Source organism: Equus caballus, chromosome 1 (genome assembly GCF_041296265.1).
Source record: "Equus caballus isolate H_3958 breed thoroughbred chromosome 1, TB-T2T, whole genome shotgun sequence".
Classification (NCBI taxonomy): domain Eukaryota; kingdom Metazoa; phylum Chordata; class Mammalia; order Perissodactyla; family Equidae; genus Equus; species Equus caballus.
The window spans coordinates 52,535,955-52,608,043 of NC_091684.1; the positions used below are offsets into that span (position 1 = coordinate 52,535,955).

The window sequence follows — 72,089 nt, forward strand, 5'->3', positions numbered from 1 at the left end:
GGGGTAAGAAAGGGGTAAAATGCCACAAAGAATTACTTCCAGTTTTCAGTTGCCTTTTTCTGGATTAAGTGTTTTCTTGGTTACTGTAAACTGTTGAGTGCTTCCAGAGTTGTGATAAAGTTGATGCTGACAGTTTTTGTCAGTTTTTCAGTGTTTTTCTTGAGGGACAGGTCCTTAGATTTCCTTACTTACCCTCTTTCCTAACATTCCTCAAACACTTTCTAAGAAATAGAACAATAATAGGGGCTTGCCATACCAAGTATTAAGAGTTATTATAAAGCCAGAGTAATGAGATAGTGTGGTTTTGTTTTAAGTTTAGTCAAATTGATCAATAGAAAAGAAGAGAAAGCACAGAGGTGGGCTTCAATGATACTTTTTTTTTTTTTTTTTTGCTGAGGAAGATTCACCCTTAGCTAACATTTGTGCCAATCTTCCTTTATTTTTTGTATGTGGATCACCACCACAGCATGGCTGCCAGTAAGCGGTGTAGGTCCACACCTGTAAACCGAACCCGGGCTCCTGAAGCAGAGTGCACTGAACTTAACCACTAGGCCATGGGACCAGCCCCTAATGATATTGTTAATGTTCCATTTTTTAGTTTGATTGATAGGTACCAATTCTTACATAGTCTTTTGAATGTATCAACTATTGCATAATGAAATGTGTTTACATTGTAAGTATTTGGACATTAAGAAATATGCTTCTAGATAACCACTGGATTAAGGATGAAGTCAAAAGAAATTATAAACTATCTAGAAAGTAATACAAGGAGATCACTTCATATCAAAACCTATGAGACACTGCTGCAAAAGCTATACTAGCTTATACCATAAAGAGAGAAAGAGTTAGCCTTAAAGGATTTGATTATTAAAGAAGGAACAACCAAAAAGGGAGTGGATTCTTAGTACATCTGAAGAACATTGAAAAAGATTAACAAAATAAACCAAAAGAACTAGAAAGGAGGAATTTTAAGATAGGAACAAAAACATTAATAAATGTAAAGCTAAAAAATCAAAAGATAAATAATGCTTTCAACATGGAAAAAAGATCAATAAAATTAAACTCCTCTTGAGTCTGATTAAGAAAAAATAGAGTAGATAATATAGACTTTGCTTATTTCTAAGAAGGAAGCAAACAGGATTCTGTGATGAAAAATTGACTCAGGTGAACTAATGAGAAGATAGCATGGTGGGGTGAAAGCTTTCCTAATCTAAGGAGGAGAAGGACCCAGTCTAGCTGTAGGACATTTGGGGGTGGTGATAGGGAGATTTCTAGGATGCTCTTGAGGTCAGAAAGAGTATGGTGTGTTCAAAAAACCAAGTTTCCATGTCTAGGACTCAGCAAACAAGGATTGTATGGGGTAGTAGAATGCTTGAGTGAATGAATGGTGTCACAGTATCTGTCTTTCTTTGCAAATAACCACAAGGTGGCAACAAGAGGAAAATAAAAAATACATCTGATTATCAAAATATATGCTATTAAAATATATGTAGCTACAAACTGGATCATCAAGCCCTGGATAATCTCTGAACACTGTTCCAAAGGGGGAATTTTTTTCTCTCTCTCTCGGAAGTTTTTAACCCAGGGAATTCTACTTTGTTTATTTCATCATGCAACTTAACGCATGTGTTAGTCACTTCCTGTGTGTCCAATCTACTATGTGGGCAAATTGGATCCTTAGCAACCAGGAAGTACATGAATAATCTCTGTGAAGCTCTTACTCACCACGTGTTAGTGATCTGAATGCTAATTAGTATTTGTAAAGTAGGAGGAGAAACAGGAATGAAGTGGTGGTTTATTTTCATTACCTGACAGTAATAAACATATCATAATATTATTGTAAAGAATAATATCCTATTGTCCTTTCATCTTGGCAGTTTAAAGAAAACGATCTTTATCTCACTCTATATGGAAAGATTTGGAATAGATGGGAACAATTAACAAAATATGGTTTTCAAAAGGGATAAAAATAATGAAACCTATACTTCTACGTCTAATATCTTTCCAAATCATCAGACCCACACATACAAGGACTTACTCAATAGAGTCACTGGATATCTACAACTCAAACATGTTCAAAATGTTAGACATCATCTTACCCTCAACTCAACAGTTACACCATGGAACTCTCCATCTTTCCCTCCCCCTTCCTATACCATTCCTCAAAAATTAATTCCAGATGGATTGCCGAAATAAACGTGAAAATAAAAGAATAAAGCTTTTAGAGGAGAACACAGGAAAACATCTTCATGACCTTGGAGTAGGTAGAGATTTCTTAAACAAGACATAAAAGACACTAACATAGAGAAAAAAAATCCCCACATGTATATCCGAGAAAGGATTCATATTTAGAATACATACAAACTTTTACTAATCAATAAGAATAAGATAGACAGCACAAGAGGAAGAAGAACAAAAGATTTGAACAGACACTTCACAAGAGGATATCTAAATATCAAAATAAAAAAGTGTGAAAAGGTGCTTCAACCTCATTAACCAGCAGGGGCTTATAAATTTAACCATAAACCACAGTGAGATTATTACTACCCATGTACCAGAACGGCGAAATGAAAGTCAGAAAATTCCAGGAGTTGGAGAGCATGTGCAGCATTTGGAATTTTTAGTCATTGCTGGTAGGTTTGTAAATTGGTATAATATTTTTGAATACTATTAGGCAGTATCTACCAAAACTAAAAAGGGTACACACAATAGGATTTCATTTACATGAAGCTCACAGAGGCAGGCCTAACCCATGCTGTGAGATGTCAGGATGATGGTTATCCTAGGGGAGGAGGGGACAAGAACTTGAAGGGAGTAAGAAGGAGTGTTCTGGAAAGCAGGGAATTGATCTGTTTCTTAAGCTGGATGCCGGCCACGTGAGTATATCTAGTTGTGAAAATTCACTAGGATTTACACTTATGATACAAAAAATTTTTATATGTATATTCACGTCCAATAAAAATTTAAAAGTAATCTAACAACTCATTTTTAGAGAGGAATCAGACTAGAGGGTAAAGATTGAAGAACACTATTTTTACCTTATAATAATAATATTCCATAGAAGCTATCTTTTTAACTCACCTTATGATCTTAGCCATGAGTCACCTAGTAAGATCCATCTCTCGGCATAACCTAGGAAATTACTCCTGTACTGCTGTGGGTGCTGGAGGTGGGAGGGAATCCTTCCTTCTTCCCAATCAGAAGCATTATTTCTATAGCCTATATATTATTTTCAAGCTCAGTTCTCTCTTGCCTATAGCTATAAGTGCTCTCTTTTTCCTCTCTGCTTCTAAAAACAAATAGAATTTTCTTCTAAAATAGTAGAATAAAATTGCCCATGTATTCTAGGTCCTAGAAAACAGGCCCTATTTTGACAAAACATCAGTTCTACAATTCATTCTTCACATAATTACATAACTCAAACTCATTATCTAACAATCCCCCTATTTTAACTGAATCTTTTTCTGTATATTTCATCCATAGCAACATGCTTTCTAGCTCTTCCACAATCATTTCGCTTAGAGGAGATGTCTCAAAGGTTTCTCTTCACGTTATAAACTACCAAGAAAGGAAAGGCTTCAAGCTTTGTGAACAATAGGCACTGAGAAAATTCTAGAGTAGCAATTATTCATTGCACATTCAACAATCAGTTTTTGAGGGCTCTTAGGTGCCAGGCAATGATCTAGGCACCAGAGATACAGTGCAATAATGGTCAAGCATGTAGGGTCTGAATTTACACAGCCTGGGTTCAAATCCTAGAAAATAATTTAACTACCTCTATAAAATTGATCTGTTTACTTTACCTCTCTCTGACTCAGTTTTCTCAGTTATGGAGTAGAGACACCAGTAATGCCTTTCTCCCAGCTTTGTTAGGAAGGTTAAATGGAATATTATGTGGAAATCACTTAGAACCATCCTTGGCACATATGGTAAGCATTCAGTACATGTCAGCTGTTATTACCAGAAGAGATGACACCTAATGATTTTTGCCAAATCACCTGTTGACAAAGTTCACCACCACCATGACTACCTGCCATGTCCTCTCCTCTAGCCATCCCATCCATGCTGGCAAGGAAGTGACAAATGTTTGAACTGAACTAGCAGCTAGGCTTGTGGTACTGAAGTCCTTAGTCCATTCCAGCTCCTGCATTTTACAAATGCAGACACTGAAGCCAAGAGACACTGCCCAGCTTGAATCAAATCTGACACAGCTAATTCAGAGTTGAAGCTGGTATTAGACCTTGGGTCTCCACATTCTTAGTCCACGCACTGGGCTGGAAAAGCCTGCAAACTGAAAGATTTGCCTGTGCTCTTGTCTGCCTCACATTTGACTTCACCAACGGGAGCAAGTCAGTCACATTCCTCCAGTTGGAGGGGGAGGCACCTTGCTGTAAATTGTCTATTTTTAGCCTCTCTATATGGCCTGCTCTCTGCAGACTCACTCTAGCTAACAGACTGCTGTGGGATTTAAGACACTCTCCATGGTGTTGCCTGTTGGTTGCCATGGCAACAAAATTTAAGATAAAGAGTTTTCTAGTAGATTATTCTGGTGGAGGCTTTAGAGCCAGATTACAGCTCTAACTCTGAAGTTTAAATGATGCAAGTGATTAGTACTGGTACATAGTAGGCACATCATAATACTTGTTGAAAAACAGAATACGTGAATGCAGTTAGTTGCCTTAGAGAGATGATGTAGTACCCAACTGATCTGCTACTTAAAGTCAATACTTAAAGTCAGTCTGGAGCAAGTTTACTCATATCCTCCTTGGATTTTCACATTACCTGACACTCTCTGTGTGAGATGATTTGTCTGATTCCAAAGGACTGCCTCTGATCTCCAGGCCACTTACTAACTCTGCAACCCAGGGCTCCGACCGCACACAGATGGTTGTTGCAGACTTGGAAAAGGCAGCAGGAATCCGGATCCTGGAGTTCCCCTTGCAGGCCTTTTATCTGGGGAGCTTATTCACATCTGAGAGGGATGGTGTTCAGCCCTTCTAAGGTCACTTTTGGAAAATGTAATCACCATATTTAATAAATGCATGTTTTTATTTAAACTGCCTCTCTGGTTTGAAAGGCAGTCCTTCTAGCCACGATGAGTGAACGTTATTAGATAAGCAGAGGGGCAACAGAGCGCATAAATCTCCGTTAGTTCCCGGGGCTTTCAGCAAGGGTTCTCCCTCACCCCTGCCTGACGGGCTCTTGCCCTTCTCAATAAAATCTACTTTCTCTCTTAACCATTTGTCCTTCCTCCCTCCCTCCTTCCTCTCCTTTTCCTCCCTCTCTGCCTATTCTCCATTCTGCCTATCCTCTTTCTCTCTCTCTCCCTCCTTCCTTCCACAGTGGCCTTGGAAAGAGCACAGGCTTTGGAGTCAAAATTAGATTCAAATCCTCACTATCTCTGATGTTTGTTAGTGGTGTGACCTTCAGCAACTTTCATTACATCTTGAGAAGCACTTCCTCTTGTGCACAAGGGGCTACTCGGATGGTTTCTGTAACAATGGAGTGTTTCTCAAACTTTAGTGCGCATGAGAGTCACCTGAGGAGATAGGTGAAAATGCAGATTCTCAAGAACCACACCCACAGATTCCAATCCATTAGGTGAAAATCCCAGGCATCTGCATTTTAACAAGCTTTCCAGACTTCGAGGGTCCTCCTTTGAGAAACACTAGATACGCTCATAAACACTTAGTGGAAGGAGACATGTAAATATTCTAGCTATGGTTATTATTCATTCAGTAAATGTTTATTGAACATCTACTATGTTCATGATACCAGGCCCCGTAGATATGTCCCAACTTAATTTCTTTTACTATGAATTTAATTGTCCTGTATGTATGCCTTGTCCCATCCCACTAGTTGTAAAGTCCTGGAGGGCAGAATAAAGCAGCATAATGTGGTACAGAAGAACAGAAATGTTAGAAGACATGAATTCTAATCCTTATTCTATTATTTACTAGCTATATGACTTTAGGGAAGTCATTTTATCTCTCAGAACTTTATTTTCTTCATCAAAAATGGGAAAGGTGAGTATAGTGGCTAAAAGTCTAGAGTTTGGAGTCCTGGCTCTAATACTTTCCAGGTGTGTAATCACGAGATTGTTAACTTCCTTGAGCCTCAGCTTCCTCTTATGTAGAAAGGGGATTCATTTGTTCAACATTCATTCCTTCCACAAATATTTATTGAGCATTTTCTATGTACCAACACTGTGCTAGGTACTGAGAATACACTAAGGAGTAAGACGGACAGGGTCCCTGACTCATGTAGCTTTCAATTAAATAGTGGACACAAATATTAAATAGGTAACTACACAAATAACCAATTTCATTGTGATAAATTTTACTAGTGGGAGCTAACCTAGCCTGGGAGTATCAGAGAAGACCTCCCGAGAGGGGGGATACTTAAGCTGAGCACTGAAGAATGAGTAGACATTACCCAGAACAGAAGGACCTGAGGTGGGAAGAAGCTGGACTCTGAAGAAGGAAAGGGATGCCAGTGTGGCTGAAACTGAGTGCACAAGGTCCCCCCTACCTCACAAGTGTTGAAAGGATTAAATGAGATAATATAGTGCTTACCACAGTGCCTGGCACAGAGAACCATAATGATCATGGGGATAACACACCTTCTGGTTTGCTGTAGACTGTGTATGAAGTTCTGTGTAAACCAGAGGCTCTCAAACTAGCGTCCATCAGAATCAGCTGGAGGGCTTCTTAAACCACCGATTGCTGGGGCCCACCTCCAGAGTTTCCAACTCAGTAGGTCTGGCATGGGGCAGATAATCTGCAATTCTAACAAGCTGCTGCTGGTTGGGTGGAGGGGTATACTTTGAGAACAACTGGTGCAAACTGTCAATCAAAGTTGAATCTCCCACTGATACCCAGTTCTAGACCCTGCACAGAGCAACCTTCCCATAATTATTTAATAATATTCTTGATACTTTTAGAGCAAGAAAAGGCCCTTCATAAATCCCCATCTTTCATTTTTACAGAGGAGGAATTCAAGGACCAGAGAAAGTGAGGAAGCTGCTTAAGAAATGGGAGGAAACTGAACTCAAGAGCTTTTCCTCTTAAGAGTGTACTTTTTGTACATTCTGAACTACAGCAGGTACAAGGCAGCCCCTGAGAGAGGCTTACCCCATATGCTCCTCACACTGGCTAGATAACCAAGATGACCTAGGCCTCCCTTACATACCTCTTTCATACTTAAAATTTTCTTACTAAATGAATTGTTTGGAATAAACATATTTTTGAGAGAATCACAAGATAAATTCAATGAAATATAATCTTTTCAAAGAGAATACATCCCAGCACAATTGCCTATCATGTTTTATGTGGCAATGAGTACATATTAGCTCCCCTTCTCTTTTGTTTTTTTATAGGTGTGTAGGCCCCTCTCTTGTGGTAATGTTATAGGCTTTTAATTGATACTGGCCCTGATATCAGTTCCCCTACATTAAACCCAGCACATATGGGGTTAAAACCAAAAGCACTCATCCGCTTCCCCTCCTTACTCCCTGGCTTCCTGGCACCAGAATCTACCATCAACCACCAGGAGACCAAGGGCATCCACCTATGGATTCCCTTATCTCTCCATCCTCCTCTCTGCAAGCAGCCTCACAAGGCCAAACATGCTGGTGGAAAAGCACCAACCAGCAAGGCCACAGGCTCCCCCTCCCTAAAAGCAGCCTCATCATCACAACCTTTAAAACCCCTTACCCACTTCTTGATGGCAAGCCAGCAGTTCATTCCCTTTGCCTGGCGATGAGAATAAAGCTTTCTTTCCTTTTCACCCAAAACTCTGTTCTCGTTATTTGGATTGGCACCAAGTTCAGAGATGGAACTTTCAGTAATGGTAATAATATTAGTAAATGAAATAAAAACGACAGCCGATATTATCAGTGTATGTCTGGGTCAGAGTGCATGCTTTATCCTCATCCTCTCATCTGATCCTCCCCACCATATTAAGAGGGAAGTCCTGATATCTCCATTTCATAGATGAGGATTCCAAGGCACAGAAAAGTCTAGTAACTTGATGCAGGTCCTAGAGCCAGGATTTGAATCAAGTCTGACTCCAGAGCTTGGGCTCTTAATTACATCGATGTGATGATTCATTTGTTCATAAAAAAAAAAAACCTAAGATAATTATTGAGATATTTACAGTTAAAATAAAATCAGTGTTGAAATGAGTAATAGTAAGCTCTGAGAACAGAGACACCCTGAGGAGTCAAGAAGATGCATTTAAATAACTGTCTACAAATGAACAATCTCTCTTTTTGACAAGAAAACACAACAATAACTTTTATCCTGGTTTCATATTTCAAGAGTTAAGACTGGGAATATCCCAAAACAGTTTTTTTTTTTTTTTTAAAGCTGAGTCACTAGGGTCCTGTAGAAGGAAATAAACTCTCGGTTGATAAATCTTTGCTTCTGCGTCGGGGGGAGGGGGGTGCCGGGGAGGGGGACCGCGGATGGGGGGATCTTGTTTTACTTATTCACAACCAATACACTTTACCAGATTTAGTTCTGTCGGTTAACTTAGCATCAGAACACTCCGCTAGGAAGGCTACTTATTTGGGACAGTCTCTTCCCGTTGCTTAGGATGACCAAGGTCCTAATATGAACATCCGGACCTTGCCGGCAGATTTTCGAAAATTCCCAGCCACGCTCCATCCTCGTCCACGCTCTCCCGCTCTTGAACAACTGTAAAGTGCATAAAAGCTTGTGAGGGCCTGCAGAAAGCGCAGCGCCTCCGAGGTGGGCACACTTTTCCCCTTGTCTTCCTCGGGGAGCGATCCCAGCATCTCTCCCCGTGTCTCAGCGGAATCCCGATCGCGCTCCCTGGGCGGGTGGGGGGAGGGCACGCTGCTCCCGGCAGCTGGGCCCGGGGTGTCACCCACGGGGCCACGCGCTCCAGGGGCCACGCGCTCCAGGCACCCCGGGCGTTCGCGGGCCGGCCCGCCGCGCCGCCCCCGCCGGCCGCGCCACGCTCCGCCCTGGCCGCCGCTCGGCCCGGCGCCGGGGCGCGCGGGGGTGGGAGCGGGCCGCCTCAGCCTGATTTACGGCTCTGCTGAAAACCGCTTCGCTCCCGCAGCAGCAGCACCGGCCGCGGCGGCAGCAGCAGCAGCTGCAGCTGCAGCAACAAGTCGGGTAAGTGGCGGCCGCGGCGCGTGTGCACCGGCGGCCCAGCCCAGGGGGCGCGGCGGAGGGGGCCGGCCGGGGCTGGGCAGGAGGTCCCGTCCCCTCTGCGCGGCGGGCACTCGGGCTTCTCGGCCCCACCTGCAGGAACTCGCGTGCGCACTTGCGCGCTTCGGCACCCGCGGGCTGGCTTGTCGAGGAGCGGGGGCGGGGAGAGTCGGACCCCCGAGGCAGGTCGTTGCCGGCCTGCCCTGCCCAGGCGGAGGAAACTAAGGCTTCCCTGCTAACCCGGTGGACTGGGCTTTCCGCTGGGCCCCTGGAAGCTTGAGTACTCCCGGAGTGTGTGGTTACCCTTTTCCCCATCCAAGAATGCCACCTCTTTACTATGGCCCCCTAGAATCCTGACTTCCCCTTCCTTCCCCTCTTGCCTGCGTGTTTGGCCCGGGTTCGCATCCCATTCCTGGGGTTTGCATCTCATACCCAGAAAACCGATGGTTAAACAACCCAGCGTAGCACGGGAAGAGGTTCCGCTCTGCGTGCCAGAGGCTTGATAACCTGGAAGATTTGCCTAGCTGTCTGGGGACCGTTTGCACCTCTGCCTTTGAAGCGGTTGAGGGCCCAGTAACAACAGTTTTCGGTTTAGACCCTTACCTGGTCTCCCACTTTTTTGGCCCAATGCTTGATACGTTTAAGTCGAAACCGTTAAGGGAGGGAATAGATCTGCGCTGCTTGCAGAATTGGGTTGCTAGCAGTCATCTGTTGCTAGGGCTAAGATACATTCCTACTTGGAAATAAGAACTTCCTGTTATTAAAAAAGTTATGCTCATACCTACCTGGTTCACACGTTGGCTCTGTCTAGAGTTTGTCTTGTTAAAACAGCATCAGAGACAAGGCAGTCCATCCAGAACACCCTATTTTGATAGTCTTGGCCACGGCCCCACTTAGGTCAAATGATATTTGACCCCTTGGGTTCCTAAATTTCAGTAAATCTTTAGTATAGAAGGTCGTGATTGTTAGGATAACATTTAACTTATGTCATCACAGCAATAATTAAAGGACAAAGTAACGGCAAAAATCTTAGATGGAAAACTTTCCAGCTGATGGTGTGCTTAATGCCACTGTGCCTAGTTTGAATAATATCCTTCCTATACTTGAGGAAAGATCGCTGAGCTTGCTCTCTTAGGACCTATTTGAACAATTCATGTGAATTTTCCTCATTTTATGCATTCATGTTTATCAGGATTGTATCAGTAAACTAGGGCACGGTTTTGCAGTTAGTCTACTAAATTCAGGAGGGCAGAAAACTTGAATTCCACTTCTGGATCTGCCACTTCCCGTCTGGCCTCAGATTAATTACTTTACCTCTTTGCTCCGATTTTCTCATCTGTGAAAAGGGAATGTTACCCACCTTTTTTATCCTAGGCAGGGGTTGGCAAACTTTTTCTCTAGAGGCCAAGTAGTAAGTAATTTTGGCTTTGCAGGCCATAGAGTCTCTGACTCAGCCACTCACCTCTGTCACTTAGTGGAAAAATAGTAGTGGACAATATGGAAACAGATGGCTGTACCTAGATTTGGCCCGTGGGGTGTAGGTTTTAATTTTAACATAAGGTAATATCTGCAACTGAAACCGAAAAGCCTCTGCCCTCATAAAGATGAGCAGCAACAATCACTTCAGTAGCATTGTTTAAACAGACATGTAAAGTACTCGTTTTATTTTCCTCTACCCAGGACTTTTAGAGTAATGCAACAGCAGGCTTTTGAGGCAAGCGGATACCCCTGGCAGGAGTCCTTTGAGAATGTTGCTGTGTGCCTGCCATTCCGCTGCCCGAGGTGTGGAGACCATACCAGATTTAGAAGCCTGTCGTCGTTGAGGGCCCATCTGGAATTCAGTCACAGCTACCAGGAAAGAACCCTCTTGACAAAATGCAGCCTCCTTCCATCCCTCAAAGACACAGACCTAGTCACCTCCTCAGAACCCCTGAAACAGGCAAAATTGCAGAGCTGTGGCAACGTGGTGAAGCAGAAGCCGAGCTATGTTAACTTGTATAGCATTTCACACGAACACTCCAAGGACAGGAAGCCATTCGAGGTGGTGGCAGAGAGACCTGTGTCCTACGTGCAGACCTACACTGCAGTGGACCTCCGTGCAGACTCGCTGGATGGGTCCCGGTCGAGTCCCGGCCTTCCCACCCCAGACACCAAAGCTTCTTTCGAGGCACATGTCAGAGAAAAGTTCAATCGGATGGTGGAAGCCGTGGACAGGACCATCGAGAAGAGAATTGATAAACTCACCAAAGAGTTGGCTCAGAAAACTGCTGAACTGTTGGAAGTTCGGGCAGCTTTTGTTCAGCTGACTCAGAAAAAGCAGGAAGTTCAGAGACGAGAGCGGGCCCTGAATAGACAGGTGGACGTGGCCGTGGAGATGATTGCGGCGCTGAGGCAGCGCCTGACGGAGTCCGAGGAGGAGCTTCTCAGGAAAGAGGAGTAAGTGGCGCCCGAACAGGATGCTAACCGCATTGCTGTAGGCACCTCCCCGCGAGTTACAAGCAAATGTTAAGTGAGGTTTGGTTTTTGTTGCTTGCAGATACCTGGGCTGCATTTCTCATCGAGATAGTTGAATGTAGGAGGCACAAGGCTTTTAATATTATGTACCCTCTCTTTGTGTGGTCTGCAGCCAAGCAACGTGAAAGTCAAAATATCTAATCCCGTCTCACCTTGGAAACTGTAAACTGCAGATACTGTTTTTAGAGAGAAGAGTGGTTCAGTCTCTCTGTGGTGGGATCTGTTCCCAGCGCCAGCTGGTGTTGGGGGCCGTTGAATGGGAAGGCAGAAAGGGCCTGCTCTGGGAGCCACTCCTTCTTGAGGGTCTCCATGGAGGAAAGTCCAGAACGTGAGATGCTGTCTTATTCAAGTATAAAAATATGCTCTGAATACAAATAATTTTGGCTTCTTTGCTGTTTGGCTTAACAGCCTATGTTAATTAAATGTCGATAGCTGAGAATCCACTTAATTATAATTTTTATTTGGAAGAAGCAGACGATAGGAAACCCAGAGGAAATTTTCTGAGATTGCTATACTTCTATGATGTAAGTTTGAGAATTTTCTTTTTGTAAACTGATATGTGATACTAGGCTAAGTCATGCCTCCTTGCAAAGAATTGACGCTGGTTTTCAGTGTCAGTTTACAATGATCAGAGAAGTTCTTGTAAAAATTATTATACTTGGAAAAGTATTTCCTTATCAATAAGTATGGATTCAACCCAAACTAGGAAAGTATGCGTAACAATGAAGCGTATTTCCCAAATACAGAGTGTTGGGTTTAATTTTAAAAAGAGGCTCAGAATTCATAGAATCAAAGAACATGAAAATTGATAGACTAAAACATGCTAGAAGGAAGGTTTCCAAATAATTTGAGTTCTGTCATAGAGATTGACTTAATTTCGTGCTTTCTTTGCCCTCTGGCACTCTTCTCTCTTGTACTGTCTCTTAAAATGTAATAATTAAAGCTTCCTCCATTTGGTAAGAGGCTTAGAAACCCTATTTATTAAAGCGATCCTCACCAGCTATCACTAAATGCTTAACATTCTACCCAGAGGGCAATCCTGCTCTGCTCAAGTAGACATTTGTTAAATTGCGTAGTGAGGACAGATTTGAATCAGCCACTGATTTACTTTGCTTTTAGGGAGATCATCTCTAACAAAAAGTATTTCTCTCTTGGCTTCTGGTCTTTCCTGGTGGAAAGTTAGTGCCGTGAATGTTATGGCCACCAGGGTGACTAACATAGCACCACCGGAAAAATGGCAGATGGGGTTGCCCTATGGTGCAGAGAAAAGCCTAGAATTAAATGTTGTGGTATTTCTGTTTGATTCAAGAGCAATGAATTTAAAAGGAACCAGATTGTTTGCATATATTTATTGTATTTTGTTTATTAATGACACAAGTAATAATGGACGTGGGATTTGGGTTGGTGATGGCCTGGAGTATGGGAAGACAATATCATGGCAGAGTTAGATCTAGGTTATCGTCAAGGGTCTAGCTTTTATTTCAGGTGGTGAGCTCAAGAGTGCTTTATTATTAAAAATAACTGAACTAACTTAAGTAAAAGTGGGCCATGCGTGGATCAGTAATGATAATGAGTTGTAGTTAATCCAGGACCAACTGAAAAACTAATGCATACGTAAAAAAAAAATTTAACAGGGTAGAATTATGTTAAACGTCCTCTGTCTTCTCCAGGCATATCTCACCCCATCCTCGGGGGACAGCCGCTGTTTAGTTCAGTGAATGTCCTTCTAGATCTTTCCTATGAGCAAACAATCATATGCACTTTATACACACATAGAGAGTTACTGTGTTTTCCCACACGGAATCATGACATGTACCATTCTGCCACTTGTCTGTGGAGGTTTTTTTGTTATAATGTAGTATGTTGTCAGTATGATTCATGCGCTAAATATGAAGTTATGTCATGCCTTTTGGCTATTGCATGGTATTCCAGGGCATGGTTGCATCATGGCTGATCTAATCGAGTTTGCTATTGATGAATGCATGGTTTTATTGTGTTTTCCTAGTACATGTGCCACATCATGACGTTTTGTTCAACGATGGACTGCATATATGATGGTGATCCACAGATAAATACCACATAGCCTAGGTGTGTAGTAGCTATACCGTCCAGGTTTGTGTAGGTTCGCTCTAGGATGTTCGCACAATGCCAAGATCAGCTGATGATGCATTTCTCAGAACTTATCCCCATCATTAAGCAACGTATGACTGTAGTGCCTCAGTTAACACCCATACTTAGATCTTTGTTCATTGTGAGTATATCTGAGGGTAAATTATGAGTTGATTTTTAGTATGACCTTGTTGGGCTACTAGGGAAGAAAAGCAATGACATTAAAAAAAACACACACTTTAAATGAAAATACAATGAAACTGCCTTAAACTTTTAAACATAAAATAAACAAAGTCTTCATTTTTTTAAGCCTTCATTTGGCCTGTCCCGTCAGTTTCTGTATTCAAGCCTCAAATACTAACTCTTTCTGTACATAAGATAGGACTGAAAGAGTCTTGTTTCCAGGAAGGACAGTGGAGCTCTTGGTCTGAGAGAGCGACTGTGGCTTGGGCCCTTAGTGTCTACAGTGTCCAGCCTCTGCACCTCCCCAACCCCCTGAAATGGGGATGCAGAGCGAGCCAGCTGCCCATCTGCCACACCATTGCAACTAGGTTAATTTGACTAGATCTGCCTGGCTGGGCGGTGCCTCTTCCCTCCTCACCATCCCTCTCAGAGCTGTGCTTTCCACCGAAGAGGTGACCTTTCCGATACAGAAGGACCCTGTTTGACCAGGGAACATAACGAGCTGTGCTCCCCTGCTCTAAACCCTTCCGTATGAGCTCTCAAGGCCCATTTGTGAAAGAAGTAGGTGATTACAGTCCCATTTGAAGTTGACTTAAACTCTGGGGACCCTTTGAGACACAGATAGTAGATTCAGTTAAAAAAAACCGCAAACATCTAATATTTAACATTCACATGAGGCTCCCTTGCTTATGGATTTTTCCAAGTTTAGAATCCTTTCAAACGAATGAATGACTCAAGGGCCGATTCTGCCCTGAGGCCGTCTGTAGGCTGAATCACCTCAGATTGTAGAAGTCTTATATATGCTCCACAGCACAGAAGATTGTTTGAATTGGCAATATTTTGTGCTTTTGTGCTGGTGAGTCTCAGTGTCCCTCTGTCGAGAAGTACAGTCATGCATCGCTTGACAACAAGGATATGTTCTGGGAAATGCGTCGTTAGCAATTTTGTCATTGTGGGAATATCATAGAGTGTATTTACACAAACCTGGATGGTATAGCCTGCTACACACCTAAGCTATGTGGTACTAATTTTAAGGGACCCTGGTCATCTATGTGGTCCATTGTTGACTGAAATGTCATTATGTGGCGCATGACCGAATCTGTTTGTTTCTGGAGTGCAAATCCAAGAAAGAGGTTGCTCATCATGGTTGTGAAGTCTCTGCCACTTTAAAAGTCCTATGGAAACAGGTATTTACTTATTCAAGTCTTCAGAGCTGTAAGGGTAGCACTGGCAGTAATCAGGTAAATCAATCCTGGCCACCCTTGCAGCAAAGGTATCGCTTCACAGGAGAGGATGGATGTGGAGAGGAGCTGATTCCTGGCAGAGTCGATCACCTGGGTCGTGGAGAATATCGGTGTGACAACAGTAATCCTAAATTTACTCGCACGCTTTTCTGCTGATGAGGTTGCAGAGTCCTGACCGAGCACCTGTGATGTGCCCAGAACTGTGCTAGGTGTGTGGGGGGAACATAAAATTCTTGGTCTTTTTCACAAAGGAGCTTACACTCTGCACAGGAAGAATAAAACATACCCCTCAACACACCCATGTTCACACCCAGGGTGATTTGAACCAGTGCTCAAATACAAGCCATGGTTTCAAGTTGATGAAATGTCAGAGAGCAGACTTTTCTGTCTGGAGAGGCCATGCTGAGGGAGTGAGGAGGGGCAGGATGTGCATTGGTGGCCGGAGGAGAGTGACATTGAAGGACAGCAAGGAAGTGACCGTTAGAGATGGCCCCTAAGGGGACTGTGTAATTTTAGTGCTGGAACGTACCCCTTGTCTCCTTCAGGATAACATCTTCATTTTACAGATGTGGAAAATAAGGCCCAGAGCAGTGGAATGACTTCTTCAAGGACAAAAATTTGGTAGCCAAGCTGAAACTGGAACCCACATTCCCTGTCTCTCCGCTGAGTGCTTTTTCCGTTAATTCACTGTGTCACAGCCAGACTTTTGAAAATGTGCTATTTGCCCGAAGTGTCAAGACTTATGTAATACCGAATCTGGCCCATTTTGGAACGGGCTTGCTTCCTTTCTATTTTGAGAGGGCTGCCATGGTGACATCATTTATTTTTCTGATGAGATTAAAGAAAATGTCAGCTGGCATCAAAGGTGCTAGGAAATGGGAAAATGGTGGTGTCATAAGTATGGTTATGATATTAAGCTTCCAGAACACCAGCCCAGGGCTTTTGACTTCCAGCAAGTGCTTTTAACTTAAGTCTCGATGTCCATGCCCAGTCAGGGTGGAGCCCGTGCCCCTGCCAGCCTTTGACCACGATGAGCGGCCTCTTTGTAATTCCACCTCTAATTTCCATCCTGCTCCCTTGCAAGCTGCCATAGATGTAATCTTTCCCTTCTTCCTTCATCATGTGCCCTGTTCCCACCCAAGAGTCAGCCAGAAGACAAATCTTTATTGAGTGTCGGATACTGTTCTAGGTTCTGGTCATACAGTGGTAAACCAAGTGAGTCCAGTTACTGCTTTCATGGCAGATACAGACCAGAAGGTTTGAAAATAGACGTTAAACAGATCATTAGGGATATGATAAAAGAGACATATAGGGGTGGCCTGACCCAGGTAATGTCCATTTAGGTTTCTGTCCAAAGCCCCCTGTGGAACGCTCTCCTTTAAAAGGCAGGTTTGACTTGGTAACTTGCTTTTGCACAGCCCAACCCTTCCACTTAATTACGTCTTTCCTCATTTTGATCAGCTAAAGCAGTGGATAGACAACTTGGTCTCCAGACTGATCCATAGCTAGGAAGCAGGCCAAGAAAACTCATGTTAGATGTGGAGTTCAGTGGGACGGGGAGGGGTCTCTTTGCTCCACATTTTAATGCATTTATATAAATGGGGTCCTCTTATGTCCCATGCAGACTGATAAACTAATATAGGAAAAAACGGTTGTCAAATATGCTCTCTTAGGGATGTCATGTGGTAAAATTTGAGACCCAGGAAGATTTGCTATTTTTCTCTCTCTCCCCCTCCCCCTTTCTCTCTCTCCTCTCCCCCTAGCCCCTCTCTCTCTCTGGCCTGAGGAGCTCAGAATGTAGTGTTGGTCTACTTAGAATCAATAAGAATAATTTGACTTTCCCATGTTTTTTAAATCCTTAATGAGAAATATATGCTCCTTGATTTCTTCAAAGAATCCAAAAAAGAAAAATGAGGAAAAGGGCCGGTGACAAGAGTAGAGATGTGACGTGGCCCCAGACCTGTGGCAGGTGCAGATTCCACCTTGTGGGGCCCCATGGGTACACAGGAGCCGACCCTGAGCTCCGAGCTGGCAGCCAGGCTCCCGGTGCTTGGAGGCGGTTAACTTTGGCTTCAGGGTTTGTCTCCTGGCTGACATTACGGTCTGTCTCAGGTGGTCTGTGATCAATAGCTAGACTATTTTTAGCCAGAGCTATTTTTACCATTTCATATGCCTCTGAAGAGGTTCATAAATCAGTACTGTAAAATGAAATTTAAGTGACTTGGTAGAGCTTTACCTTTAGGACGAGAAGCTGATGTTAAAGTGTTGTTTAAGAATTGAAGAGAGGCATCAGTGTTAGATCCTGCCCCGGCTCCTGTGGGAGATACCCGTATTGTAGGTTACTGACTGGTTTTATGCCCTACGACTTGTCTAGAAAAAATTAAAAAAGAAATCTAAGGATCTTTTCATCAATTAATGATATTCAGCTAGAGATGTAGCTGCACATTTCATGCATTCGGCGGAAATTTGCTGAGCCCCTGTTGTCTGCTGGGCTTATGTTAGGTGCTGGGGGTCCCACAGTGAAGGAGCAGGCAGGGTCCCTGAACTCACTGACTTCACAGTGGAATGGGGTAGACGGCACAACTAGTTCTCTGCGGTGTGGTCTGTGATAGGAGGTTCTGCGGGAGAACACAGGTCAGCTGATCCGCACCCAGGCCTGTCTCTGGGAAAGCTTCCTGACAGGAGAGCCCTGAGGTTGAAGGGATCATTAAGAGTGGGGGCTTGGGAAAGGCATGGGGAGGAAGTCTGGTGGGGGAACAGCTTGTGCAAAAGTAAGAATCTGGCTGAATGAAGGGAATTCACTGATGGTGGAGCAGAGAGGGAGGTCATGTGCATTGATGAGGTCCGAGGGGAACACAAGGCTACAGGATGGCCATGAAAGCTGGAGACCTGGGGGAGTAGTAAATGGTGTATTGGTAGTAGATTACAATATGTGATGTGATGAGTGTGCTGTCCCTTGTTAACAGTGTGTAGTTCAACGCCCGTGTAAAATTGCAGAGAGTGCCACAGTGCATTAATGCACGCGTCCCTCTCTCTCTGCGCCTCCTTCTAGAATGTGTTGTTCACATGATAGTATGTCTTTGATTTTTCTGGTTTAACCTGTCTTTAACCTGCCTCAGGAGAAGTAACAGAGGGGGTTCAATCTGTAAAAAATGCAATAATATTTATGTTTCAGACCTTATGGCCATCCTGTAAGGAATGAGTTCATGAGTGAACAAATGTTTTCCCTAAATAAAGCTTTGATTGTGTTGAGAGGGCTTTTTCGCTCATTGCTCCTTCGCTGTGTTTGTATATGAATGTCTGTGAATCTCAGGATACTGACAGATTTCTAGGTCTGCAGATGATCCCGCGTGATAATGAACTTCAGTCCAGTTCCTTGTATTATACTGGTATTTTTTCCTTGAGTATCAAATATTGCTTTTAGTAAGCAAACTTCCCACTGAAGCTTAAAACTTAAAACCTTGGATTTAATCATATTTAACCTTTTTTTTGAAAAAACAAACAAGAAGTCAAAGATGGGGCTGGAAGTAGCCTAGAATCGGTTAATTTCCTCATGGCTAGTCTGTACCCACACCCTGATTGAATTTCACTCAGGTTTGCCCTTATCGCCTCATCTGGTCTTCCAGCTTTCACACCATATGCTGAGTTACAGGGTTGAGAACCTAAAATGAAACCACACAAGTGTTTTTACTCTTCTGTCTGATAGCATCATATTATTCTTTTTCTTAGTCACATTCAGCTCAGCTTTGTAATTCCATGTTTGTTCCAGTATTTGTTTCTTTTGTTTTTGGTGAGGAAGATTGGCCATGAGCTAACATCTGTGCTAGTCTTCCTCTATTTTGTATGTGGGATGCCACCGCAGCATAGCTTGGCGAGCGGTGTGTGGGTCTGCACCCAGAATCGGAACCCATGAACCCCAGGCCGCTGAAGCAGAGCGTGCGAACTTAACCACTACACCACTGGACCAGCCCCAGAGTACTTGTTTCTTTTAGTGTCTGCTTCTCTCGCTTCATCAGGAGTCAGCTCACCACCGGCCAGATCCAGCCTGCTACCTATTTTTGTGGAGCCCATGAGCTAAGGATGGTTTTTACATTTTAATAATGGTTGCAAAAAATTGAAAAGAAAAGTAATAATTCATGACAATGAAAATTATATGAAATTCAAATGTCAGCGTTCATAAATAAAGTAAAAATATATAAACAATGAAGTCTTGTTGTTACACAGCCACACTCATTTGTTTACATGTGGTCTGTGGCTCTTTTGCGCTAGGCAGGGTTGAATAGTTGTGACAGAGACTGCATGGCCTGCAGAGCCTGAAATATGTACTCCCTGGCCCTTCATAGGACAAGGTGGCTGACTCCCGGGTTAGGCAGTAAGCTTCATGAAGATGGTCATGGGTTCATGAGTGCCCCAGCACTGAGCCCAGTACCTGGGAGCACTCAGTAAATGTTGGTTGAGTTACTGAATATTGGAATAAATAGACATTTGGATCCTGGCTGTATCTTACTGTTCCAGGCCACGTTGTCCACCCTCCGCAGAGTTCTGAGGTTCAGGATCACTCTGGTACACAGTATGGCTACAGTTCTCAAACTTTTTGGCCTCCCTTCCCCTTACAGTTCTAAAAAAATCTGAAGAACCCAAAAAGCTTTTGTTTGTGTGGGTTTATACCAGTTGATATTTACAGTCATGGGTCACTTAACAAGGGGGACATGTTCTGAGAAATGCGTTGTTAGGTGATTTCATGTTTGTGTGGACGTCATAGAGTGTGCTTCGCAAACCTAGATGGTAGAGCCTGCTGCACACCTAGGCTGTCTGGTACTCGTGGGACCACCATTGTATATGTGGTCCGTTGTTGACCGAAACGTCTTTATGCAGCACATGACTATATTAGAAATTAAAACTTAGAAATTTAAAAAACACTTATTAATTCATTTAAAAATAGCGATAAGAAATCCGTTACTTGTTAACATAAATAACATGTTTTAACATATAAATAACTTGTTTCCCCAGAAACAATTTAGCGACAGGAGTGGCATCATTGTGTAAGTTTTGCAAATATTTTTAATGTCTGGCTTAATAGAATGCAACTGGACCTTGTTAGTTCTTCTGCATTTAATCGGTTGCAAATTTATTGTTTTGGTTGAAGTAGATGAGGGAAATCCAGTCTCACACAGATATGTAGTAGGAGAATGGAGGGGTATTTTAATAGCCTTTCCAGAGAATAATAGATATTCTGCTTTGATGCTATGCCAAAACTTGACAATTGGTAGTTTCCTAAAAGTTAATGGCAACGTGGAATCTGAAATTATATCAGTGAATATTTTGTTCTCTCTTACATTGAAATCCATTGGTCTGTCTTGCACTTTTTATGGATATTTTACTCTTTGGAGTACAATTATTAAAGAGATTACAAATGCAACGTGGTTAGTCCTCTTTCTTTTCCATTCGGGAAATTCCCAAGAATCCTTGGGGAAATAATATGTCTTCCTGGATATTGTTAATCCAGACTGAACAGGATGTGAAAGGGGAATCTGGAGTTGTACACATGATATTCCACAATTAGTCTCTGGTTTTTGTTACTGTTTTTATCTAATACAGATACCCAAACACAATCTCAGTGTGATGAATTTCTCCAGCCCTTGTCTTGTGTAACTTCTAATTTAAAATTAAAATATCAGCCTTGTTTTTAATGTCTTGTTTTTTAGTTGATGTGAAACATCCATAAACTGAAATTAGGTGAGCATTGGTGCCAGGTTGGTTGAAAAATACAAAGGAATTAAGTTCTCAGCTTCAGGCACAAAATAATTGAATGAGGAGGAGGTTAGAAAAAGATGCTTCTGTAGCATGACATAACACTCCATGGTTGGTGAGGAGCATTCATGTTAATTTGTAAAAGTTTTATGTGGAACCGGTAGCAAAACATTACATAATTTAAGAATACAGCCACATGGCGCCGGCCCCATGGCTGAGGGTTAAGTTTGCGCCCTCTGCTTCAGCGGTCCAGCATTTCGCCGGTTTGGATCCTGGGGGCAGACATGGCACAGCTCATCAGGCCACGGTGAGGTGGCATCCCATGTCCCACAACTAGAAGGACCCACAACTAAAATGTACAGCTATGTACTGGGGAGATTTGGGTAGAAAAAGCAGGAAGAGAAAAAAATAATTGGCAACAGTTGTTAGCTCAGGTGCCAATCTTTAAAAAAAAACCCAAAAAACAATACAGCCACAATCAGAAACGGCATTCAGATTTGTTTTCTTGCTTTTGAGATGTTAATCCTGTGGGATTAAGATGTCAAATATTGCTCTTTTATATTCTAAACTGTACAGCCCAAAAGCCCCAGAATACTAAATATGCACAGATTAAAAAAGAGTGGAAAAAATATACCAGGATGTTGACAGTAATTACCTCTGGGTGGTAGGATTATGGTTCACTTTTTGTTTCTTCCTTGTCCTGTTCAAACATTAATTACAACCAATATTTATTGAATATTTATTATGTGTCGTGTATTGAGTGATGGGCTTAGAGCAGAGAACAAACAACTCATCAGCCTTTGCCCAGTTAGATCCTGCAGTAGGTCAATTTTCATATTTTCCATAATAAATGTGAAATAGGTCTTTAATAAATTCAATATAGTAACTATTATAAACCAAATTGAATTGAAAAACAAGTAACACTAGACTCTTTTTTCTATGTTTTTGTGTTTGATGGGAATGAGCGTTTTGGGTTTTTGGTTGTTTTCCCTTAAGTACAATTTGGAGACTATTTCATGATTCAGTTACCGTAAGTATCACCCAGGAAGTCTCTGTAATGGGCTTGATGCTGAATGAATTGAAGCCTTAATGTTAGAAAGAGGAAGCAGCAGCCATTTTCCTGGGCTGTGTTTCTGATGGTGCTTTTGAGCTGTGAAGATACTCCATCTGAAGGATCTCAGCCATAAGTAGGAACCTTGAAAGGGCTAAATGTAGCACCCGGACGGACCTTGCACTATTTTGCTGCTAGTTAAGGTTTGTGACTCACCTGGGAGGCAGATCAAAGCTGAATGATGGTAGAGTTTGAAAATTGGCTTGTGTCCATGGCCTGAACAGCTTGGCAAGTGCACATCTTCTATTCGGGGCTCATACGTAAACATCTGGAAATAAACTTGAAACTTGCTGATGAAAGAAAACTCCTTTCCAAAGGGACTCTTACTTCTCTTATGTGAATATTTATTAGCTGCTGAAAGATAATGGAATTATTACAGGATTGGGGTTTATGTTTGATCTTGGATAGGAAACTAGAAAAAAGGGGGTTGGTATAATGAGCAATTCTTTGAGTGAATCCTTTTTTAGAACCAGTCTCTTTTCTATTTTTTTTTTTTTAACTTTCTGCTGAGGAAGATTCACCCTGAGCTAACATCTATTGCCATTTTTCCTCTTTTTGCTCAAGGAAGATTTGCCCTGAGCTAACATCTGTACTGATCTTCCTCTATTTTGTATGTGGGTCGCTACCGTAGTGTGGCTGCTGCCGAGGACTGTAGGTCTGCATCCGGGATCCAAACCCGGGCCACCAAAACGGAGTGTGCTAAACTTAACCGCTGGGCCATGGGGCCGGAGACTTTTTTCTGTTTTTGTAAATGTATAATTCCAGAGGTTTTGCAGAGACTCTATAGGAAGTGTCAGCAAAGTTTCAGTATGACCAAGTGTGCCATAATGTATTTGAGAGAGAAAAATCACGACTAATTGTAGAAGTGGCACGCTGACTCGCCTTACAGACTGGAGGAGCTGGAAGCTACTATCAGCTATTTCGCAAGACCTTCTGCGAAACTGTGACCTCCTGGGCGGAACTTCCCTGAAGTTCTGCTCTCAAGAAATTATGGAGCTTAATGGAAAATAAAAATCAAGTGGAGGTTGAGAGATGCAGAGAAAGCAGTAAATTTAATTGACTGCGTAGAACTGCATGAAGTTAGATTAAGAAAAAAAGGATTCCCTTATCTAAAATGAAAGAGGCTGGGGGAACAATGGTCGGTCTTCAGAATCCTGGTTCTGCATAAGTTGAACATGGTGGAAAAAAGAGGGGCCACTCCCTGAAGGTTGCGAGAGATTTTGAAGAAACATAAAACAAATACTATATCCAACAGGTAGTGAAATTATGGAATTCATTAGCCCCAGTGAGGGTGGCAGAACATCCAAAGGGGATGGCTCAAAGGATCTTCATGATTTCTTAGTAAGTGAGGCAAATCAGATGAAGAGAATTGTGATAATATACACCTAATAGTAGTGCTGATTCCCTGGTACTTGGCTTGAGGAAAAGGTGAAGCACCTGTGTGTGTGTGTGTGTGTGTGGGTGTGGGTGTGGGTGTGTTTGTAGAGATGCTCCTGAGGATGGCTACCAAAATATTAATGGTGATGGTCTCAGGATATTGGAATTGTAGGTGATATTTTCTTCCTTATATTTTTAATGTGTCTGAATTTTTTAATAAAGACCTTATTTAGTTATAAATCAGGAAAGTGTTATTTTCATATTTGCATTAGAAATAAAAAGATATAAAATAGCAATGAAGTTATGAAAAATTTTCAGGATTTGTGAGTCACGATGAATCATGTAGAATTATCAGGAGGATGGTTTGAGGTATTTTGCTCAACTTTTAGGGAAGGGCAACCTGCACGCTCTTTCTCTTATGTCAGTTAAAATAGCTTTCCCAATGGACCTTGGACTTCCCTCAGGATGGTGTTTCTTGGGCTGTTTGCTCAAAACATACTATTGGTCTTTGATCAAAATATACTATTGGACACTGTGACTCATTTTATGCACTTTGGTGTTCAGCATGGCCTCCTGCTTCCATACCTTCCCTCCCTGTAGTCTTTTCTCCCCCAACATCCAGACTCTTAAAACGTAAGTCAGAACTTTTCTCACAGTGTCCAATGGTTTCCCGCATCATTTGTAATAAAATCTGGAATCTCACAGTGACCTCTGAGGCCCTACCTGGCTCACTGCTCCCACTGCCCTCCCCATTCCCCACTCTGCTCCGGCCACGCAGCCCTCCTTTCTGTACCTCAGAGCCACCTGCACGGTCCCACCGAGGGCCCTGCTTGCTCCTCTCAGGTGTCTGCATGGCTTATTCCTCACCTCCTTCAGGTTGTCTGTTCAAATGTTGCCCTGTCCGATAGGTCGTCCCTGACTTTGCTTGCTAAAATATGGCTCTCTCCTTCCATTCCTCCCTCACTCTCTGTTCCCCTGTACCCAGTTTCAGTTTTCTCCTTAGCAGTTACCATTGCCTGACATACATATTTATTTGTATATTTTATAATGACTCTCTCCTTCTACTAAAAGGTAATCTCTAAATGTGATCACTTAACTGGAGTTTTCTCTCTTTTATCATTGTTGTGGCCATACTGCCTAGGGAAGTATCTGACACAGTAGGCACTCAGTAAATATGTGTTGAATGAATGAATTCCTGTCTTATTTCTCCATTTTGTGTTCTGACATTTTTCCTTGCAGAGAAGTTGTTACATTCAACCATTTCCTCGAAGCAGCAGCTGAGAAGGAGGTTCAAGGGAAAGCTCGGCTCCAGGACTTTATCGAGAATCTCTTACAACGGGTAGAACTGGCGGAAAAGCAGTTAGAATACTATCAAAGCCAGCAGGCCGCTGGCCTCGGCCGAGACGTCAGTGAGCATGTGGTAAGTTGCACAGGTCCAGCCTCCAAGTGTGAGGTCCTTGGGTGTGGTGAGATTGGGTCAAGGGCAGAGGAAAAGGGAGCTGGGGAGGGACTTGCGGGGACTCTCAGGATGTCGTAGCACAGCCATGCCTGTGTTATGGAAGTGATACCAGTAAATCCAAGACACCTGGAAGTCAGCGAGGAGATCCTGGCACATGGACTCCGTTTCTTCACCCTCCAACTCCACGCCAAGCTGAATTGGTAGAAATAGTTTTATGTTGTAGAATCACAGAATTTGGTGTATCCAAAGAAATCGTCTGTCCCAACCTTGGTGTTCAAGTAGATTGGAAAATATTATCGAGTTTTGGAGCTCTTCAAGAGAATCTTATGAAAGCTTTGGCCTTCTCAGTAAAGCAAGATTAAACCACGTAATCTTTTTTTCCCTTAATAGAAAGGAAAACACTACTCAATAATCTTTATAGGTTAAACATTCTTTAAGTATATTTTCAAAAAGAAAAATTCACAGGTGATAGTTAAATTATGGAATAGATTTCTGCATACAATTTTACATACAGTTTCAGGGGCTTAAGAACACCCCAGAGTCCAGATGAGAACTGTGGAGATTCTCATAAGTGGCTTGATCAAGATTCCCTGGTCTCTTTGGAGGGTGGAGGGAGGAGTACAAATAACCACACTGTAGGTGAGGGAGGTGGGTGGTCGTATTTGCCCTCTAGACAATTTTTTTGGTGGTAAAAACTACAAAGCCAAAGAAAGGATTGTTGAAACCCCGAAGTGGTTTATTTATAACATCTTCATTATCTGTTGAACTTTATTTATGCTTACTTCCTTCCCAGAAGGTTTAAAAATGATTCTTTTACTTCCCCCAAATGGACTATATATATGAGGAAAAGAAAAATAGGAAACATTTATGCTAATGAAAAGTTTAGCAAGGTTGCTGTTGGTTGGTTAAAACAAGTTTAGTTTGAGCATTCTGGAAACCAAGATTAAAAGGAAACATGATTAAGTAATAAAAGAAGGAGTGAAATGAAAGACAGGTGGATAAAAGAAGGAAGACACGGCAGGGATGGAGAGAGACAACAGGGAAGAAAGAGGGAGGAGGGAAAGAAATGAAGAAATCTTAGACAGTGCTTCCTGTAATACTGCAGACTCAGCCTTAGAACAGTAATGCAAGCTCCAGAACTTTCCATTCAGGAACAAAAGTAGACTGGAAGGAAGTAAGTTTGTTACATCTGTGAGGTTTTGGTAACTGTAATCAAAGCAGTTTCAGCTACATGACATATTTTCTGGGTGGACGTCCTGAGAGAGAACCGTTACTCCCCTCCTTGATTCCTCAGTCACCTCCTTGGGCAACTGAGAGTCCAGTCATACTAACTGTGCCTAGAGGGACACTCTGAGCCCTTTCCTGCCTTCTTCTCCATCTTGCCCTCTCTCAGGAGAGGGTTGTGTGGTATGAGGTCATGGAGCCCAGATGTGAGGTGAAAAGACCTGGCTTCCAGATCATTCCCACCCTGCTTCTGACTGGGCAAGACAGTTTGTCTTCTTGTGTCTGTAATTCTTCTATAAAATGAAGCAGCTGGACTAGATGCTCTCTGAGGTCTTTTGGCTGCTTAAATTCTCTGATCATCACCTGACTTTGGTGGTTAGGAATTCTGAAATTAAAATATAACATTAATATTTCAATATTTAGGCTTATAAGTAGTAACCTAGAACTAAAAATGTGGGAAATTTTACTACTAACCTAAGAGGAATCTTAAAGAGAAAACAGTGGAAGGCAAGAAGGAAGAAAAGAAGCCCATTAGTTCTTTTATTTGTATTTCTGCGCTTACTTCCTGTGCTCAGTTTATTTTTCCATCTTGAAAATTGAACACCTTTGAAAAGATGTAGTCGGTCATTATTTCTCATCATGCTGTACCATGTGATCAGAAGTTGAACAGCATCTCAGCTCTTCTAGCCAAATGTGTACTTATAGGATTATATGTATGTGTGCATGCACACATAACATAGATGTCCATGCACACATAAATACGTATGTATACATACATACAAATAGGGTAGGAAATTAATAAATATTTATGTTTATGCCCTCTGAGTCCCAAGCTTGGTATCATCTACCTTCTTCAGACTTGACCTACCTGGGGAAGAGTTGACTAATTCAAAGAAAATAAAGTACAGTTAAGATTGTAGCGGGGAATTAGAAGTGAGAGCTGACTGTGAGTAGGGTGTAATCAGGCTGTAGTGGGGTCAACTGGCTGACCATTGGAGGGAGGATGCATTACTCTAAGAAGACCAAGAATGAGATGTTTCATTTCTGAAAGCATTTAGCAGAGGTAATTTTCCTTGTTTTCATGTAAAATCCTCTAAGCTCTGCTTTGGACCATCATGTACCACATTATGAGATGGTCTACAGACCTTAAGACCATTTCTCCTATTTACATAGTCATTTCATTGGAATACTGTCCATTCGCCTGTGAAGTTAGGAGCCATGTCCTTGATGTAATGAAAGTGTTGAGTCTGGCCTCCCAGGGTATCTGTGGCTCTGGATACACAGAAGAACTTGGATGCTTTTAGCAGGAAAAACTTTGAGTCATATCTATTAACCTATTTGGCCCAGCTCGGTGAAGGCATAGAGCACCAAGACGCCCGGCTGCTGGAGCCTCAGCCCCACCCCGAAGAGCTCCTTGCCACAGTGCCCACCAGGATGGAGCAGAACATTCTGATTTCCTCCCCCCACGCCTCAGCTCCTTTTTCCAAAAGAGTCAGAAATACCATCCGCAGCCTGGTTCTCACCATCTCGTCTAAGGCTGCACTACAAAAACAGTGTCAGTCCTCTTCATCTCCCTTCCTCTACCCACCCCCAGACGCCTCCCTTTCTTCTCTTCCCTCTTTTTCTCATTGCTGCCTCCAGATAGCAGTGAAATCCTAGGTTGATATGTAAGTTGCTTCTTTCTAGGGTGTCTTCTTGCTTTAAGATTCTTTTGTGCTCTAGAAAAATTTTCTTCCCCCTCACATTTATTGCCTTTTCTGAAATTATGTTTCGGCATCTGTATCTTTCCCTTGATCCCCTTGAGCATTTATGTTCTTTTCCACCTGGCTGGTTTCTAAAAATGTAATATGCTTACTCAGATGTTTTGTCTTTATGCTCTGAAAAATGCTGTCGAATTAGACACAAAGTGACCTAATATCCCATCTGCCAGAATCACTCAGGGAACTGCTCAAGTGGAAGGTCACAAAACAGCGTGGATAATCTTATTTTAAGTGTTGTGTTTATTTCCTGCAGTTGCTAAATTAGGACTAGCAATAATTCATTTAACACATATTTTTTGGGGACGCAGCACTCACTGGGTGCTGAGGGAACTGCTGTAAACAAGATAGATGGGATCCCTGCTCTCAGGAGGGGACACAGTAGACAAGTAAACACGTAATGAAGATAATTTTGTATAATGATAACTACTATAAAGAAAAAAGTAAGATGGTGTGTTTGAGATGTCCACGGTAGCTTTAGTGAAAAGCCTTGCTGAGGAGACAACATTTGCATTGTGGCCTGAATAACAAGAGGGAGGCAGCTCTGTGAAAATTTGGAAGTAGGATGTTCTAGAGAAAGGAATAGGAAATGCAGGTGCCTTAGGGAACAAGCTTGGCACATTTGAGTGGTAGGAGATGAAATCAGAGAGTTGGGAAGGATCCAGATCCTGCCGAGGCTCCTAGGTCACCTAAGGAGTTTGGATCTATTCCAGAGCCCACAGGGAAGCCACTGGCAGATTTTAAGCAGGAGGTGATCTGTGTTTTAGCAGAGTCACTCTGTGTGCTTTGTGGGGAACTGACTGGAGGGGTGAAAGAATGAGAGACGAGCTAGAATGCTATTATGGTGTGGAGGTGAGAGGGGATGGCAGCTTGGATAGAGTGGAGGTAGAGAGAAGTGATGGGTATATAGGATATGTTCTGGGAGTAGAATTGACAAGACCAGTCAGCCTTGCTGAAGGATTAGATTTAGCAGGTGAAGGAAAGAGAGGAATCAAGGATGACTCTAAGGTTTTGGCCTGAACAATTGAGTGTATGGTGCTGCTATTCCCACAAAGGGGAAGTTGGCGGAGGGCTGGGTGTCCAGTTTGCCCAAGCCTATAATAACCTGAGATGCTGTGTTTGCGTTTTAGAAGTACTCAGATTGGCTTTCACTGCAGTTGGCTCTCAGTGAATATGTATATTTTTCCAACCTGGAACCTTGATCAGGGACTCTGTTGATCCCCATCTTCAGACTCTCCTTTCCCTAAGCAAAAAGAAGACGAAATAGTTGGACTAGGAGAAAATGGAGATAGTTAGATAGGTGAAGTGGGAAGAGTGTTTCCATCCACCTGAGGCTGTAGGGACCAGGAGGAACAGTGGCCTCTTGTGTTCACGGGGAGGAGAGCATATGAAATTCTATGGGGACTGATAACGAGCCCCACCTCCTCCCCAAGCTTCTTAATCTATAGGATCACTAAAGAAATTCTGATCTAGCCGTGGATTCCACTAGACTTTTTGTGTACACACCTCCTTGCTCTTATTCTTATGTACACAAACCCATACTTTGTAGAGAGGCAGTGCAGAGTGAAGGCTTGCTGGGACTTGGAATGTGCTAACTTGGGTTTGAAGCCCAGCCCTAACACTGGTGAAACGTTGAGGCTTCGAACCAGCCACTTAACTTTTCTACGTTAGTTTCCATATCTGTAAACTGAGGATGATAATGCTTCCCTCATGGGGTTGTTTTGAGGGTTTGTTGTGTTTGTTATATGCTCAGTATTTTTCCTGGTGAGTGACATATAGACACGTGCAATTTATGGTACCTGTATATATGTGTGTGTGTGAGATTTATGGCTCATCTTTACCCATGTTTATTAATGCATTTCCCTTTCTGTAAGACATAGTCAATTATTCCCATTTCCTGAGGTCCCAGCAGGGTCTGTCAGTGACATTCATAGGCGCTAAGGTTGTAGTTCTTAAAACATTTTGGAAGTCAGGGACCCCTTTGAACATTTGATAACACTGTTGGCCTTTTCCCCGGAGAGGAAGCATGTGCACACATGTACACACACACACACACTCACACACGCTTTCTCTCTCCTTCTCTTAACTTTGCATAAAATTCCAAAGGGTATTATGTATACATATGCAAGAACTCATCAGACTCTATGCTTACATACATACAGTAAAGTGAAGAAATTTTGTTATGCCTCAAGAGTCATTAAAAAAAGGAAGGAAGAATTTAAAGGAAGAGAAACCCTGTAAATTTTTTGCAGTTTATATATACACTGAAGTCCATTAAGGAACCCAGCTGAGAAGCTCCTGTTGGTGCTGGTGGGGCAGGAGGGTAAGAAGGTGGAAATGCTGATGCCTTCGGGGTTCTCAGAAGCTGCCAGCCTGGTGTTTGCCTGAGCCATCTGTCCCACCTCCTTTGTATGTTGCATAACCTCACAACCTTCATGCAAGGAAAGTGCCTTTTTCTGTTCATGTTTACTAATCTCATGCGGAACCCAGCCAGTGTGAACAGGGTCAACAATAATGCTGACTTCTGATTGTGTCAAAAGGCAGAAGGCAAGAATCCCATCTTGCCTTCTTGAGGACACGACCCTCAAAAGTTAAGAAACTTTCTTTCTGATTTGCTCCTGTCTAAAGCTCAGGCTGCTGACTGAAGAACCTGAGGGGTGATCCTGTAAGGTGGAGTTTGGTTTCTTAGGTTATTTGAGCATAACGGGAACACGGGTCTTCTCTACAGTGGGCCCCGGACAGCCAGATGGCCCTTTCTCCACATTTTCTTTGTCATCCTCTTCCTCTTTTGGTCTGCCTTCTGATGTGACACCATTTCTTTTAGTGAAGGCTGCATGAGGGAGGTCAGGAACTGAAGGTTGGGAATACACTGGGTTTGTCTATAAAGTGGTTGGTGACATCTGGATCACAGAATGGTGATTATCAATTTATTCTGCAAATGATATTCTGAGCCCAGCCACAAAAGTGCATGCGGATATTTTATTAGGAGTGAAAAATAATCTCAATGATAGATGACCTCAGGGACAGTTATGGAGTTGGTCTTCATATGCTCTCATTTTAGAAATGTTGTATTTTAGGCAATAAACATTTTATGCCAATTTTCCCCTTAGTTGATACACTGTGACCAGCCACAGCTGTAGTAAATTAGCTGCAAATACAGCCTGAATCAATCAAGAAATAATGGCACATCATTCCAGTTTTTAAAAAACATGTTTTTTCAAACGTTGCTCTATTGGGGGGACTCTCTGATTTGTTGAAATTTTTGAGATCTGATACTGGCTTCTGGGAAATCTCAGAACAGGGAGCCGCAGAGGCTGAGCACAAGACGTTCTTGGTCTCTGCTGTGATGGATGCTCCATGGGCGGGGTGCGATAGCAGTTACTGGCTTCCTTAATGGGAATACAGTTTCTTAAAAATATAAGCAAGGAAGATTTAAAAACCAAATCCGACCTTCAAGTGAAGTAATGTTTTTTCTTATTTGTTTTCCTTCAGCTTACAGATATCTCCTCAAATAGGAAACCCAAATGCCTGTATGTATATCTTTTTTATACTTGGGCCATTTGATAATGTTTGCATAATATGTTTTCCTGTTGCATTTTGTTGATATCTATAATACCAATGGATTTGAGAGTTTCAGGTAAAAATGCTTGTATACTTTCTAAAATGTGAATGTGACTTTCAGATGTGCTAATAGTCTTAGTATATGGCAGTATGGTAGTACTACAGCAGTATTTCTACAGTATTATATAGCCTAACTTTTTCTTGTTGAGGTATAGTGTAGTCATAATAGCTCTATAGTACAATTAATGTAGTATGTGTACTGCATTTTATATATATATATGTATATATATACACACACATTTATACTATGGATCATGTGCTTTATAATAGCTATACTACAGATTTGTTTGAGTCCTTTAGTAGTTACTTAAAGAGTCAAGAGGTAGGGGTTCTGGTCCCTTCTTCTCTGTAGACCAACTGTATATCTTTTCCTGGATAGTCATTTAAGTTTTCTATGCCTGTTTTTATCACAGGTCAATAGGACTAGTAATATCTCTCTGGGAATTTAGTATCATGAAACTGCTTTGTGAAGGCCACAGGAATTTTTGGAAGAAAAATACGAATATATATTATTTGTTTTACTGGCAGCATTATCACCACTCTAGCATGCAGGAGTGATTGTGCCATAGGTAGTTTTTATTCTTTTCAGTATTTAAAGAAATCTTTCTTTCTGCTCATCTCCCTCTCACCCGACCATCTGTAGCAGCCGAGGGCACCCACATTCTGTGTGTAACCACCCTGATCTCAAGACCCATTTTCATCCAAAGGGAAGGAGCTACCTGAAAAAAGCCAAGGATGACAGAGCCAGCACGCAGCCTTCGAAGGCCGTTCACGAACAGGCTGAGTCCCCAAGAGAGCTCTGCAGACCACTGAAGAAAGGGGAGCTGGGGCTTAGCCGCAAGGGCAACATCAGGCCCAAAATGGCTAAAAAAAAGCCAACAGCAATTGTGAACATCATCTAAAAGGGTGGGTGGCTCTGGACCACTGTTGCTGGGCTTTGGGGGTGTTGTTCTAGGAACCAACAATAATGTCCTTTTGGATACATCCCATAGTAGGACACTCTGGGAAAGCAAAGGGTACTACACATTTATTTCGTGTCCATACAAGCACCTGGATTAACCAGAATTTAAAAACAGGAATCTCGGTGAACCAGAATTTTTTTACAAGCCCCTTTTTAGAAGCAAGAGGCAAATTACAGAAAGAATGTAAAAAGATGAAGTCAGTTGTATCTCAAAGTTTTAGTAAAACAAAGCTCCATCTTCTACAGTACTGAGCCCAGTCTCCAGTACTTGCTGCATCGAGGATTCTATGCCGTGGTCCTTCATTCTCAGACCCACGGCCACACAGCATGTCAGGTTGGAAAAACTTTCCTCTGTGCCCACTGGTCTCTGAATTGCAAGGCAAAGAATAGGAATGTAAAGTTCTGTTAATAGCAGTGGAAGAAAAATATTTGTGTTTGTTTTTAACCTTCCCCTCAATTAGTTTGGAAGCCTCCAAAATAAGGAATCCTGTTTCCCTGAGTGTTCTGGTTAATCAAGATTTCAATGTTTGGGTTGCTTCAGGGACTCATTCAGTCAGAGTTCAGTTCTCATTTTAATGGACTGTTTTCCAGTTTGTTTGTTTGTTTTGGGCTTTTTGTTTCCCTGGATGCATGTTTATTCCGATTTTGGTCCACTCTGCTCTCTTCTTCGGCTGAGTCCTCTGCACCCTAAGACCGTGCTGCCGGCCTCTATTTAATAGCTGCTGCTTGTGCTGTGCTGGGGGAGAACAGTGCAGCCCTTCCATCAGCGCCGTCACCAGGGCAGGGTCTGGATGGTTGGATGCCAGCGGATTGCTTCCCTGCTCCTCGTAGCTGTAGGCATGACTTTCTCCTTGCTGGCCTAGCTTTTCCACCTCCTGCTGCTTCTGTGCCCTTTCATGACTAAAGTATACTTTCTGACCTTTCAACCAAGTATCTGAAGTGTTCGTTGTACACCACTTTCTAAAGTAATTTCTGAAATAAACACTGCATGTGGGATCCAGAATCTGACACCATCCTCCCCTTCCTCCCTAAAGTGGCCTTTGTTAAGAACCTCCTGCTTTACGAGTTTTCTTCAAGAATGAATTTCCATGTTCCTTCTTTTTTAATTTAGCAATATCATCAGGTCTCCTGCAGAGTTTACAAAGTGCTGACATCCTTCTGGAAATAAGAATAATTGTGTCCACAAATAGATACATATATACATACACATAACACATACAAAATATGTATGTCAACTATATTAATTTATTTTTAAATACTCATGGAAAAGGTATGTGTTTGTGGTGGATGATTTTTTAACTATATATGTTCATGTAGATTAAATTCTCTTCTTTTAAAAATTAAAACTGTAACCTAATTAACATTAGTAGAATTATGGTTGTTATTGCAATATGCATCAGATTAGCAGTGCGTTAAAAATAGGTAATAAAGCAATTACTTAAAATACCAGTAAATTGAAAAGTGTAACTTAATCATTGTATAAACATTTTGAACCTCTTATAGTGAAAATGTTGATTTTTGAATCTTCTCTTTGACTTTTGGCTCATGGAGATGGGCCATTCATGTGGTATATAGGCAACTGTCAAGTGGGAGAAAACATTGCTGTGAATATCATGTTTTTAGGCTAACATTGTAAAAATTATAATGTTACAATTATTGTTTATTTGGAGAATTAACCTCCTCCCAGGTTATTTCTTATTGATGTTTATACTATGATTGCACTTTAGCCTTTTGCATACTAAAAAATTGACTGGTTAGTTGTATTGCATGTTCTTTGTCCTGTAATGTATGTATGCAATAACGACAACTTGTTTTTAAACTTGTTTGTGTAGCCAGATTTTTTTTTCCATTTTATTTAATGTAACCTACGTTTTCCATTTTCATTTAATATGCCTAGAAGGCATGACAGCTCTCCTTGGCAGTGGTACCCAGTAATCTTCAGAAAGCACCACAATGTCATATCTACTCTATGTACATTACACAAGACAAATAATTTTAAGATTTATTATATTAAAAAACAATTTTTAAGTTCCAACTAAATTCTGACCCTCATACAAGGAAATGCATTATGTAAGTTGTACTTCCCGTAAATTTCCTCCTGAAACACGGGAGCTGGCTCACTCTGAAGGATATCCCACTTACATGCTATGACTTGAGCCATGTGCCATGTCCCACTTGGGTCTTATTTTTAAATATTTTCTTTGTCCACATGGGCAGTCAACCTTAGAGTTGCTTCTTTGAAGAAATGACCAAAGTTTCTGGGAAAACGTGTTCAAGGTTAAACTGAGGAATGGATCTAATTTTATTTGTTTTGTAAGGAAGAAATCTTTATTTGAACTATTTTTCTTTTTTCCCAGACTAATTTACAGATTCTTAACTGCAGAGTTCAGATTGCCTAGACACTTTTCCAGTATTCTACAGGGTCAATCAGTTGTTGGAAGTTGGAATATTCTGTTCCCAGAATTAAAAAAAAGTTTTTAGATTATGAAATATTATAATAATAAAGCTATATTTCTGACTAAGGTGTTGGTATGTTTTGTCTAGTTGAAATGTTTCTGGAGAGCCAAGTATGTTGGTCCATTAACAGTGATCAAAATGGTCCTTCATGAACAGGCTGTTTCTTGTACATATAATCACCATGATCTTGTACTTATAAGCTTTCTTGAGAACTTAACTTGATTGTTTTTATCATAATGCCTATATCTAAAAGTTCTTTTTACGTATGTTCACACTGAGAAGTCCTCATTGAAAGCCCATTTGGCACATTTCTCTTATCTTCCTCTACAACTATGAGTAATTTTCCTGCACTGTATTTTTAAACTTGTCAACTCTTGGCAAAAAGCATGAACAGATTTCACAGTATGTATCCCAACCTATCTGTGCTGTATATCCTAGTCGTTGCAAGGCCCAGAGCGTGATCAGGATGGATTGCAGAGGGAAGTATAGCACTGGTAGAATTACTCAGCCATTGGTCTCTTAAGAACCATGGAATTAGGAAAATTTGGGGACCCCATTTGTTCAGCAGCTGTTAGAGCTATTAGGGAGGTGACCTCAGTCTCCCCTTATGCTTACTCATGTTCAAGTCAATTTGTTCACCGGGTCATAATGTTCTTGAGAAATACCTTTGACATTCTCGATTATCTCTGGGCATTAGAAAACAAATAAATTCCAATATCTTAGTTCTGCTCAGTCTGGAAAATGAATCCTTGAAAAATGAACTCCAGAAATGGCATCCATGCAGGATCCCAAAGACAAGCCCTGGAACCATTTCAAATACTGTTTAAATGATGGAGAACTTTAGAAATTGGATTCCTTTTGGTGGAATTAAGGTGGTGAAATTTTTTTCTTTTCCCTTTTTAAAGATGGGTACCTGAACTAACATCAGGCGCCAATCTTCTTTTTCTTCTGCTGCTTCTCCCCAAAGCCCCACAGTACATAGTTGTTTATTCTAGTTATAGGTCCTCTGGCTGTGCTCTGTGGGATGCTACCTCAGCATGGCTTGATGAGCAGTGCCATGTCTGTGCCCAGGATCCAAACTAGTGAAACCCTGGGCTGCTGAAGCGGAGTGCACGAACTTAACCCCTCGGGCACAGGGCTGGTCCCTGTCCGTGTTCTTTATCAGTAAAATGGGCATGTCTGAAATTTTCATTTAAGAAAGAGATCTTCAACCTGTAGCCCTATTTGTAAATTTACTCTGGATTTGCAGCCTTTATTCCAAGTCAGAAATGAGTTTTTCTATTAGAGGAAACTTACATATAGGCAGGCCCAGGTCTCCTGCCCACACTGTAATGGGGACACTGGTTTATTTTGTACATGTGGAGGCATGTGCCTGTGATGGTGAATGAGGGCTTTGGTACCCGTGTCCTGTGAGAAGAGATGTGATTGCTGTCCTTAAATATCTGAAGTGCTGTCACATGAAAGACATTACTAAAATCAGTGAGTGAAAGTTCTGAAGAAGCAGATATCAAGTCATTGAGTGAAAAATATGGAAGTGCAGCACGGAATAGGTCACCTTGTTGAAAAGTGAGCTCCATGTCTCAGCACTGCTCTTGCCTTTGAGGTAGATGGGACTCAGCTTTGGGTAGGGAATTGGACTGGATCCTTCTAAGAACACTTGTGGTGCTGAAATTCTATCATTTGTACTGATACTACATTATTGTGTATGTTGGCCACATAAAACTTAGTGTTGACATGACAAAGTGATTTTGGAAGTTTTCTTACACTGAGTTGGGCTTTCTAAAGTTTTCTGTAACGTGCATCCACAGTTATCCTCAGAGACTGCTTTCGAGGTCGGTAGAGATGAGGAGGTATCCTTTTCTTCTCTTAGCAGGTGCAGAAACAGCAGTTGGGCAAATGGGAGATGTACACCTGGCACTGTTACCTCAGGACCATGTGCTTCTCAGAAAGCATCTCACCTCATGAATGTAGTTCCAGTGTTTAAAGAAAAGGTACATTTTTTGTTACAACATGGCTCCTGAATGCAAGCCAACTACTTCATCTGGTGTTCAGTTGAGTCAACAGCAATCCTTTCCAACACTGGGGGAGAAATTGGCAACGTTGGACTTAGTGAGAGATGGTTTGTAGTGTGTCAGGCTCCAATATTGTGCCTTCCTCAGGCATTTTTCAGGTAGTTTTGATCATGCTTTTGCCTTTCTTTTAACAATACTTAAGTACATGACTTCATTATATTTTAGAATGGGGGGGGGGCTTATACTAGTTTGAAAGAATTGTCCAAGGCCCAAGACCTCCGTAACACAGCCAGAGGGAGAACGAGAATATTGTCTTCCTGAATCTCAGCCAGTGCTCTTTTCACGATGTTGTACTGCCTCATTGACAAAAGTCCCAGAAAACGCATGCAGTTGTTGATTATACAATGGTTCTCAATGTCCTAAAATTCAGTTTAATATTGATAAACAACTATTGCACCTATTTAATGCAAGCTGCTCTGGGGGATATAAATATCACCACTCTGTAATCACTAGGCATCCCCCATTATAATGGCCACCCCAACTTGCCAAGGAATTCCAAAGTTTTGCACCTACATCTGGTAGAGTTTAGTGCACACATTTTTGGACACTCCAGACTGATGGTTTGCTGACTGACACAAGGGGCGCTGCGTTCACCTTGGTTAGATATACCGTAGAGAAACAGAAAGCTGGTTATATATCTCAACTCTTGCTCTTTGTTCAGGTGGAGTGGCCATTTCCCTCATTCTCAGGAATGCACCACTTTATTTTTATTCCTATTTAAGTTGGCCTGTAACTTGACACCACAGCTAAAATTTTCTGTATAATCCTAAGCACAGAAGATTGGTGGAGGGAACTGGGATTCTTAAAAAAGGCAAGGGACACTCTAGCATAAACACAAGGGAGCTTACAGGGGGGTACGGGCAAACTGGTGGGGGCACAGTTACTGGGATGCAGTACAAAACCCTGAGCTTGCCTGCCTGCTCTGGCTCTCATGCCTGCCTCTCCAATGCCTGCCTCTCCCGCCTCCTCTAGCCCCACACCCGCCATTCACTTCTCTCCAGCCACTGGCTTCCTTTCAGAGCATCTCAAATATGCTCTCTCCCTGCCCTGCCGTTATGCCCTGTTATGCCTTCTGCCTGGAACTCTCTCCTCTTTCTTCTCCACTTTTAATTTCTACTCGGCCTTCTGATTTCAGCTCAACTGTCACTTCCCCAAGGCAGCTTCATAGCTGTTAGAACACCGTGTACCTTTCCCCTGTAGGGCTGATCCTAGTGCCCTTTTAGATTTAATGGTGTGCTTCCTTGACTCATATCTGCCTCACCCACTAGCCCGTCATTCCATGAACAGGGGGTCATGTCTATGTCTTTTATCCCCAGTATCTCTCCAGTGCCAGGTGCAGTGCATGGCACAGAGTAGGTCTTCAGTAAGTGGGTATTTGTGGAGCGTGTGAGCATCGGTAGCCTCAGATATATTAAAAAAAAGGAAAAAACAATGAGGAAGTGGATTTTCTTCCATCTGAGGAGAATCAAAGAGGAAGTGGTGTTTGAAGAATGAGTAGGATTGGGGGTGGCGGAAGAGAGGAGCATCTTAGGCAATCTAAATACAGTGATGGAGGTAGAAAGCACATGACAAGGGAGGCCCAGGACATAGCATTATTTCACCTTGTATGGCCATGTCTTTGCCTGTCTGTCTCCCCACATAGAGGGTAAGCTCCTCAGGTCTGCACGAATCCTGCAGCACTGTGTCCTGTCGTGAAAGTACTGTACCTGTCTTGGTGTCTCCAGCCCTTCGCACCAGGCCTGCTACTGTGTAGCCATTTGGGAGATCCAGTGAGAAAGACCATGAAGAACAGGACTATACCTAGAGCCTAGGAGGGGGCTCAGCTTGGCAGTGAAGGACAGTAGTAGCTCCAGCTATAGAAAGAGAAGGCAGATCTTTGGAGCACTTCCCTTCTAAGGGCCCTTCCAGCTAGGCCTGGAGCACACAGATTGGCTGGTCACCCCTCTTATCACTCGCCTTCTTTTAGGCTGCATCTATGGAAGCATGGAAATACATGGCACTTCCTTCTTTTGAATCCATATTAAACATTACTAATTGGCCATGGTCATCTTTCCTGATGAACATAGACATGGCCTCAGAATCCTTCTGAACATAGCCATTTCTAGCTATGGTAGGCAGAATAATGGCCCCACCAAAATGTCTATGTTCTAATCCCCCAAACCTTTGAGTATGCTAAGTATATGATAGAAGATGGAGTTAAGGTTTCTAGTCAGCCAGCTTTAAAAATAAGGAAATTTCCCTGGCTTGTCTGGGTGGGCCCAATGTAATCACACGAGAACTTAAATGTGGAAGAGAGAGGCAGGAATGTCAGTGTGGGAGTGATGTGATATAAGAAAGACTCTTCCTGTCACTGCTGGCTTTGGAGAAAGGGGCCACAATCCAAGGAATGTGGACAGCCCCTAGAAGCTGGAAAAGACAAGAAAATGATTTTCCCCAGAGTTTCCAGAAAAGAAGGCAGCCCTCATGACACATTGATTTTGGCCAAGTAAAACCTATTTTGAACTTTGGAACTAAAAAAGTATAAGATAATAAATGTGTTGTTTTAAGCAGCTAAGTTTGTGGTAATTTGTTAAAGCCGCCATAGAAAACGAATGCACCAACTAGTCACGTTTGGCGCATAAAGCATGATCTGTTTGCTGTTTCTCAACCAGGGTGCACTTGAAAGAGCACTGGCACTGTCTGTCTGCTTTACAGCTTACATCTGCCGCAACTGTGGGTCCGGTTTCCTCACCTAGAAAGTGGGCAGAATGATGTTGTGCCTTGGCCATGTAAGAAGCATATGGTGACAACCATGAAGCCGTCCCCATCCCCACCAACTCCCTACCCAAGAACTTGAAAAATAGGAAACTAAAATTTTTCCTTGTATATTAAAATAAAAAGCAAAATATAATGAACCAGCGCAGAAAATTATAAAGTTACATAAAGCAGTCTGAATGGCAAAGAATGAACTGTAACCTGTTTAACAATATTAACCTATTAGAAACAGATAGATATTAACATAGCTAAGAAAGACATCAGGCTCTATCACTTGCTAGTTTTATTATCTTGGACAACTTATTTCATCAAGTAGAGCCTCATTTTCTCTTTGTGTAATCAGGATTATGATGTGGATTCAATCAGAGGATCCATAGTGTAAAGTTTTTAACACAGTGCCTGGCAGAGTCGGTACTTAAATTTGTTCATTTAAAAGAGAGTCAGTTAAATATGGAAGCTTAGAAAAGGGAGTGTCAGAAAGACAAACACCAATAGCATCTATTGGGGATATGTGGGCCAGTAAACAAAGTTCCCTTCCCAAGTTCTGAACCAACCAATAATGACACATGAGTCCAGCACATGGAGACCAAAATATCAGTGCTTCTGGTAAAGCTGGATTCTAGAACACTCTTTGGACCCATAGCTGTATGCCCTGCTTTTGGACCTTAGTGCAACTGCTTTGCTTTGTTCTTGAGACCCTATGTCTTCATTCTCCAGCAGGGTCAAGGTAGTGTCCCTGGCCACCTTTTCTTGGGAGTCTGTGCTCTAGCTGTAGTCAGCATCTGTCCTTTTTGGCTGCCCAGCATTTGAACCCCCTTCTTATTCCACAGGGAGATTCCCTACCTAATAGGGTAGAGCCATTTCCTACTATAGAACCTAAAAATGCCACATACCCACTTTGCCATCCTTTCCTGAAGCTCTGTGACTTAGACTGCCAATCAGACATGTCTACCTCAGTCTTTGATGAGGAACAATTGACTCAAAGAGGCAGGGGGTGTACAGAATCCAGTGTGGAGGAAAGATAGTGAGGCAGAAGCTCCAAGTTTCCTGAGGCATCAGTTATGATAGTTCTGACAGCAGGATCCAACATCTGGTTTGGTTGAGGCAAGTTGTAATGTTTGTGCCCACTGGCAGTGCCCCTGGTGTTTTCACCAGACTGGTATAAGTGGTATAATTTTGGCATTGTTCTTAGCTGAGTAGCACCTCCTCACTTAGTTCTCCATCCTTCCTAGAGAAAATGTGAGCTTACAATGCCATTTTAATAAACTCCTTTCTGATAAATCAGCTAGAATCAGTTTCCATTGCTTGCCACTAAGGATCCTGATGAATATAGCACATCCGTTTCAAGTAGCTTGGGAATTGGGGAACCAGTTCCTTTTAAGTGAGTCTAGAGTGAATTCCAAGTGGATTGCAATGAAGTGGCTATTGACTTTGTACCATAAAAGTGTGTGTGTATTCTTACTTAGCCCATTTCCTTCTTGTGCTTCAGGGTCAGGTATAGAGTATCTCTCACCATTTGCCTTATCATTTAGGAGGGAGCTGTTCATCAAAGTGAATGCTCAGTTTGGCCCAATAGCTTAAACAAGTCCTGCTTCAAGGTCTCACTAGATGGGTCTTGTCAAAATCACTAGAATTAATTATATATCCAACAATCCGTGCATCCAACCATCCATCCATCCATCCATCCATCCATCCATCCATCCATCCATCCATTCAACTATTCGCCAATATTCACTGGGGGCCCTGTATGAGCCAGTAACCGTAGTAGGTACAAGGGATATAGGCTGCCTCCTGACTGGTTTATGTGAGGTGAAGTTTTACGAACCATCAAGGCCAATCCCAGTCACTGTTGGCCTCTCTGGAATGGTGTCCACATTACCCTGACTGGCCCTAGGACTTTTGCAGTCTTCCAGGACCACAGTATCTAAATGGAGTCCCTGATTCAGTCATTCTCTGTCCCATGACACTGGTTATTTTCTTCACAGAATTAATTACTATCTGTAATTATTTATTCATTTACTTGTTTATTGTCTGTCCCCTACCCCTGCCTCATGGGAGTGCCTTGTTCATCTTGTTCACTGAATATTGCCAAAATCCTAATTGCTGGAGATTTGTTCAGTGAATCAGAGAATTGGTTCTAAAGAGGAAATCCTTCTCGTGAGCTCTGATTTGGAGCAGGGCTAAGGGATAGCCACTGTTGACTGGGATCCTACAGTGAAAAGACTTGGAGGAATCCCTGTAGTATGTAGAATACACAGTGGAATCATTGGGGTGCCTCATCTGGTCTGAATGTACTTTCTTAGATGAAGGCAGTTCATAGCTGATGCTGGTCCTCCCAGGGACAGCATAGACTTCTGCAAGAGGCAAGCTGGGCTAACAGGCAACCCTGCCTCCCCAGATGGTAACAGAAACTCCTCTGAGATTACTCTATAGCAGTGATTCTCAAACCTTTGTGGGAATCATAACCACTTGGGGAATTTGGTGGGCCTATCTGACTTCAACAAGCCCCAAATTCCGTATCTCTACTAGCTCTCTAACTAATTCTGATACTCACCAAAGGGTGAAAACTACTGTTCTATATGGTTGCATTTCCCAAAGTTTATTCCATGGAACGTTAGCTCCTGGGAATGTTAATAGTTAAATAAATATATCATCAGGCTAAACGTGTTCCTCTAATGCAGATGGTTCAGAATCATTAAAATGCAAATGTGCTTTGTGAATCTCCTGGAGGGGAAAAAGGTATACAAATGCTTCCCAAACTTATTTGACCATGGAACTCCTTTTGTCTAGGGAACATACGTTAACATCTTCTGAAACCACAATAGTTAGTGTACAGAATATACTTAGTGTTCAGGATATACTAAGAATCTCTTCTTAGGAGACCCATATCCTAAAGCAGCTCACAGATAACAGCCAGAGTGGCCCATTTTAGGTGATTTGGGGTTCACCTAAACCCTTGCTTCTCAAAGTGGTCTGTGGGCCAGCAGTTTCCAGCATCTCTTGGGAGTTTGTTAGAAATGCAGAATCCCAGGTCCCACCCCAAAGCTATTGAATAGGACTCTGCATTTTTTTTTTAAAGATTGGCACCTGAGCTAACAACTGTTGCCAATCTTTTTTTTTTCCTGCTTTTTCTCCCCAAATTCCCCCGGGACATAGTTGTAAATTTTAGTTGTGAGTCCTTCTAGTTGTGGCATATGGGACCCTGCCTCAGCATGGTCTGATGAGCGGTACCATGTGCGCGCCCAGGATCCGAACTGGCGAAACCCTGGGCCGCAGAAGCAGAACACGTGAACTTAACTACTCAGCCATAGGGCCAGCCCCTGGACTCTGCATTTTAATAGGATTCCTGGATGATTAATTTGCACCAACATAGAGAAGTGGCTCTTAATCAGGGGCCCAGGAATACATGGGGAGCCATTCAATATGCCATTATTGGCCCTCTCCTCACCATCCCTTATCAGAATTTCTGATTCATTCTTGTAAAGGGAGAGAAGGGGAAAAAGTGTCCCTAGGTAATACTGATATTCTCTCTGGATCTTCTTTGTCTCAATTTTTCCAAGGCTGGACTTCTGGCTGAGAAAGTCAGGGATAGCAATCCTCTCAGATTCAGGATACCCAGCAAGAAGCAAAGCTTTCCTGAAACTACAGCATTACTCAAGTGCTAAATTATATAAATTAATTGGTTGGATCTAATAGAAAAAAACTGATTGTGACTCATATTAATTAGTGCAAAACTTGCTTGGAATTGTATCATTGCTTTTAGGCTACTTAGTACAAGAGAACTAAGAGTGAAGCTCAAGGTTATCCTGTCTCTTTATTCTTAAGAGCTTTCACTTCTGAAATACTCTGCCAAGTGTACCACCCAGTGGATCATCCAGATAATCCATCCTCTTTTTTTCTGTTCATATGGCCTTTCCTCGGTTTCTGGCCTTTTGCTGTGAACCTGGATTCTCTCCTTTGCCTTGCCTTTTGGTTTTCAGTAGTTTTATTATGATGTGTATCATGTGTGGTTTTCTTTGGGTATATGTTGCTTTTGGTTGCTTCTTGAATCTCTGGCAGAGTTTCATGAATTTGTGTATTGATAGTGTTGATATCATTCTTCATTTGGAAAATTCTTCGTCATTATATCTTCAAATACTACTTTTGCTTTGTTCTCTCCCAACCTTCTGGGGCTCATATAATATGTGTTATACCTTTTCATTGTGTCCTATATATCTCTTGTGATTTTTTCTGTATTTTTTATTCCTATTTTCTCTGTGCTTCAGTTTGGATATTTTCTATTGGCCTTTCTTCCAGTTCGTTAATCCTGTCTTTTGTGTCTAATCTCTATTAAGCCCATAATATCAGATATTATATTTTTAAATTCTAAAATTTCCATTTGATTCTTTTTCAGAGGTTATAATTCTCTGAAAATTTCTCCATTTTAAAATTGATTTTCTTGACCATATTAATCATTGTTATTTTAAAGTTGTTGTGTACTAACCCCATATGTATATCACCTGTAGTCCTATTTCTTTTGAATGTTTTTTCTTGTGGATTTTAGTAATATGGTCCTAACTCACAGCTTGTCTAGAAATTTTTTATTGAATGCTTGTCATTATTTATAAAAATTATATAGATCCAAATGACTTTTTCTTCCTTCACAGTGGGTTCATCCTTTCCCCTGCTAGGCAGATGAAATTGGGACTGATAATCTTAAACCAATCTGTTGGTTCACAATCTTGGGAGTTCCCCAGGTGAAATTCAATATTGGCTCTCCTACACAGAGGGCAATGAGAGACTGAAGAAAGAGGCACACCATTCCAGTTTGGTAGGTGGTAGTTTTAATAAGCAAGGGAACTTACATATGAGGCTTGGCTTGGATGTAGATCACCAAGTAGGTAGCCGTATGCACTTGCCAGAATCTTAAAAGTTTGTATAGAGGCCTTAACTGGGTTTAGTCACATATTCAATCCAGATGGTCTCAACAGCACACTACTCTCTCAAGGCTTCATCCTTGAAATGTGCAGGAACTCCTAGTGTGGGAATGATGGTCAGAACGTACATCCCAAGGATGGAGGGAGGAGGAGCAGTTAAGGAACCTCTCATTGCCTGGGTCTAGGTCATGGATCAGCTGGTGGTCATGTCCTCTCAATGACGTCCTCCAACACAGTCAGGGATTGAACTGAGTTGAGGCTGACTTTTCATTTTAGTGACGTTCAGTCTACCTCTGATTTATTTCTGTTACAGACATATTGTCCTTCAGAGTTTTCAACTGAATGCCTGGTGTGTTCACTGGTCTCTCTCCTTCTGGCAGGATCTAATCTTTGTCTCTTTAGCATTATGAAACAGTGGAAAACTCCTCTCTGACTTTCAGAGGTTTTTGGCATAGCTTGTAAGTCCTAAAGTCTACTCCTTTTTTCTCCAGTATTGTAAGTCTGTGAAAAAAATGTTACTGTGTGTTTCAGAGGTTTTCTGCTTAGCTTTTCAATCACTTACTCTCACAGCTTCAGAAATTGGCAAATGTGTTGAGGGGTTGTGTTTGAGGTTCCTCAAGCCTTTAATTACATCTCTGTAGCCCCACAAGACCATTAAAATCTCTGCTGTTTTGTCTTTCCCACATTGGTCTGGGAAAATGTCAGATTGCAAATCTCTTAGAATCTGCGTATGCCCAAGGGAAAAAGTGACTGCAGATTGCCAGAGAGCTGAAGTTCTCTCATCTTGAGAAATTTAGCCACAGCTATCCACTTTGATTCAGCAGCTGTCTGATATCTTTAAGCAGGTGAATCTATTTTATACAGTATTTATAGTTGTTCTTGAAGGAAGCATTGATCAGCCTCAGATTACTCCATTCCACCCAGAACTGAATGTTCTTATCTTGCCTTTTGGATTGACACTTTGATCACATAATTTCTCTGTTTTTTTTTCATTTTTGTTTCACTCTGGATGCTATTTGTTGGATCACCCTCAGCTCTGAGCCATTGCAAATCTCTCAATACCTCCCCCAGCACAGGTCAAGTGTCTTAGGCTTCCACCTGATCAGATGTATGATTACCGGAAAAAAACTACTACGGAACTAAAGCAGTATAAGCTGAACACAGAGCAAGCCAAATGCAAGAAACAACTTTTGGTGGAGGATTGATTTATTTGTGTTCAAGTAATAGTCTCCTAAAAAAAGAAAGGGAAAGTATTTTCTCTAGATATTCATTCTCTGAAGAATTCTTTTCATCTGAAATATTCCCATGTTTTCCTAATACTGAGTTCAAAAAACTTGTCCCATGTCTTGAAGGGAGAGCCTATTACTTCCAATGTCTTGATAATGGAAAGTAGGAAAAACAATGGATTAAAGATTTTGGAGTGGCCATGGATTCTGAAATACTAGGTGGTAATTTATAACTCAGAATAAGCTTTTCTTATTCACACTGAAATCTTATGAGAGAGAGGGAGAGAAGGAGAGAAAAGGAAGTTGAGCAGACATGTAATCATACAGCGTGAGGTTATTACTGTAATTTGATGTGCTTCTCCAAACCAATTATAAGAACCCTTGAAGGCAAGGTCCCTCTGTAGCTCACTAACCCATAGAATTTCAGATGATGTGAGAGCTAACAGACCTATTTTGTTAGCACAAGAGTTATTTGAAATAGTATTAAAATATGTATTTCTATTGAAAAGAATCAACCTTAGTAAATGTACTTACTTTGTTTACCAAATGACCCTTACATTGTTCCTGAAAAATTTCCAACATTAGTCATCAACTCCTTGAATCTACTTGAGCTAAACATACTAGTATTTCTCCTTATTTTGCGTCATTGTAATGTTTATTCATGCATCAGCCTAATGCTGATTATTACTGTGCATCCTGTCTGAAGTGCTTGGAGTAGATTATTTTAGTACTTTGTGCCCTAATAGTCATTTTTTAAAATACCAGTAATGATTCCAGTGGATAAAACATTCAGTAGTCTTTCATAAATAGAACCTGCTCTAAATATGAACAAAATGTCCATTCTCATTTCTTTGCTAATGCCATGTTTGATTCAACTAAAGTTCTTTCCTGCAGCCTTTACCTCTAAAGGGTTGGCAAAGAAAGTGAGAAAAAATGAAAATCGGCTCATCTTAGTAAAAACCTTGAGACATTTGCTAATATTCCTCAGATTTATTGTAGGGGAGGAAAAATAGTTTTCCCTCTACTCTTCTAGGTTCTTCGCTGAGACACTACCCCCCCCCCCCCCCGCCCCCATGTCGTAAAAGACAGACTAACAAGAGAAAAACAATTTTAATTACATATGAACATAGGGAGCCCTACAAAGATATGAGACTCAAAGAAGTGACCAAAGCAGGAAACGTTTGTACCTTTTAGACAAAGAAACAATAAATTTGTGAAGAATCGACAAGAGAAGGGGATTTGAGCTAGGGGTAGTAAAATGGTGAAGAAGTAACAAGGTTTGTTTATACAGCCTTGTTGGCCCAAAGTTCCCAGTCTGGTGATAAGGATGCCTTCTACCCTCCTGGTTTAGGGAGGGTACCTTTCACGTGAGAGATTTATCTCCTAGTTTCAGGGAGACAAAGGAGGGTCAGGGTATCCTTCTTGCACCAGCTGTTTCTTAAGTACCTTTAATTCAAAATAGTCAATATGCCAAAGTGGCATACTTTGGGGTGACATATCCTGAACCTTTACACTATTTATCTAGCTCAAGTTAGGTGTGCTTCATCATCCACAACTCAGACCTCGTTGTGGCATTTTTGCCTTGGAGATGGACAGGACTTTGAGATCTTTAGTCTGCTTCCTGTTTTATTCTTGGGGAAACAGAGCCATGAGTTGATAGCATGACATTCCAAGAATCACCCAGAGAGTTAGTAGCAGAGAAAGAAACAACGACAGCTTCAGTCTCTTAATTTTCTTAAACTTGAAGCTCCTTGAGAGCAACTAACAAATTCGCTTTTCTTTAGAAACTTAATTCCCTCTTATAATGCGTCTCTCCATAAAAAATACCTAAATCAGAATCAGTGTGTATATTGTGTATTGTATGCTACCTTTGTGTAAAAAGGGAAAGGGAAGAATAGGAAATATATATTTCCAAAAGGAAACAATGGAAAGATAAATTAAAAACTATAAAAATGAGTTCCCCTTCTAAGGAGAGGGAGAGAACAGGAGGGAGGGGACAAGGATATAGCTAAGATTTCTCTGAATTACTTTGTTTTATGATTTTGATTTTGGAGTAATATAAATGTTTTACATAATAAAAACCAATCTAAATGTATAAAAATTGAAAACAATGACAAAAATGCACAAATAACTAAAGGAATAAAGTATAGAATCTGACGTGATTCCAGTCAGGAATGATTTTAAGTGATCTACCTTCCAGTGGCGATATTTGAACATAATAATAAGATCAACCCTGATGAGATCATAATCTCTAAGGAGATCATAATAATGATCAACTCCGATCAATATTTCTAATGAAAGGGAAGCCAGCAGCAAATGCATGAATTCTGCTTTGATACAGTCTATTCCCAAAGATTATATAACATATGTTTCATGGTCATTTCAGGACTGTATCATTCTTAAAGATATTACATACTGCTTTTGATTTGGGCTGTATACTTGGCGTAATCTCAGATCCACAATTGACTACTTTTGTCACCTTGAGCAAGTTATTTAACTTCTCTGAGCTTCCATTTGCATATGTATAAAGTGCACATAGTAATAGTTTTTTCCTCAAGGACTTGCTGTGAGGATTAATATAGATAAAGCACATAAAGACTTTAGCACAATCTCAGGTATAGGGTGAGAGCTCAACAAATTTTGGCAATTGTTTAAAGAAATATGCATCAACAAGTAAAAATAACTGAAAAATAAAAGTAAATAGATCTATTTTTACATTAAAAAATGTGAACTACATTATATATACACAAAAGAGTATATATAATATATAGTATATTTTTAAAAAATAGTACAATGACCAATGGGCTCTCCAGGACCAGTTCAACTGACCCCATCTCTTATCAACAGAGTGATTAAGAATTGCCTTTCAGAAAATGTGCAAAGTCACATAGCCAGAGCATTCGCAGAAGAAGAAATCTTGATCTGAAATGACCATAGAGCCAAAGAGCTTCCTCCCCATGGAATCAAAGGACCAGGACATGACCAGAACTTGAAAGTCAGACTCTTATCAGAAGCGAGGGGTCCCTCATTCAGGAAGATCCAGTGTTAAAATTCCTTCCCCACTTCATCATCAGTGTTTAGAATCCCATCATAGAAGTTTAGAACCCTGTCATAAATATTTAAAACCTGACCATCAATGCTTGAACCCCACCAATCAAAACCTCCCCCACCAACTTTTCTGCATTCCAGCTTGTTCTCCCTAAACTCTTAAATTTTGCCCCAAATCCTAAATCAGGGAGACAGATCTGAGGGCACACGCCCCCTGTTCTCCCTGCAGGTTGATCTTGCAGAATAAAGCTGAGCTCGTCCCAAAGGCTGATGCCGTAATTAATTTATGCCCATGGGACAAGAGAACCCGTTTTGTGCGGTAACAAACACTCAGGTACCCCTACCTACCTTAAGATACAGAACATTTATAAGGGATTTTTAAGTTGTTGAAAACAATACTCTCCTTAGTTTTGTTTGTTTTGGAAATTTTTAAAAATGAGATTTTACTGTATGTAGATTTTGTGATTATTTTTTTCTTTTTTCTTAACATTTCTTTGTGGTTAGATACTTATTAACTACATTTCACTCAATTTCATTGTTGTGAGGTGCTCTATTTTATGAATGCACCATAGCTGTTTAAAAAGTCCATTCTGCTGTTGATGGGTATTTGGATTGACTTCAGTTTTTGCTATTACTAGCAATGTTGGTGTAAACATTCTTATACATTTTCCTAGGGACAAATACACAGGAATTTCTCTAGCGCATATCCCTAGGAGTGGAATTGCTATGTTATGAAATGCAATTTAACTTTACTAGGTAATTCAAATTATCCTCTGAAGTGATTGTGTTAATTTATCATCCCTCCAACAGGTAGGAGTGTTGCTCTTATTCTACTTCCTGCCAACAATATGTATTGTGTGTCTTTTTAATTTTAGCCATTTTGATGGATATGTACTGGTACGGGCCGTCATTTTTGTTTGGATTTATATCCCATGACTACAAATTCATTTGAGACTTTTCTTATGTTGATTAGCCATTTGTAAGCCCTTTGCCTGTTTTCTACTGGATTCGCTTTCTTGTTCTTCCTCTCTCTCTTTTAAAAAAATTAACCTGTAGAAGATCTTCATCTTCTCTGACTTTTGGACTGTTTTCTTTGCATTTTTAATGTTATGTTTGGATCAACAAAGTCAAAATGTTAACTTGGTCGTTTTTCAGTATTCTTTTCCTTTGTGCTTAGTGTTTTTTGTTTCTTTTCCTACCCAAGGACATGGAGATATCGTGATATACTAATTCATGTTTTACCGTTGCGTATGATAGTCGCGATACGTTTTTGGTATGTACCCTTTCCAAGTTATTACAGTTCCTTTCAGTTTTCAGCTTACTAAGAGATTTTCTATTTAATTATATATGTCATGAATGGATATAAATTTTAAGGGGTGTTTTCTTCTGTACCTAATGAGATTTATTTTGTTTTGTTTATTTCCTTTAATCTCCTAATGTAGTGAATTGTAGTAATTATAGTAACTTATGTTATATTATGTTGTAATATTAAATAAACCTGAATTCTTGGAATAAGTCATACACGGTCATTATATATTATTTTTGTATACTTTACTTCATTTACGTTGAGATTGATTGGACTGCAATTTTCCTTTATGTGACATCATCTTATTTAGATATCAAATTAGACTAGGATTTACTATTTTCTGGGATAGTTTGTGCAAATTTCAAATTACCTCATAATGAATATTTGTTAGAATGTGCCTGTAAAACCACCTGGGTCTCTTTTTTTTTGTGAGAAGATTTTAAACTACTGATTCAGTTTTTTATTGGTCACAGGATTATCCAGGTCCTTTATTTCCTGATTTTGGTCAATTTTGTTATGCTGCATTTTTTCCTAGTAATTTATCCATTTAATTAAATTTTTAGGTGTCTTGAAAATTTAAGAATTCAAGTGAAAACTTAAGAATTAAAGAAATTCAAGTGAACAATAGAGTTGCTCACAGTACTCTCTTATCTATTTTTAATCTCTAGAACATATGTCCTTATTTCCTCTTTTTGATTCCCCATATTTTTATTTTTGTCTTCCTTCTTTTGTCTTTGATTAATCTTGCCAGAAGTTTATTACTTTATTAATCTTTTCAAAGAATAAAGTCTTGTCTTTGTTGTTTCTTTCTATTACTTTTTTCCTTTTTATTTCATTAATTTCTTTTAGTTTTCTTATTTAGTTATCTTCTGCTTTATTTGAATTCACTCTGTTATGGTTTTTGTAGTTTATTAAATTGGAAACTTAGCTCATTGTTTTAGACTTTCTTCTTTTCTAATATGAGCATTGAAGGCTCTAATTTTCCCATTTAGTACCTCCTTAGTTATATGTCACAAATTTCATTGTGAAATGTTTTTGTAATTTTCAATTCCAAGTATTTTCTAATTTGATTGTTTTCTTTTTTGACCCATAAATACTTGAAAGAGTATTTTTTAAATTTCCAATTGTATGGACTTTTCCCCCATTTATCTTTTGTAATCAATTGTAAATTTGCTTCATAGTAGTTAGAATATGTGGTTCTTTGACACCAGTCCTGTCCTTTGGAATTTGTAGATGCTAGCTTTATGGCTTATTACATGATCAATATTTATATATGCTTAAAAGATATGCATTCTCCTAATGTTGTCTGCAATGATATCAAACTTATACATATATATATATCATATATACATGTGAAATCAAGCTCATTTATTTGACTGTTCATTATATCATATATATTATCACTGGTTTTATTTTGTCTCTATGATCTATCAACTATTGAGAAAACTGTACTAAAATCTCTTACTACAATGTTGTGTTTATCAATTTCACCTCTTAGTTCTATCAGATCTATTATATATATATTTAGGCTATATTATTAGGTACAAAAAACTTGGCATTTTTATGCCTTCCTGAAGAATTGAAACTTTTATTTTTATGTAATTACCCTCCTTATCTCTGTTAAAGTTTTTTCCCTCGAAGTCAGTTTTCTCTGATGTTTATATAACTACAACAGCTAATTTTGGTTGATATTTGCTTGGTTCTCTTTCTATCCTATTATTTTCAGAATTCCTTGTCCTTAAATTTTTGTATGTCTTTGGTAAATAACATATAACTGACTTTTTTTTTTCTGGTCTGATAACTTTGCTTTTTGATATGAGAGTTTAAACTTGTTATAATTGTGATGATTTATACATTTACATTTAGTACCGGCATCTTTTTGTGTATTTTCTATTTGTCTTGCTTTAAAATTTTTCCCACTTTTTGTCTTTTATTTTGGATTAATTGAGTTTTTCTTTCTTATTCTTATTTCCTCTGTATTTGTTTGGAGGTTATACACTGTATTTCCACTCTGTAGAAAACTCATTTTTTATTTATCTAAACCATCTTTATTCTCTCTCATTCGTGAAAATGGTTTCATTACAAATAGAATACTAAGTTGACAATTATTTTCTCTCTGAACGTTGAAGGTATTATTCCATTCTGTTCTGGTTTACATTGTTGCTGTTGAGAAGTCAGTTATAACTCTAATTTTTCTTCCTTTGCAGGTGATCTTTCTTTTCTCTCTGGCTGTTTTTAAGATCTTTTTTGGTTTTGATACGGTATTCTGAAATTTTCCTGCAATGGGTCTAATTATGGATTTCCCTGTATTTTATACATTTGGAGTTCATTAGGCTTCTTGAATTTGAGAAGTGGGTTCTTTCAACAATTCTGGGGAAGTCTCAACCAATATTATTTTTAGGATTGACTTTCTTTCTTTCCTAAATTATCTAATTCTGGAAACTTTAGTAAACATATCTTAGACCTTCTCGCTCTATCTTCTTTTCCTCTTAACTTGTCCTTCATATATTCCACCTCTTTGTCTCTCTGATTTGCATTTTGGATTAAGTCTTTGGCACTGTCTTTTCATTCAGTAACAATTCCTTTAGCTTATCTAATCTGACATTTAATCTATCCATGAATTTTACATTTCAATTCTTATGTTTATAAATCTGTGCACATTTTAGTCTTCTTCTTTTGAAAATCTTTTTAATTTCTTTAAAATTTCTGGTTTCACATTTATATCTTTAAGTTTCTGGTTTTTTCTTTATATTTTCTTTCATATTGTCTATTGGTACTCAGTACCATCTTGCCCACCTTCTTTGTTATCCCCATATAGCAGGGACTAGAAGCCTTGAAACTATATTTCCTGGAATCCTTTACCAATAGTCTCAGGTTAGATCTACCAATGAAAAGCACTCATATACAGTTTGGAAGGCAGAGGGAAGCAGAGGCTGTTATTCTTCTTTTTGCAACAGTAGGCAGATACAGAATTTTGCAGCAACCTCCAAATTACCTACAATCTGTTACTCTAGTGCTGCAGGCAGCTGTGACCACTAGCATTTAAATTTGTCAGTTAGTATACCTAGATTATTCTTCAGCAGTAAGTTAACCATGAAATCTAAGTGTCTGAACACAAAAAGGATTTTTTTCTTATGACTACTTGATGTCCATCGTGGGTTGATAGAGTACTCTGCTCCATGTGGTTATTTAGGGATCCAGGCAGATGGAGCTTCCACTGTCTTTGTGACCACACAAACTAAAACTTGTATCCTTGTTGATAACCATGTCACAGAAATAAAGAGACTAAAGAATTGCATATGGGATTTTCTTTTTCTTAACCCAGAAATGATGTACATAACTTCTCACATTTCAGTTCCTGATATAATTGCAAGGAAGCTGAGAAATAAAGGAAAGCAAATAGAATGCTTGGCAATTTTTTCTGTTTCTGGCAGCTTTTAGAGTTCTTAGCCGGGACTGCAGAAATAATATCTCGAGTCCCTGCAAATTCGCAGTGAACTTGAAAATGACTGATGGCCTTCCCTGACTTTCTCTATTCCAGTCCTTCCAATGGTTTATAAGAACCTAATTCCCTAGTTAAGTTTTGTTAGCACCTAATCCCTTCTGGAGTGGTTTCTGTTTTTATTACTGAACTGGTTAAGGAAGCATTTTGTACCAGAAGCAGTTCCAGGAAACACTCTCATAGATGGGAATCTGGCATACTTAGGTTTAAAGGCATTGATAACTAACTGATAGTGGTAGTTCATGACATACAGTGGCAAAATATGTAATTATCTGTTTTCATTTATTTTTGCTTGGAATGAAATGTTTATTGAGAGGAAGTCTTTGGGAAACCAAGTGGCTGCTACAATTTATTGTTATGCTAGTGTAGGGGAGGAAGACATTTCCTCTTCCCAAATGTGGGTTCATCTGGCCGGAGAACGAATTAAATTCACATGAGACAGAATAGCAAGAGAAAATTAAACAAAGCTTTATCAGGAGCCACAGCCCGGGGCCTTTCTTCCTGAAGGAAGAAAGGGCACCGAAGAAGTGGGGTGCACATAGTGGTTATATACCCCCAAACAGGGTGTTTCACATGTGATTGAAATGTCCCTTTTACAATAGTCACGAGGCCGTTCTGTCAGCACAGAACTCGATGGAAACGACAGATAGGTCTGCTGTCCCAGTGAATGCCGCGGGGTGGCAGGTGTGTTGCCTCGGGCTGGGGGGGGCGGGTCACAGATGAGCGCCGCAATCGGTTGTTCCCAGCCTAAAGAAAGATGCTTAATCTTTAAGGAGATGCCAACGTTGGGAGGGGGAGGGAAGTCAGTTACAGGAGGTTACCAGAGAAGCACAATAAAATGCAGATTTTAAGTCCTTGCCTTTGGTATTGATTAAGAGTTTTTAGAGAGAAGGTCATCTCCTTTCTTCTTCCTGGTACGGAGAGGGAGACACCTTTTACAGATAGAGATTTACCTTACAAGTGTAAATGTGTCCTAACAAAGGGCAAATTCCATTCCTCCTTCCCTGTCCCAGTTTATCAAAAGCAATCAGCCTCAAATAATCCTGATGCCAAAGAGACATATCTTGGGGTGGCCATTTCAGGTCCCCACACTAGGAATAATGATAAAAAGGGCTATGACAAATTCTAATTGAACTTATAGACTCAGGGTTTTAAATTCGTGGGTTTAGGCATGATTGAAAAATCATAATTATGACTGTCCTAAAAGAATACATTATCTTTTGTAATTACAGTGTTAATCTATCTTAAAACCACAAAGTTTGATTCTGCAGGCTGCTGAATTATAGTGTAAGTGTAGATATCTTTTTTTTTTCAGTATGCTCATTCTTTTTATTTCTGGGCCATCTGGTTTATTTTCTTCTTTTTTCCCCAATATTATTGAGATATAACTGCCATACAACATTGTGTAAGTTTAAGATGTGCAATATGATGGTTTTATACATGAATATGTTGCTAAATATTTACCAAAATAAGGTTAGTTAACACATCCTTCATTTAACATAGTTGTCATTTTGCTGTTGTTGCTGTTATGGTGAGAACATTAAAGCTCTACTCTCATAGCAACTTTCAAGTATACAATACAGCATTGTTAACTATAGTCACTATGCTGTACGATAGATCTCAGGAACTTATTCATCTCATAATAGAAAGGTTGTACCACTTAATCAACATCTCTCCATTTCTCCCAGCTCTCAGCCCCTACCAACCCCCAATTTGATTTCTGTTAAGTGTAGATATCTTTTATAAAAATGTGAGCATTGATTGAGACACTGAGAATTGGAATAGGGAATTTTGGGTGAGGAAATCCCTAAAATCCCACTCATTTCCCATTGAAAGAGGCTGATTTCCCATTGCTTGATGACTCTATCATGACTTTAGGCAATTTCTTTGAAAGGGGATGCTGATTTCTCTTAACACCCAACCCCACCCCACACTCTCTCCAGATTTGTAACCAGAGTGTAACATCCCCAACATGTTTCAGGGGAACAGCTACCCAGCGTAACTCATAGGGGATAGCTTAAATACAAAAGAATTGCATGATGTGCCTGATTTATGTTGGCAGAAACTTGGAGAATATGTGTGGGAATGGATTATAAGTGTACCAGACCAGTTAGGAATAGAACAATGTCTTCTCATGGAGTACTTAACAGAAATTCTGGATTCATTGTGCTAACTCAAGCAACTGAGAGTGCCTTTACAGTTTATTTAGTTGATTGAAACTGGAATCAATAGTGACCCAGAGTAAATGAAGTTGAATTGCTAGAACATTCTTGATATAACATAGAGGTATGAATCTAAAGGCTTAGGAGGATAGGAATATTGGTGTGGATATATTGTGTGTGTCCTGCTCTCTACTCTTCCACTGTATCTTCTAAGAAGGGCCATTGGATGCTTTCATAACCAAAGCAATGAGAAAAAGAATAAGTATCCTTGGAAAGTTCTGTAGTAGCTCTCTCTACAATTCAGAGATGGTGGTGGTAAATGCTATCACTGAAAAGGGCTTTTTAATTGTAGTGAGGATGATGGGATCCTGAAGTGGTAGTAGGTAAGTGGCAGTAATTAACTTCTTGAGACAAGGTAGATGTGGTTACTGTAAGAAATGGTAGGACCAGAGCAGTATTCAGAATGGTTCTACAGACATCTTGGGTAGCACCTAATTGGTTATGATGTCCCTTGGACTGAAATAGATAGGCAGCCATTTAGTTTGAAAATAGAGATCTAAGTCATCAACAATCATGTTCTCATCCCCAATTTCCAGTCTGAGCCAGTATACATGCCTGCTGAATGGAAGGGAATATAGTCAACTTGAATTGTACCACAGCATTGGCACAATTATGCACCATAAATCTATCACCTAGCCTTTTCCACAGAAATCTGTGGCCTTTACTAGGGTGAATCCTCAGGAAATAAAGGAAAATATCTAAAATTTTCAGGAATTACTTCTCACTGGCTTTGAGCTGATGCAATCCCCTAGGGACTCAAAATGCCCCCCTGGTTCATCAGTTAGAGTGGTGGGTTTGGAGTCTAGATAGAAAATGGAGTTTTAACCTAAGTCCATCTCACAATTGGCCTAAGAGGTCTGTAAAGCCATACTGTGCTAATCTATGAAAGCACAGTATCAAAGTATATGGTTGAAATAGATTTAATTTTCTCCTGGCAACATCCCCAATTGATATCCTCACATCGGAGTAAAGGCTTTTATGATTGGAAAGGCCAAGTGGAAGTCCTTGTTTACTATTTCTTCCCCCAAATAGTAAACAATAATTAATACTACATCCCCGAGGTAATTGCAAAGATCAGTGCCTCCATCAAAACTCTTGAAAGCTGCAGGGCTATTGATTCATTTCACATCGACATTAACTCATCTGTTTGTTTGGTCCGTGTAGAATACAGATGAGTCTGAAGTAATGACAGCAGATTATTGCAATTACAACTGCAGATGTTACAGGTGTGGACTTCTTGCTGGAACAGTAACTGGTACTTAGCTATTGATTTGGGTAATGTTTCTCCCTGTCTGTTCTGAATAGTAAAAAAGATCATGGGCTGGCCCCGTGGCTGAGTGGTTAAGTTCGCACGCTCTGCTTTGGTGGCCCAGGGTTTTGCTGGTTCAGATCCTGGGTGCGGACATGGCACTGCTCATTAGGCCATGTTGAGGCGGCATCCCACATACCACAACTAGAAGGATCCACAACTAAAATATATACAACTATGTACTAGGGGGATTTGGGGAGAAAAAGCAGAAAAAAACCCCTAAAAAACCAAAAAAACATCAAAACCAGTTTGCTTTTATCTGCCAGGGATAGCAGTATACTTTCATTATCTTCATTCAGAGCTATGGCAACATTCTATTTTTCAGCAATAATCTAGCCCACAGAGACCAAGATTATCTCACTGTTCTACAGGACAGCATGTTAGTCCATTATGTGGATGACTTGTGCTGATTAGACCAGGTGAGGAGGAAGTAACAAGTACTTTAGATGCCTTGGTAAAATACTTGCATACTAGAGGTGGAAGAAACACCACAGGAAAATTCAAGAAATGTCTTCTTGGTAAAATTTCTATGAGTTGAGTGGCCTGGGAAATGTGATATCTCCTAAAAAATAGAAGACAAATTGCTACACCTTACACGCTTGTCACTAGGAAGGTGTAACATTTGGTGGTTTCTTTGGCTTTTAAAGGCAACACACACCACATTCAATTGTGCTGCTCTGACCCATTTACTTAGTTTGCCAGTTTTGAATGAGCCTAGAATAAAAGAGGCCCTGCAGCTGGCCCAGACTGCTCTGCACGCGGCTCTGCTAGATGAGCCTTATGGCCCGGCAGACCTGGCAGCTAGAGATGCTGTGTGGAGCTTTGAGAAACCCCAGGAGGAGAATCACAGTGCAGAGCTCTAGCATTTCAGAGCAAAGCTACGTCCTCTTCTGAAAATAAACATTCTCCATTTATTAAATAATTATTAGTGTTCCACTGGGTCCTGGTAAAGAATGACTGGTGAAACAGGTCACCATGTCATGTCACCATGCAACTGAAGTAGTCCTCATGAATTAGGTGTTATCACATCTGCCAAACCAGAAAACTGAGTGTTCACAGAGCGCTCCAAGATCACAAGAAAGAGAAAGAGCTGTGTGTGAGACTGAAGTCCCGCAGATCTTCTGGTCCCTTAAGGAGTTCCCTGAGACTAGTTGTCTGAAGAAGGAAATATCTGGACCTGGTTTATGGATGGTTTCACACAATACGTTTGCACCAGCTAGGAAGAGATTTATTGTAAAGTTGAATGAATTTATTGTGAGAACTAACACATATAATAAATGTTCTATAAATGTTAGTCTCGCTCAGCAATTTCCAAACTGTGTTCTGTAGGATGTCATTAAGTAAGATATTAAAAAAGAATTTCTGGTCTAGTAAGTTTGGAAAATCTTGACTAGAAACTGAAAAAAAACCTGCAAGAGTTCTAAAGGAGACAAGATACTAAGATATATTTTGAATTTCAGCATTCCAAAATTTATTTGACCCTAAGACCCCTTCTTCACAGAGCATTTCACAGAAGCAGCACTTTTCAGAATCTGCTTTGCAAATTGTGGTTGTCAATGATTGAGGCATTGACAGAATATTCGTTTTAATAGCCAGGAACGAAAGTGTTAAATTTTTTTTTTTTTTTTTTTTTATTAATGTTATGATAGATTACAACCTTGTGAGATTTCAGTTGTACATTTTTGTTAGTCATGTTGTGGGTACACCACTTCCCCCTCCGTACCCTCCCCCCACCCCCCCTTTTCCCTGGTGACCGCCAATCAGATCTCCTTCTCAATATACTAATTTCCACCTATGAGTGGAGTCATATAGAGTTCGTCTTTCTCTGACTGACTTATTTCGCTTAACATAATACCCTCGAGGTCCATCCACATTGTTGTGAATGGGCCAATTTCGTCTTTTTTATGGCTGAGTAGTATTCCATTGTGTATATATACCACATCTTCTTTATCCAATCATTAGTTTCTGGGCATGTAGGCTGGTTCCACGTCTTGGCTATTGTAAATAATGCTGCAATGAACATAGGGGTGCAACGGACTCTTGAGATATCTGATATCAGGTTCTTAGGATAGATACCCAGTAATGGGATGGCTGGGTCATAGGGTATTTCTATTTTTAACTTTTTGAGAAATCTCCATACTGTTTTCCATAGTGGCTGTACCAGTTTGCATTCCCACCAACAGTGTATGAGGGTTCCTCTTTCTCCACAACCTCTCCAACATTTGTCGTTCTTGGTTTTGGATGTTTTTGCCAATCTAACGGGGGTAAGGTGATATCTTAGTGTAGTTTTGATTTGCATTTCCCTGATGATTAGCGATGATGAACGTCTTTTCATGTGTCTATTGGCCATATTCATATCTTCTTTTGAGAAATGTCTGTTCATGTCCTCTGCCCATTTTTTGATCGGGTTGTTTGTTTTTTTGTTGTTAAGTAGTGTGAGTTCTTTGTATATTATGGAGATTAACCCTTTGTCGGATAAGTGGCTTGTAAATATTTTTTCCCAATTAGTGAGCTGTTTTTTTGTTTCAATCCTGTTTTCCCTTGCCTTGAAGAAGCTCTTTAGTCTGATGAAGTCCCATTTGTTTATTCTTTCTATTGTTTCCCTCAACTGAGGAGTTACAGTGTCCGAAAAGATTCTTTTGAAACTGATGTCAAAGAGTGTACTGCCTATATTCTCTTCCAAAAGACTTATTGTCTCAGGCCTAATCTTTAGGTCTTTGATCCATTTTGAGTTTATTTTGGTGTGTGGTGAAAAAGAATGGTCAATTTTCAATCTTTTGCATGTGGCTGTCCAGTTTTCCCAGCACCATTTGTTGAAGAGACTTTCTTTTCTCCATTGTAGGCCCTCTGCTCCTTTGTCGAAGATTAGCTGTCCATAGATGTGTGGTTTTATCTCTGGGCTTTCAATTCTGTTCCATTGATCTGTGGACCTGTTTTTGTACCAGTACCATGCTGTTTTGATCACTGTAGCTTTGTAGTATGTTTTGAAATCGGGGATCGTGATTCCGCCGGCTTTGTTTTTCTTGCTCAGGATTGCTTTAGCAATTCGTGGTCTTTTGTTGCCCCATATGAATTTTAGGATTGTTTGTTCAATTTCTGTGAAGAATGTTCTTGGGATTCTGATTGGGATAGCATTGAATCTGTATATTGCTTTAGGTAGTATGGACATTTTAACTATGTTTATTCTTCCAATCCATGTGCAAGGGATGTCTTTCCATCTCTTTATGTCATCGCCTATTTCTTTCAAGAGAGTCTTGTAGTTTTCATTGTATAGATCCTTCACTTCCTTGGTTAAGTTTATCCCAAGGTATTTTATTCTTTTCGTTGCGATTGTGAATGGGATAGAGTGCTTGAGTTCTTTTTCTGTTAGTTTATTGTTAGTGTATAGAAATGCTACTGATTTATGCACGTTAATTTTATACCCTGCTACTTTGCTGTAGTTGTTGATTATTTCTAATAGTTTTTCTGTGGATTCTTTGGGGTTTTCTATGTATAAGATCATGTCGTCTGCAAACAACGAGAGTTTTACTTCTTCGTTACCTATTTGGATTCCTTTTATTTCTTTTTCCTGCCGAATTGCTCTGGCCAGCACCTCCAGAACTATGTTGAATAGGAGTGGTGAAAGTGGGCACCCTTGTCTTGTTCCTGTCCTCAGAGGGATGGCTTTCAGCTTTTGTCCATTGAGTATGATGTTGGCTGTGGGTCTATCATATATGGCCTTTATTATGTTGAGGTACTTTCCATCTATACCCATTTTACTGAGGGTTTTTATCATAAATGGGTGTTGGATCTTGTCGAATGCTTTCTCTGCATCTATTGAGATGATCATGTGGTTTTTGGTTTTCATTTTGTTAATATAGTGTATCACGTTGATTGACTTGCGGATGTTGAACCATCCCTGTGTCCCTGGTATAAATCCCACTTGATCATGGTGTATAATCTTTTTGATGTATTGCTGTAATCGGTTTGCCAAAATTTTGTTGAGGATTTTTGCATCTATGTTCATCAGTGATATCGGCCTGTAGTTCTCCTTCTTTGTGTTGTCCTTGTCAGGTTTGGGGATCAGAGTGATGTTGGCTTCATAGAACGTGTTAGGGAGTTCTCCATCTTTCTCAATTTTCTGGAACAGTTTGAGGAGAATAGGTATTAAGTCTTCTTTGAATGTTTGGTAGAATTCTCCAGAGAAGCCGTCTGGTCCTGGACTCTTGTTTTTGGGGAGGTTTTTGATTACCGTTTCTATTTCCTTACTTGTGATTGGTCTATTCAGATTCTCCATTTCTTCCTGATTCAGTTTGGGGAGATTGTAGGAGTCTAGGAATTTGTCCATTTCTTCCAGGTTGTTCAATTTGTTGGCATATAGTTTTTCATAGTATTCTCTTATGATCTCTTGTATTTCATTGGTATCTGTTGTGATTTCTCCTCTGTCATTCCTGATTTTATTAATTTGCGATTTCTCTCTTCTTTTCTTGGTGAGTCTGGCTAGGGGTTTGTCAATTTTGTTAATTCTTTCGAAGAACCAACTCTTTGTTTCATTGATCCTTTCTATTGTCTTTTTTGTTTCAATATCGTTTATTTCTGCTCTTATTTTTATTATTTCCCTCCTTCTACTGACTCTGGGCCTTGTTTGTTCTTCTTTTTCTAGTTCTGTTAGGTGTCGTTTGAGGTTGCTTACGTGAGCTTTTTCTTGTTTAGTGAGGTGAGCCTGTATTGTGATGAATTTCCCTCTTAGGACTGCTTTTGCTGCATCCCAAATGATTTGGTATGTCGTGTTCTCATTTTCATTTGTCTCCAGATAATATTTGATTTCTTCTTTAATTTCTTCAATGATCCATTGTTTGTTGAGAAGCGTGTTGTTTAGTCTCCACATTTTTGCACCTTTCTCTGCTTTTTTCTTGTAGTTGATTTCTAGTTTAATAGCGTTATGATCAGAAAAGATGCTTGATATTATTTCAACTCTCTTGTATTTATTGATGTTTGCTTTGGTTCCCAAAATATGGTCAATCCTTGAGAATGTTCCATGTGCACTTGAGAAGAATGTGTAACCTGCTGTTTTTGGATGAAGTGTTCTATATATATCTATTAAGTCCATCTGGTCTAATTTTTCATTTAATTCTATTATTTCCTTGTTGATTTTCTGTCTGGATGTTCTGTCCATTGGTGTTAATGGTGTGTTGAGGTCCCCTACTATTATTGTATTGTTGTTGATGTCTTCTTTTAGTTCTATTAAGAGTTGCTTTACAAATTTTGGTGCTCCTGTGTTGGGTGCGTATATATTTATAAGTGTTATGTCTTCTTGGTGGAGAGTCCCTTTTATCATTATATACTGTCCCTCTTTGTCTTTCTTTATCTGTTTTGCTTTGAAATCTACCTTGTCTGATATTAGTATAGTGACGCCTGCTTTCTTTTGTTCATTATTAGCTTGGAGTATTGTTCTCCATCCCTTCACTCTGAGTCTGTGTTTGTCTTTGGGGCTGAGGTGTGTTTCCTGGAGGCAGCATATTGTTGGATCTTGTTCTTTGATCCATCCTGCCACTCTGTGTCTTTTGATTGGGGAGTTCAATCCGTTTACATTTAGAGTGATTATTGAGACGTGGGGGCCTACCACTACCATTTTGTGTCTTGTTTTCCGGTTTTCTTCAGTTTCCTTTGTTTCTCGTCCCATGGTTTAATCTGTTCTGATGTAGAGCTGCTACTCTCTGTTGTTGTCCTTCTACTTATCTCCTCTGCTCTTGGTTTTGTAGCCCCTTTCCTTTTTTGGATTTTTCAGGAATGAGGGTTTTCCTGAGGATTTCCTGAAGAGGAGGTTTTGTGGCAATGAACTCCCTTAATTTTTGTTTATCTGGGAAAGTTTTTATTTCTCCATCGTATTTGAAGGATATTTTCGCTGGGTAGAGAATTCTCGGCTGTAGGTTTTTGTCCTTCAGATTTTTGAATATATCATTCCACTCTCTTCTAGCCTGTAAAGTTTCTGCTGAGAAATCTGCTGATAGCCTGATGGGGGTTCCTTTGTAGGTTAGTTTCTTTTGCCTGGCTGTCCTTAATATTTTCTCCTTATCGTTGACTTTTGCTAGCTTCACTACTATATGCCGTGGAGTTGGTCTTCTTGCATTGATAAAGTTTGGAGATCTATTGGCTTCTGTCACCTGAAGATCCATCTCCCTCACCAGATTTGGGAAGTTCTCAGCCATTATTTCTTTGAATAGGTTTTCTGCCCCTTTCTCCTTCTCTTCTCCCTCTGGTATACCTATAATCCTTACGTTGCATCTCCTAATTGTGTCTGATAATTCTCGGAGAGTTTCTTCATTTCTTTTAAGTCTTGCTTCTCTCTCCTCCTCTGCCTGCAACAATTCTATATTGCCATCTTCCAAATTGCTAATTCTTTCCTCCATATTATCGGCCCTACTGTTCAGAGCATCTAGATTTTTCTTAATCTCCTCTATTGTGTTCTTCATTTCCAGTATTTCTGTTTGGTTCTTCTTTATCGTATCAAACTCTTTTGTGACATAGCTCCTGAACTCGTTGAGTTGTCGGTCAGAATTCTCTCTTAACTCAGTGAGTATTTTAATGATGGCTGTTTTGAAGTCATCATCATTTAGGTTATATATCTCATTTTCTTTGGGATTGTTTTCTGTGTATTTGTTACTTTCTTTCTGTTCTGGAGATTTAATGTATTTTTTCATATTGCTTGATGATGTTGATTTGTGCCTCCGCATGGAGATAGAGTTTAGTTGCTCCTTTCACTTGTTTCAGCTGCTGCGGTGGGGGGAGCAGCTGTTTATACTTCACCAACCAGGAACCCTGTCCGTAGTTGCTAACTGGGCCTGGGCCCCTCTTCGTAGCCACAGTGGCCCTTTGGATTCCCTCCTCTGCCGTGGGGGCCGTCACGGGGGGCTTCAGGCTGCAGGTGCCTACTGTTGTTGCCCACCTAGATGCGCTCTCTCCTTGGGGTCTGCAACGGTGTTATGAGCTTTTCCAGCGGCCAGGGGTGGGATCACTTTTATTTGTCGCTCGGTTGCTGTCGGCACCCACCAAATCTCACTTGTCCTCTATGGGTCGCAGGAGAGCTATTGGCATCTTCTACAGTCTGTGGTTAGTACACCTAGCTATGCTGCTTTTGCCCTGGGGTCTTCCAGCCTTGTGGCTGGCGGCTGGGTGCCTTCTACTGGTGCTGTGCAGAGGCTTTCCCTAAGGCTTCTGTGAGCCTGTAGGGTTTCCCCCTAGGCTACTAAGCTGGGTCTCTGGAACTCTCTCCAGCCCCAGTCCTCTCCGAGATCTCCGGCAATCCCTAGCCTCACCGGGTGGGCAACGGCAGCTGGGGGTCGCCCCGCCCTCTGGGCTTCTCTCCGGGCCTCTGCCGGGAGCTCTGAATGCTCAGCGTGGCCCCTCTGCTACCGGCAGACAGAGAGTTTTGTCTGCTGCCTGGCGGAGCTCCGGCGCTTCCCCTCCGGGTCGCCGGACCCGCCTTTGAAAGTTCCCCCGCCCCGGTCCTCTCCGAGATCTCCGGCAATCCCTAGTCCCACGGGGCGGGCAACGGCAGCTGGGGACGCCCCGCCCTCTGGGCTTCTGTCCGAGCCTCTGCCGGGAGCCCTGAATGCTGGGCGTGGCCCCTCTGCTAATGGCAGACAGAGAGTTTTGTCTGCTGCCCGGGCGGAGCTCCGGCGCTTCCCCTCCGGGTCGCCGGACCCGCCTTTGAAAGTTCCCCCGCCCCGGTCCTCTCTGAGATCTCCGGCAATCCCTAGTCCCACGGGGCGGGCAACGGCAGCTGGGGGTCGCCCCGCCCTCTGGGCTTCTCTCCGGGCCTCTGCCGGGAGCCCTGAGTGCTCAGCGTGGCCCCTCTGCTACCGGCAGACAGAGAGTTTTGTCTGCTGCCTGGGGGAGCTCCGGCACTTCCCCTCCGGGTCGCCGATCCGGCCTTTGAAAGTTCCCCCGCCCCGGTCCTCTCCGAGATCTCCGGCAATCCCTAGTCCCACGGGGCGGGCAACAGCAACTGGGGGTCGCCCCGCCCCCTGGGCTTCTGTCCGGGCCTCTGCCGGGAGCCCTGAGTGCTCAGCGTGGCCCCTCTGCTACCGGCAGACAGAGAGTTTTGTCTGCTGCCTGGCGGAGCTCCGGCACTTCCCCTCCGGGTCGCCGATCCGGCCTTTGAAAGTTCCCCCGCCCCGGTCCTCTCCGAGATCTCCGGCAATCCCTAGTCCCCCGGGGCGGGCAACGGCAGCTGGGGGTCGCCCCGCCCTCTGGGCTTCTGTCCGGGCCTCTGCCGGGAGCCCTGAGTGCTCAGCGTGGCCCCTCTGCTACCGGCAGACAGAGAGTTTTGTCTGCTGCCTGGCGGAGCTCCGGCGCTTCCCCACCGGGTCGCCGGACCCGCCTTTGAAAGTTCCCCCGCCCCGGTCCTCTCCGAGATCTCCGGCAATCCCTAGTCCCACGGGGCGGGCAACGGCAGCTGGGAGACCTCCGTGCCCTCCGTGTCTCTCTCTGGGACCCTCCGGGCGCCCCGAGCACCAGGCTGGGTCTCCCCGCCAATGGCGGGGAGAGACTCTCCCCGCGGGCTCAGGTGTGCAACTCCAAAGTTTCCCTCTGCGTTTAGGAGTAATTGCGGGGGGTTTAAGTAGGGTTCTGGTCACCTGTTTCCACCGTCGCTCCTCTGTTGTGTTCTCGCTCCTGCCCTAGATGTGTGTGGATCCTCTGGGGGCGTCCGTTGGAAGAAAGCCGCTTGCGGGTACTAGGCTGCCCGTCGGGGTCGGAGAGTTTTCACCTATTTCCACATCCTCCCGGAGGAAAGTCCGTCCGCCTTCCGATGTATAGTCGCGTGGGTGTCTCAGACGTCCTGAGATGCTGTCTGGATATCCTTTGTCAAGCGATAAGTGTCCAAATAATTGTAGACTCGAAGGGCGAGAGACAAAGAGGACTACTCACGGCGCCATCTTGGAATTCCTCTCAAGTGTTAAATTTTTATAGTAACTGACTAGGATGTAAGATGTGCTCATCTTGGTTATTTTAAATGTCTAGAATTCTTGGTTCACAAGGAGATTTTAATAGAAAATCCTTGCCATGAGGGTAATGTAGGTGAAACTACCCAAAAGGAGTGTGTAAGTCAAATGTAATGATGATTTTTCCATTTTGTAATAGGGATTAGGGTTATAAGGAGATCACAGCTCTGTGAATCCAATTAGGATATAATGAAATGCATTCTTTGAGCTTACAAACCAATTGATTTAGAAAGAGAAATAATTATAATAATAAGCATGATATTTGGCACTATGATTACATATTAGGTTATTCAAATTATTAAAATAATTCTAAATTTCAAAATTGCATGTACCTAGTTTTGCACAATGCATTGAAGTTCATGGAGTCTGAAGTGTATTATACTTTCTTTTGAGACACTGGCGAGAAGAAAGAATTGTAAGCAAGATAGGGGCGTGAGGTCAGGATAAAGAAGAAAATTAGATCTTATTACAAATGACTTTGTGTTATTAATGAGCTTTTATAACAAACGATATCAAACATTGTTATATGCAGAAAGAACAAAAAATTATTGATCAGACCAAATTTCTGAGAACTTTATTAATTTGAGAAGCCCACGTGTAAGTGTGCATATCTAATGAAGCTTAGTTTAATTTTGATTCTATTACCCATTCTTGCTACCAAATTCAACATTCATTGTTCTGTTTGTAAGGGATATAGGATGTAGAGATAGTAAGGTGTAAGGGGGTAGACTTTTTTTTTTTTTTGCAAGCACCGTATCTAGCTCTATTGCAGCTATTGAATGATGTTGTAGATCAGCTCTTCTTAACCTAGGTTTTGGGAGAAAATTAAACCATAATGACCTCAGGAATCCATTGTATACAATGAATTGACTTCCCTCCTATGCAGCAAGAACAGTGCTAGCTATGTCTCATCCTTGGGAGAACTGAGAAAATAGTCATTCAAATAATTTTCTGTAGGGCTAATTCTATAGTGGAACATTGTTTGATAGAGGCTGCTCTGGACTACTGATTCCAAAATGACAGTCAATGAGAGCTTAAAACATTTCTGTATGGCATCCTCACTGATTCTGATTCAGTTGATAGGGAATGAGATTCAGCAGTCTGTGTTATAAAAATTTCTCTAGGTATTTCTGATGTAACCAAGTCTAGGAACCAATGCTCCGGATATAAACACTGCTTCCCAAGATGCCTTATGAAACAAGGGTTCCAAGTCCGAAAGCACTCCTGTTGGAGACTCCCAATGATATTAACATATTAAAGGATCTCAATTGTCTTAGAGTCAAGAAAGAATTATTCCAAGTTTTCAAACTTGTTTTAACATGGAAAACTTTTTGGCTGAATACTTTTTTGCTGAATCCCTGTAGTCATCTTGTGGAACTAGAGTGCCACAGAAGCACTTTGGGAAATGAGACAGTAGAGGATGGCTGGTGACATTTGTGAATGTCAACTTTGATAGGATATTTTCCAACTAGTTTCAACCCAACCTGCCTGCTATATCACATTTAAAAATCCATCCTTTTGGGTCTTGGAAGTTTTTCAATTTCAATAGTCTCTTGTTTTTTTAAACAGTAAACTCTATGTCCTTTATTATAAAATAAGTTCCACATGGACCAAAGTTCTAAGTGTTTTTTTTTAATCCATAAATTAAAGGAAGAAAAAAAAGAATAACTTTTTCTTTATTCTTGAAGTAGGAATGACATTTCTAAATAAGTCACAAAACCTAGGAGCAATAAAGAAAGATTTGATAAATTTTATTACATAAAATTTAATACTTCTAGGGGCCAGCCCAGTGGCACAGTGGTTAAGTTCGCATGTTCCGCTTTGGCAGCCTGGGGTCTGCTGGTTCAGATCCTGGGTGTGGACATGGCACTGCTTGTCAAGACATGCTGTGGTAGGCGTCCCACATATAAAGTAGAGGAAGATGGGTATGGATGTTAGCTCAGGGCCTGTCTTCCTCAGCAAAAAGAGGAGGATTGGTGGCGGATGTTAACTCAGGGCTAATCTTCCTCAGAAAAAAAAAATGTAATACTTCTATACAGCAGTTATGTCTAAATATGATGCACACATATATGTATATATATATATGGCTATATACTCACAATATAAATGAGCGAAATATTTGTAATATATATGCTAGGCAAGGGGTAATTTCTTTAACATGCAAAGAACTCTTATAATTCATACGAAAAAAGACAGGCAACCTAATAGAAAATGTGCATATGAACACGCAGTTCACAGAGTACTAACTACAAATTCTCAATAAATATTTGAAAAGAGGGAGCCAGATATGGTCCAGCCAGAGGCTTTTATGCTTACTGTTGCCTCTGCTTAAATTGCTCTCCCCCGCCCCAATATTGTTTTGGGTCACACCCTCACCTGTGGAGACTTTGCTCAAATGTCACCTTCTTATGAGGCATCCTCTATTTAAATTGCACCCTACCTCTAGCATTTCCTATCCGCCTGCCCTGCCTTACTTTTCCTCATAGTGCTTATCACCATTGGATATACTATATATTTTCTCATTTATTTGGTTATTGTTAATTTCTCCCCGTTAGAAGGCAAGGTCCATGAGGTCAGGGAGTTTTGTCTCTTGTGCTTACTACTATGTCCTTCACACTTAGATTAGTACCTGGCACATAGTAGGAATTCCTTAAGTATTTGTTGAATGAATGAATGAATAAAAGAAGGAATGAATAAAAAGATGCTTAAGTCTGTCATAATTAAAGAAATGCAAGTCAAAACAATCATGTTATAATGGGTTTTCATTTTGACTCTGTAATGGTAACTTGCCAACAATCAGTCAAAACATACGAATCCCTCCGTTGATGCTAAAGCCTATACCAGAGGTTTTGTTCTTGTAACTCCAGAACCAACCTCTTCATCTTTGTCCCCAAACCTTATTACATGGTTCACTTTCTCTATTAATGTTGTCACTGTCTTCTACTCTTTGACTTCTCTTCTCTTGATGCCAGCTCCTCTGGATGATTCCAACAACTTCTTTTCGTTCCCCATCTCCAGCCTCATCCAGTGTCATACTAACTAGAAACAGCTCTGTACCTGCCACTCCCCTGTTCAGAAGTCTTTGTGGTCTATTCCTCGTTATTACCGTCCAGATTTTCCATGAGCCGGTCAACTGCCCTTCAGTTTCCCTTCCTAAACATGCACAGCCCAAGTTCCAGTTTCCTGAACACATCCAGAACCTTCTTGCTTTGTAGTTGGTCTGTGTTCTTTTATAAGATGGTCAGTGTGGGCACAAGCAGGGACACAGGAGAAGCTCAGGAAAACAAAGTGAATCATAATCACAGGTCCTAGAGACAGAGGCATGCCACAGCAGGCAGGGCCATGTGAGGAATACCAGGGTTTGATCAGGTCGCGGAAGACAGGAGCCAAGGAAAGCAGAGACTAGGGCCTTTACTGGGATTTCTGTGGCACAGGCAAGGCAGGGCAGGGCACACAGTTTAGGATTGGCTAGTGTGAATCGTTTCAAAAGGCTCTAAACCTTTGTGGTGGTCCCTAGTTCCCTGGCCCTGGGCCCTGGGATGAATATGGCAGAGGAAATATTGCCTCCTGGAGTGTAGGGGCCAGATAGAGGAAAGAGAGCTTTGGATTGGCAAATTTGCGGATCAAAGGTGTGCTCCCACCTCAGCCCTTTGCTATCTCTAAGGATTGGTTAGCCCCAGGAGGGGTAGTCAGTTTCTCTCTAACCAGAAAGGTTTGTAAGATGTCAAAACACCATAATACACAGAAAATAAACAATTTAAGCAATTAGGTACTTCTGCCTATGCTGTTTTCATGACCTAGAATAACTTTTGGCAGTCACGCCCCTTCCTCCGTATCTATTATTGAAAGTGCACTTAGCCTTTCAGTCCAGTTCAAATATCAGTTGCCTCCTGGGAGGTTTTCTGATTTCTCCCAGCAGGAAACACTGTTTCCCTGTGTGCTCCCATAATACTTGGTAATCTTCCTTTTACATCCCACCTTCGTAGTTTGTGTACTCGCATTACTTCACTTCACCATGTTACCCCTGAGGAATGCTGAACCCTGCTAATCACCCTGCGTTTGAATGTTCAGTCTATGAAATGAGGCGGGCAATGGCTCCGGTCCCTCTCTGCTAACACTCTTCTCGTACTATCATATAAATAGCATGGAATAGACCCCTGTGAGGTTTTTAACTTAAGCCTTGTCAGCCATATAGCTAAAACCCTGGAGCAAACAGGAAGTGCTAGTTTGGTGACACTTTATAAACAATCATTCATCACTCGTCACCCCAGGGCAAGCTGCCAAAATAGGAAGGAGAAAGAGACGTTGGCAATGTTTCCGGCCTTTGCAAATGTGCAGCTAACTAACCTGGCTAGCTTGTTGGGTGGAATTTCTTTGGTTATTTTTCTTTCTGCTGTAACACCAAGCATAAGGTATCTGACAAACAAGATGTAATATGACAAATAAGGTGTGGCCTCAGGTGTATTCCTGAATGAGTGGCTGTCACACCCGTCTTCTAAGGAGGTGATAATAAGGATTAAGAGTCTAATCCTATCATTTTACTGCTGTTTGTATTTATCGTGTAGGGTGTAATTATAGTGTTTCCCTTTTAAACGGCTCTTACTGTGTTTGGCCAAAGGGGGAAAACCAAAGCAGTTGGTAAAAGTCAAGTGTCTCTATCGAGTTTCCCTGGTTGCAATTCCTGCTGGGGAGGACTAGCTTCTTTTTGCAATTAGGTCAAATCTATTGATTTTGGCCAACGGCCCCAGATTAAGAAAAACACAATGGCCTTCCCCTCACCTGCTCTTTCTTATTACTTATGAAATTGTTAACCAAGTAGTAATGCTAATAGTGAAAACAGTACTGCTCTTGGATATCCTTCCAGAATTTTCTATTCAGAAACAAAGATATATGTATGTATATGAACACTCAAAAATAAACCAACACAGAGTCATCCTATATCCTTCCACACTGTTCTTAGTTCACTTTACAAATGTCCTGAACATCTCTTTATATCCATAAGTAGAGATCTTTTCTTTTTTTTAACAGAAACACAGTCTATGTATGTCTCTAATGTAGTTTTTTTAACCAGTCCCCTACTGATGGATATATCCTGTTTTTGATCATTGCCACAATGTAGATCCCAGTACACCTTTGGGAGTGTATGTCTATGGTGAATTTCTAGATCAAACGTATATGCAACAAAATAATCTTTCAGTGATAAGGACAAAGCAAAACAGAGAATGAGCTTGTGGATATAAGAATGAGATAAGAATGAGTAATATTTTAAGGAGGATTTCTTAAAAGGAACCATCTGATAAATTTTCCATTCTGCCAACTAGAGACACTTAAGTAGCATTTGTTCTTTTGTTGTTGTTGTTTGCTTTATTTTTCTTTTAAAGTACCCGGTACAAACAGAGACTCCAACGATACCGAGATCCAAAAATGACATTTAAAAAAAAAGATTTGATACAGAGGAAAGAATGGGAGACCTGTTAGGGTCGGTCACAAACATACACTGTGATTTTGGGCAAATCACCTCTTGGGATCTCAGTTTTCCCATCTGTAAAAAGAAAGTGTTGAAAGATCTTGAAACTATCTTTTAGAATTGTTTTCTGTGATTTGTCTGCCACTTAGGATTTCTAGTAGTATTGTTCATGAGTGGATGCTGGTCAAACCTGGGAGCCATGGCCCTCTGAACATGGCTCTGTTGGTGAGAAGTTCAGCCTTTGTCTAGATTAGCACTGCTGGGTATTAAGGGGCAAATATAAGATGTTTTAGGAGAACATTTTTTATGTTCTCTGCATTGTCTTTGTCATTT

General features: G+C 41.0%; 1 protein-coding gene across 1 annotated transcript; it reads left to right on the forward strand.

Annotated features, from left to right (window-relative positions):
- The first annotated feature begins 8,963 nt into the window (after nucleotides 1–8,963).
- On the forward strand, nucleotides 8,964–35,015 carry ZNF365 (zinc finger protein 365). The gene is made up of 5 exons (XM_023643762.2): nucleotides 8,964–9,146; nucleotides 10,863–11,618; nucleotides 24,711–24,891; nucleotides 31,404–31,441; nucleotides 32,176–35,015. The coding sequence occupies exons 2-5, from the start codon at nucleotides 10,876–10,878 to the stop codon at nucleotides 32,432–32,434; spliced, it is 1,221 nt and encodes a 406-aa protein (XP_023499530.1). The 5' UTR covers nucleotides 8,964–9,146; nucleotides 10,863–10,875; the 3' UTR covers nucleotides 32,435–35,015.
- The last annotated feature ends 37,074 nt before the right edge of the window (nucleotides 35,016–72,089 follow it).

Coding starts and splice junctions, on each gene's coding strand:
- ZNF365 (XM_023643762.2), top strand. CDS start 10,876: ATGCAACAGCAGGCTTTTGAGGCAAGCGGATACCCCTGGCAGGAGTCC. Junction 11,619..24,710: donor GAGCTTCTCAGGAAAGAGGA/GTAAGTGGCGCC, acceptor TTTTCCTTGCAG/AGAAGTTGTTACATTCAACC. Junction 31,442..32,175: donor AATAGGAAACCCAAATGCCT/GTATGTATATCT, acceptor GACCATCTGTAG/CAGCCGAGGGCACCCACATT.